Below are 72,089 nucleotides of genomic sequence, written 5' to 3'. Positions count from 1 at the left end.
ACCCTAGACCCACTCCAATTTGCATACCGCCCAAACAGATCCACAGATGATGCAATCTCTATTGCACTTCACACTGCCCTTTCCCACCGGGACAAAAGGAACACCTACGTGAGAATGCTATTCATTGGCTACAGCTCAGCGTTCAACACCATAGTACCCTCAAAGCTCATCACTAAGCTAAGGATCCTGGGACTAAACACCTCCCTCTGCAACTGGATCCTGGACTTCCTGACGGGTCGCCCAATGGTGGTGAGGGTAGGTAGCAACACATCTGCCACGCTGATCCTCAACACTGGAGCCCCTCAGGGGTGCGTGCTCAGTCCCCTCCTGTACTGCCTGTTCACCCAAGAATGCATGGCCAGGCACGACTCCAACACCATCATTACGTTTGCAGACGACACAACAGTGGTAGGCCTGATCACCGACAATGACAAGACAGCCTATAGGGAGGAGGTCAGAAACTTGGCCGGGTGGTGCCAGAATAACAACCTATCCCTCAACGTAACCAAGACTAAGGAGATGATTGTGGACTACAGGAAAAGGAGGAACGAGCACGCCCCCATTCTCATCGACAGGGCTGTAGTGGAGCAGGTTGAGAGCTTCAAGCTCCTTGGTGTCCATATCACCAACAAACTAGAATGGTCCAAACACACCAAGACAGTTGTGAAGAGGGCACGACAAAGCCTATTCCCCCTCAGGAAACTAAAAAGATTTGGCATGGGTCCTCAGATCCTCAAAAGGTTCTGCAGCTGCAACATCGAGAGCATCCTGACTGATTGCGTCACTGCCTGCTATGGCAACTGCTCAGCCTCTGACCGCAAGGCACTACAAAGGGTAGTGCGTACGGCCCAGTACATCACTGGGGCTAAGCTGCCTGCCATCCAGGACCTCTACAGAGGAAGGCCCTAAAAATTGTCAAAGACCCCAGCCACCCCAGTCAGACTGGTCTCTCTACTACCGCATGGCATGCGGTACCGGAGTGCCAAGTCTAGGACAAAAAGGCTTCTCAACAGTTTTTACCCCCAAGCCATAAGACTCCTGATCAACTGGCTACCCGGACTATTTGCATTGTGTGCCCTCCCCAACCCCTCTTTTACGCTGCTGCTACTCTCTGTTTATCATATATGCATAGTCACTTTAACTATACATTCATGTGCATACTACCTCAATCAGCCCGACTAACTGGTGCCTGTATATAGCCTCGCTACTGTTATAGCCTCGTTACTGTTATTTTTCACTGTTGTTTTAATTTCTCTACTTACCTATTGTTCACCTAGTACCTTTATTTTTTAAATAAATTGCACTGTTGTTTAGAGCCTGTAAGTAAGCATTTCACTGTAAGGTCTATCTATACCTGTTGTATTCGGCGCACGTGACAAATAAACTTTGATTTGATGACAGCTGTAGAATATTTAATAAACTCTAATTTTCAGGAGGACAAGTGCAGTTTTTCCCATAAACTTTTAATTGATATCTTGTGATTTTATCACTTGACATAACAGTCATATAGTGGGAAGGATCCTATAAATTAAGACTGTGAATGCATGTACCACTCTGAATATAGAAATACTGTGCCTTTTAAGATGTGTCACTGGTTATGCATCTACAATACTGGCTGAATGTCTAAACAAAGTCAATTCTGAATTTCAATAGATTTTTTGATTCATTCTCATCAATGACAACATTCTAGAACTGAGTTATCACACATCTAAATCTGGTATCTGGGGTATCTGATCTATTGCTCCGCTAACTAGCTGCTAACTAGCTAGCTAAGACAGAGAAAGAGGATGGAAGAAGTTAAACACTATTCAATTCATTTCAATACAGCACATGGATTGGGCACAGGTCTCTGATCGCACTGGTGAACGGCAGCTGACAGTGTCGGCTAGAGATGACCTACAGGAGCTTCCTGCAGGAATTTGTAGTCTTGCTGAGGTCTTCTCTGTTGCTAATTAGCAATAAAAAAAGGAGTAAATTGACGTGAATATATTGATAAAACTCACCTTGTCTGAGAGAGAATTACACGGTTATCAAAACTTCATGCCAAGGTAAGCCTACAAACACATAGTGAATTTTACAAACACTTCAAATTAAGTATGTGAAAAATGAATGGGGGAAAGACGATTGGAACCATTTCTGTGCTTGACCGCTAGGTTTTATGGGTATTATGAAGTGTCCGCTTTAATGGCGAGAAGGCGTAGAAAACGGGGAAAATGTGTACTTTATTCATGAAACACCATTGTCAACCCACATTTTCGTATTTGGATGTTGCACACTGCGTTCAGACAAGGATACAGGCAAGGATCCAATCAAATCCACATTGACATTATCCCACCCCTAGTTATCCACAATTGGCTTAAAAACTAATTTCCACCAATATTGCCCCTGTATGTCTGTGTGGTGAGCACATTTGTCTATCATTCATTCACTTTGTGTAGCCAGTTAGCGATTATGGCTGCAGTCCAAATTCAAAGTAGACATCCCTCGGTTCTAAACCCTCAGCCATGGACTGACGTTTTACATCGTCACATCCGAGTGTACCTTAAATGTCTCTTGCCCAAGCGAGTAAGAAATTGAAAAGTTCTTTAAATTGAGCTTTGGCAGCGATTAAAGACTCAAGTCTTCTTGGATATGACGCTACAAGCTTGACACACCTGTATTTGTGGAGTTTCTCCCATTCTTCTCTACAGATCCTCTCAAGCCCTGTCAGGTTGGACGAGGAGTGTCGCTGCACAGCTATTATCAGGTCTCTCCAGAGATGTTCGATCGGGTTCATGTCAGGGCTATGGCTGGGCCACTCAACTCTTGCGTTGTCTTGACTATGTGCTTAGGGTCGTTATCCTATTGGAAGGTGAACCTTCACCCCAGTCTGAGGTCCTGAGCACTCTGGAGCAGGTTTTCATCAAGGTACTTTGCTCCATTCATCTTTCTCTCAAACCTGACAGGTCTCCCAGTCCCTGACGCTGAAAAACATCCCCACAGCATGATGCTGCCACCACCATGCTTCACCGTAGAGATGGTGCCAGGTTTCCTCCAGATGTGACGCTTGGCATTCAGGCCAAAGAGTTCAATCTTGGTTTCATCAGACCAAAGAATCTTGTTTCTAATGGTCTGAGAGTCTTTAGGTGCCTTTTGGCAAAATCCAGCAGGCTGTCATGTGCCTTTTAATGAGGAGTGGCTTCCGTCTGGCCACTCTACCATAAAAGCCTGATTGGTGGAGTGCTGCAGAGATGGTTGTCCTTCTGGAAGGTTCTCCCATCTCCACAGAGGAACTCTGGAGTGCTGTCAGAGTGACCATCAGGTTCTTGGTCACCTCCCTGACCAATGCCCTTCTCCCCCGATTGCTCAGTTTGGCCAGGCGGCCAGCTCTAGGAAGAGTCTTGGTGGTTCCAAACATCTTCCATTTAAGAATGATAGAGACCATTGTGTTCTTGTGGACCTTCAATGCTGCAGAAATGTTTTGGTACCCTTCCCCAGATCTGTGCCTCCGCACAATCCTGTCTCGGAGCTCTACGGACAACTCCTTCGACCTCATTGATTGGTTTTTGCTCTGAGATACACTGTCAACTGTGGGACCTTATATAGACAGGTGTGTTCCTTTCCAAATCATGTCCAATCAATTGAATTTACCACAGATAGACTCCAATCAAGTTGTAGAAACATCTCAAGGATGATCAATGGAAACAGGGTGCAGCTGAGCTAATTTCGACTCTATATAAATCAATTTGATTTGATTTGGTTTTCAGTTTTGGAAGATTTTTCTTGGCCGATGTATAATCGGCGCAAATTGAATTATGGGGAGTTTCAGGCACCGGGGTGAACATCGCAAACTCAATCAAAAACGAGGGCTGAGGGGCTTATGTTGCCAATTTCCCTTGCTTGGATAATCATTCGGACCAACGACGAAGATGGCTGTGGGGATTCCCCCAAGGGCATAAGGCAAGGGTAAGTGGAGGAGGGTGTGTCTTTTATGTGTTTGAAACGCAGCCATAGTTCTTCACTCGCTCCCTTGAGCTAAATCGAGGGCCAACGTTACGTTAGTGAATTGGAACTCCATTTAAGATGGCAATCAAACTGCATCCTTGGGATTCCCCCAAGGGAACGTGGCTAGAGTGGGGGCTGAGGGGGTAAAAATTGTGTTTTTGGACTGCAGCCAATGATAACTGTCTTCTGGGTAGACAGAAAGACATTCCCCAAAACCTTCTCAATTAAAAGTTAACTGCAAAGTGGGCTTACCTGGCAGAATTACAGTATATCATGATTATTTACAGTGATGTAAAGTACTTAAGGAAAAATACTTTAAAGTATTTATATTTCTGACAACTTTTACATTTAGTCTACTATATTCCTGGCAACTCACATTACACACACCTGGCAACCATCATTATGCACACCTGCTCTGCCATCGTGATGCACACCTGGACTTCATCATTACCTTACCGTGTCAACTCATGCACCGTATGTATCCAATCCAAATCTCCCCATGCACACCCCAGCAGGGAAATTACTTCCCCTTCCCGTGCCTCAGCAGCCTTGGTCACATCTGTCCATAGACTTTGTAACTGATCTCGCCCTTTCTGATGGTTTTACCACTATTCTGGTTGTTGTTGACAGGTTCCCTCAATCCTGCCATTTTATCCCTCTCTCTGGTCTACCTACCGCTCTCCAGGTCGCTGAGGCACTATTCCAGCAGGCCTTCCGGCACTATGGCCTTCCAAAGGACATCGTTTCCGACCATGGTCCCCAACTCATGTTACAGGTCTGGAAAGCCTTTATGGAGAACCTGGGGGTCACGGTCAGCCTCACATCTGGGTACCGGCCTCAGTCCAATGGGCAGATGGACAGGACCAACCAGGAGCTGGGGAGGTTCCTAAGGAGTCACTGCCAGGACCGGCAGGGGGAGTGGTCCTGGTTCCTTCCCTGGGCAGAATACGCCAAGAACTCATTACGTGACTCCTCTACCGGGCTGACGCCCTTACAGTGCATCCTGGGATAATCCTGACTCCGTGGACTCTGAGACAGACTGAGGCCCCTGCAGTAGACGAGTGGTTCCGATGTACAGAGGAGGTGTGGAATGCCGCCCACGTGAGGCTCCAGTGCGCTGTCCGCCGTTAGAAGGATCAGGTGGACAGGGCACTGGAGCCAGCCCGGTGAAGGAGTGACGAAGTGAGTTCTGGGCGCAGTGAGGCTCCCGTGTTCCATTCTGGTGAATTTGCTGGCTCTCCACCAGGAACCTACTGCCCTGCCGGAAGCTGAGCCCCAGGTTTGTGGGGCCCTTCAAGGTCCTCCGGAGGGTTAATGAGGTAACTTACCGTTTACAACTCCCCACCAACTATCGACTCTCACCCCATTTTTATGTTTCCCTCCTCAGGCCGGTGTTTCCTGGTCCCCTTGCTGATGCCTTCCCCCACGACACCCCTCCGCTTCCCCTGGATATTGATGGGTCCCCTGCCTATGCCGTCAGATCCCTACTCAACCCCCAACGTCATGGGGGTTGGCTTCAGTAGCTAGTGTACTGTGAGGGGTACGACCCAGAGGAGCGCTGTTGGCTTCCAGCGGCCGACATCCTGGACCCCAACATTGGCCCAGGATTTCCATCTCCGCCGTCCAGACCGGCCCGCTCCTCGCCCTCGTCCTCCTGGCCGGTGTCGTCTTGCCAGGCCTACTCCCGTTCCCTCTCTCCAGCGCTCGATGCCGCTGGTCTACTAACCACCGGTCTACTAACCACCGGTCCTGGCAACCCACATTATGCACAGCTGGCAACAATCATTACGCACACCTGGACTTCATTTCCTTGATTACCTCCCCTTAATTTAGCCCTCAGTAGCCTCAGTCTTCAGGCAGTATTGGTTTAATTTACGTTCAGTACGCTACTCCTGTTTTGTTTATCTTCATATTATTAAACTCACCTGCTTCCTGACTCCCTGCATAAAAGTCACAAATGGGTTGCTATCCCTACTGCTTCTGATCTGGTGAACTCACTAAACACAAATACTGTGTTTGTAAATGATGTCCGAGGGTTGGAGTGTGCCCCTGTCTGTCCATAAAAATAAAAGGAAATTGTGCCGTCTGGTTTGCTTAATATAAGGAATTTGATGTATAGCAATTTAGATTTTTATTTAGTCACATGCACAGGGTCGCAGGTGTAGTTGCAGTGTACATTTAAATATGTGAGCTCCAACAGTGAAGGTGTTCACTTTTAATTACAATGGTGGAAAACATACTCAATTGTCAAACTTGAGTAAAAGCTAAATACATTTAAAACCAGATACTTTTAATCAAGTAGCGTTTTACTGCGACTTTAACTAGTCATTTTCTATTAAGGTATCGTTACTTTTACTCAAGTATGACAATTGAGTACTTTTTCCACCACTGTTTATTTATATCAATCAGGTGCGCTTTTGTTTTGCAAACTCTGTCATGATATATGCAGCTGCCAAAACATTACCAGACCAACACGTTCCTCTCTCGCAAAATGCTCTATTAAAGGGGTATTACACTCATCTAGTTTTTTTTGCCCTAAAAAAAATGTATTCTGCTGTGATTTAGGCATTGCAAAGTGCTCGGAACATCCAGTTGAATTGTTTATCTATGAATAATTGTAATTTTGAAAGTGACATTCTTTTTGAAGTGCCTATACTCAGCTCCTTGTCAAGTCAAGCACTGGTTATGCTTGAATTCTGGCATTGGCATAGCTAGTGATGAGGCCAGGGAAGTTGAAAGGGCTGAGGTGCCCTCTTGTGGAGAAAATGTATATCAAGAGAATTCAATTTCTCACACAGTAAAAAAAAGTAGTTATGTATGGAAGTGATTGTTCTTTCAAATATACAATGACCTTTGGACAGATAATTTCCAATCTTGATCTTAATGTTTGTGTTTCTTGATATTGATGTTTGTGTGTGTGTTGCTTTTTAAATAATTACATACTACTGAAACTGAATTAATTAAAACATGAGAGTAAGCCATTCAGCATTTTAATTTTCACATTGGTACAGCATGTCTGAAGATTTGAACAAGAATGTCCTCTCTAATGAGAGGAAGAGTTGCTGGTACCTCATGTTCCTCCATCAACTAACATAGGCCAGCATCCCGGAGTCGCCTCTTCACTGTTGACGTTGAGACTGGTGTTTTGCGGGTACGATTTAATGAAGCTGCCAGTTGAGGACTTGTGAGGCGTCTGTTTCTCAAACTAGACACTCTAACGTACTTGTCCTCTTGCTCACTTGTGCACCGGGACCTCCCGCTCCTGGCTCTAACCAGAATAGAAAGAGTTTGCACTGTTCTGTGAAGGGAGAAGTACACAGCGTTGTACAAGATCTTCAGTTTCTTGGCAATTTCTCGCATGGAATAGCCTTCATTTCTCAGAACAAGAATAGACTGACGAGTTTCAGAAGAAAGGTCTTTGTTTCTGGCCATTTTGAGCCTGTAATCGAATCCACAAATGCTGACACTCCAGATACTCAACTAGTCTCAAGAAGGCCAGTTTTATTGCTTCTTTAATAAGGACAACAGTTTTCAGCTGTGCTAACATAATTGCAAAAGGATTTTATAATGGTCAATTAGCCTTTTAAAATGATCAACTTGGATTAGCTAACATAATGTGCCATTGGAACACAAGAGTGATGGTTGCTGATAATGAGCCTCTATACGTCTATGTAGATATTCCATTAAGAAATCTGTCGTTTCCAGCTACAATAGTCATTTACAACATTAACAATGTCTACACTGTATTTCTGATCAATTTTATGTTATTTTAATGGACAAAAAAAATGTTATTTTCTTTCAAAAACAATGACATTTCTAAGTGACCCCAAACTTTTGAACGGCAGTGTAGGTAATGCATTGATCTACCATAAAACTTCAATTAACTCTCAAATAGGCACCTGTCCCTTTTAATAGCCAGGCAAATGCATTTATTTCAGCAAATAAACACTTGTTTCAAATAAATGGATTGTTTACAAGGTTAACATGGACACAGCTCTGATATTCCCACAGTCATGTGCATGGAAAATATATTTTTTATTCTGTCATCGTTACTATCCATGACACCACCAAAAAGAAAACAGGACATCACCGACCGGTAACGCTCTCCATGGTGCTGAAGTGCAAAATCGGAGGTATATGATTGACAACCTATTCTTCGCAAGTCTGATCTGCATTGGATTTGTTATTCTAGTGTTTATACTGGTCACAAACAGCACGGCAGTCTTTTCAACATTTTATTGAGAAATAGCTGAATGTGCGGGGGTACAGGTTAGTCGAGGTAATTTGTACATGTAGGTAGAGGTAAAGTGGGGGTACAGTGACTATACATAGATAATAAACAGCGAGTAGCAGCAATGTCAAAACAAAGGGAGGGGGTGGTCAATGAAAATAGTCCGGGTGGCCATTTGATTAATTGTTCAGCAGTCTTATGGCATGGGGATAGAAGCTGTTAAGGAGCCTTTTGGACGAAGACTTGGCGCCCTGGGTACCGCTTGTCGAGCGGTAGGAAAGATAACAGTCTATGACTTGGGTGATTGGAGTCTTTGACCATTTTTTGTGCCTTCCTCTGACACCGCCTATAATATAGGTCCTGGATGGCAGGAAGCTTGGCCCCAGTGATGTACTGGGACGTACGCATTACCCTCTGTAGCGCCTTAGGGTCAGATGCCGAGCAGTTGCTATACCAGGTGGTGATGCAACTGGTCAGGATGCTCTCAATGGTGCAGCTGTAGAACTTTGAGGATCTGGGGACCCATGCCAAATCTTTTTATTCTCCTGAGTGGAAAAAGGTGTTGTTGTGCGCTCTCTTCACGATTATCTTGGTGTTTTTGGACCATGATAGTTTGTTGGTGATGTGGACACCAAGGAACTTGAAACTCTTGACCCGCTCTACTACAGCCTCAGCGATGTGAATGGGGGCGTGTTCAGCCCTCCTTTTCCTGTAGTCAACGATCAGCTCATTTGTCTTGCTCACGTTGAGGGAGAGGTTGTTGTCCTGGCACCACACTGCCAGGTCTCTGACCTCCTCCCTATAGGCTGTCTCATTTTTGTCAGTGATCAGGCTACCACTGTTCTGTCTTCAGCAAACTTAATGATGGTGTTGGAGTTGTGCCTGGCCATGCAGTCGTGGGTGAACAGGGAGTACAGGAGGGGACTAAGCACACACCGCTGAGGGGCCCCCGTGTTGAGGATCAGTGTGGCAGATGTGTTGTTACCTACCCTTACCACCTGGGGGCGTCCCTTAAGGAAGTCCAGGATCCAGTTGCAGAGGGAGGTGTTAGTCCCAGTGCCCTTAGCTTAGTGATGAGCTTTGTGGGCACTTTGGTGTTAAACGCTGAGCTGTAGTCAATGAACCGCATTCTCACATAGGTGTTCCTTTTGTACAGGTGGGAAGGGCAGTGTGGAGTGTGATTGAGATTGCATCATCTGTTGAGGCGGTATGCGAATTGCAGTGGGTCTAGGCTTTCAGGGATGATGGTGTTGATGTGAGCCATGACCTAATGATAGTGGCCTCTAGTGGCTAAAAGGCCAGAGCATTCAAAATGTAACATGTACTTTTTGGTGTCAGGGAAAATGTATGGGAGTAAAAAGTACATACTTTCTGTAGGAATGTAGTGGAGTAAAAGTAGTCAAAAATATAAATAGTAAGTTAATTAAAGTACAGATACTCCAAAAAAATGACTTTAGTAGTTTACACCACTGGATATTCTGTTTTAATGCACAAAGGAACCTGTATCTGATAACATGGCCCTTTGGTGTGTGCAGTGACAATTTTAGCATGTAAATCTTGGTGAGGCAAACTCAACAACAAAAAATGTAGATGCATTCCATTAAAGACTAGGCTCCTGAGTGGTGCAGCTGTCTAAGGCACTGCATCTCAGTGCTAGGGGTGTCACTACAGACCCTGGTTCAATTCCAGGCTGTACCACAACCGGCTGTGATTGGGAGTCCCATAGTGTGGCGCACAATTGGCCCAGCATCGTCTGGGTTAGAGTTTGGCCGGGGTAAGCTATCATTGTAAATAAGAATTTGTTCTTAACTGACTTGCCTGGTTAATAATATATATTTTTTTATCTTAATTTAACTAGGCAAGTCAGTTAAGAACAAATTCTTATTTTCAATGACGGCCTAGGAACAGTAAAGGTTAAATAACAAATACATTAAAAAAGACAACACTAAACAATACATTAATTGCACTATAATGGCGACAAGCAGGTCCCACAACTGGTTAGGTCCTACATAAAGCTGTCCAAACAGCAGAGCTTTCTTTAATGCACCATGGAGTGAATCCTTCCCACCGCTACACCTGGCTATCAGTGGAGCCTTGTCTGGCAGCAAAACAATTTATTCAGCCTTGTTTACTGCCTTTATTTAAAAAACATAGCTGATATGGCTGACTTGCTTAAACAAATGTGGTTTCTACTGACAATTGAGATGTACAAACTATGGCATAAGGGAAAGATGAGCGGAAAAGAGGCATTCTGTAATTTCAATTAAGACATTAATGAGCGAGCGACAACGGACAAAGTCAATATAACTATGTGTTCAGCACTTTTGAAATGTACAGCGACAGAATGCAGAACATGGGCCATTCGTACAGTATTTTCCCTGTACACCAAGTCAGATAAAGGGGGCATATAAGCAGACAACGAAACTTCTTACAATATTAGATGATGACATTTCTCAAAAACAGGTTATAGGCTACATGTGCAGCACCACCGAGTCAGAACAGTAACGTTAGTTGAAATTAAGAGGTGAAAATAAACCCAACTTTCAGGGTGAGGCACATGGGCAACATACATACTTACACAACATACTTAGTTTTACTTTCTTAGCTACAGGATATATATCTCCCTTGCATATTACATCATTTATGCAGCAGCATAAAAGACATTTTTGGACTCACCTTGGCTAATGCTCACTTAAACATGAAGGTGGCCCAGCGGTTTATCATCATACTTTGTCATCAAAGTCTGGCATTCTCTTAATTTATGGTGGGAACTCAGGAAAAAAAACACACAGCCACTCCATTGAATAGCAGGCTACTATTACTGATTGCTTTGCACTGCTTGCAGTTAGACACTGATTCCTTCCAAATGACTCATTGTTGAATTTGCCATTTCCAACTTGTTGTGTAATCTTTATGTCCAATGTCCGTTTCATCTATAATCTTTATGTCCGTTTCATCTATAATTTTTCTTCTTTATTTCTCTTCAAATGACAAGGATTAAAAAGGATTTGACAGTAGATTGTCGACTTGATTTATGATGATGACTGCTAGCTAAGACTTTGAAAGTAAGATGTTGACATGATCCGTCCAATCAAAGCTACTGTAGATATAACGTGATTTGATGTCATTCTATCTGTGGCCAATGACACTGAGCCTTCTTGGATGGGCACTTCTAATATAACTCTATGGCAGAAACTAAGGGGCTAAAATTTTCAAGCTCTAACCTTAGACTTGGGGATGACATATTGTCCCACGAGTGACAGAAAACTTAGCCAATCATGAAAAAAACTTAACCAATCAAGGCGCAATGCTCTGTATTTTCTGCTGGCTTGCCCCACCACCACAGGCAGCACTGAGCTAGGCTGAAACACCTGCATTTTGGATCTGCTTTACTCAAGAAAGCAAAACAAAGACCATGTTTGTATGCAGCTTTATTAACTCAATCAATTTTTTCTTGTTTTATCGTTTGCAAACTGATATGTGACACGTATTAATGCGAAATAACAAGCAAAACAGGCAAGCCCCCAACAAATATATATAATTTGTATTTATTTTGAATTTACCTAAAAATGTGAGTCTCAAAACACCTGCCCTGAATGACGGGTCGCCACTGGGTGTGCGCTGTGTGGCACCTTACTTCTAGCTGGTTTACAGTAGTATGCACGTTCTGCGGAAACCTGAGGAAACGACATGGACCGAAGAACACTGTTAGAGGGAGGGGCTACAATTGGCCAACGCGTTTCCCCGCCCATTTAAAAGACATGAGCATGCGCACTTCCATAGAACTCGGACTAAAATCTTTTGCACAACTGTTCCTTTCTTCATACTGCCCGTATCAATTCGCCGGCGTTTTCTTCCTGTAGGTTTCACACATTGTTTTTAACAGATCAATAATTGGAAATGAGTGGAGATCATTCTCACAACGATAGCCAGGTAACAGTTGGAATATTTTGCAGTGTCAGTTGTGTATGATATTAAAACCGCTTGCTGTTTTATTTGCCTCAGCTACACTAACTTAGCTAGCGTTAGCAAGTGACCTAGCTAGATAACTTGGCTAGCTAATCGCTGTATACTGTATATAAATTGGCTGCTACAAATGTGACAGTAATATTTACGTGTTGTCGTACTTTTTAATCCTGTTATGTGATTTTCACAATGTTGTAAACGTTATGTCCACACAATTGTAAACTAACTTTAGCTAACTAGGCTAAGGCAGCTAATTGCTGTTGAAAGCCATATAAGACCAGTCACTGGCCAGCCATCACATCAGGGTTGCTAGATAGCTGACGTTAGGCTAGCTAGCTGTTAGACAAAGTTCAAAGTTAAATATCTAGCTAACAACCCATCAACTAAGATACCTAATCAATCTTTGTTTTAAAATTTGCAGATCGACTCCGGCTCTCGGGTCAATGGTAAGTGTGATGTGTCACAATGGTTTTTCTCCTTCGAATTCTAACCTGTCCGCAGACTCCGCACAGTTAGCTAGCGATCCGTTTTGCATTTTAATATGTGATTTTGCTTGTATGTACTTTGACTATTGCAAAATGAATGGCATCTTGAGGACATTTTAAAGTTGTCTGAATCTATTTGCTAGCTAGCTAGCATGTGCTAGTTCGCTAGCCAGACAGATAGTTTAGCAAAGGACAGAAATGGCGTCCAGAGACTAAGTCCTCTGCCTCACTCACAAGCGCCTATTGTTCAAATGGGTGGCTCTTTAATAGTTTTTAGACATTTTATAATCTCGATCTGAACATAAATTCATAAAGAACTGGATGTGTTTTATTGGTATGTCAAATTTGATTTTGTTGTTGGCCTTCGTAAAATGCCACATTCCGGGTCTGAAAGTAAGGGTTTGAGGGTTGAGGACTTAGTCTCTGCGCCATTTTCTTTTTTCTGACTGTAGAAAACATAGCTGAAGTGCAGATGGCGGTGATATGGAGGCGAAACACGCAGGAGCGTTTGGATCAGACATGATTCACAGTGCTGAAAGAAGTACAATCATCTGATAGCCCAATTTAGCTTAAACAGCATTCTGTGAATTTATTATGGATAGCTACTGTTTCTTCATAAAAAGGCTCATTTACTTTAGCTAGTTGTAAACCTATGAAGTATTTAAGTAACACCCTTGCCAGACTTCTTGTACAAGATATTGTAGCAATACATATGTTACTACCATATGTCTGTTATATATATTTTTTTAGGACTGAATTCATTGATAGCTTTGTTGCCATGGCCTGACCCACATGGCTACTGAGATTTACCTAAAACAAGTAAAAACCCAGCAGTGGTATTTAACACGTATGAATGACCTTTTGGGGGTTTCACAAGCTACATGCTTCCCCTTGCCACTAAGTTAAAAAAAAATAATTCTGAAAGGTTCTCTACCTGAACAATATCAAACAAGTCATGTCAATATAGGACAATGTGTTTACTTCTCCTATGACAACGTATTTCCTATAAACAAGAAGGGCTCCACTACTAGACCTTGGGATATCATGGTTGGCTGCCACAACATCCTACAGCGTTTGACAGACCAATAATCTTTCCCAAGGAGTCTTAAGTGTCAGCTTCTATGTCCAGATAGAGGGTGGGTTTTGACATGCAAAGAAGCCATTGCTCTCAATTTGAATATAAAGTTGTTAGAACAGTGCATTGACCCCATTTTCTAATGTGGCATGTCTCATAAGAGCCTTTCCTGTTACGTTACAGCCTTATTTTTATTATTTTTTTAATTGATTTAAAAAAAAAAAAAAAAAGTAAGTTTCTCAATCTACACACTACCCAATAATGACAAAGTGAAAACAGCTTTTTCGACATTTTTTAGCAAAGAGAAATTCAATAGATTAGACATGATTTGGAAAGGCACACCTGTCTATATAAGGTCCCAGAGTTGACAGTGCATGTCAGAGCAAAAAACCAAGCCATGAGGTCGAAGGACTTGTACGTAGAGCTCCGAGACAGGATTGGGTCGAGTCACAGATCTCAAAAAGGCTACCAAAAAATGTAGGCAGTATTGACGGTCCCCAGGAACACAATGGCCTCCATCATTCTTAAATGGAAGCGTTTGGAACCACCAAGACTATTCCTAGAGATCGCCGCCTGGCCAAACTTAGCAATCGGGGGAGAAAGGCCTTGGTCAGGGAGGTGACCTAGAATCCGATAGTCACTCTGACAGAGGTCCTCTGTGGAGATGGTTGTCCTTCTGGAAGGTTCTCCCATCTCTGCAGCACCCCACCAATCAGGCCTTTATGGTAGTGGCCAGATGGAAGCCACTCCTCCGTAAAAGGCACATGACAGCCTGCTTTGAGTTTGCCAAAAGGCACCTAAAGACTCAGACCATGAGACAAGATTCTCTGGCACCATCCCTACGGTGAAGCATGGTGGTGGCAGCATCATGCTGTGGGGGTGTTTTTTTTAGTGGCAGGGACTAGGAGACTAGTCAGAAATGTGGCAAAGATGAACAGAGCAAAGTACAGAGAGCCTTGATGAATACCTGCTCAAGACCTCAGACTTGGGCAAAGGTTCACCTTCCAACAGGACAACAACCCTAAGCACACAGCCAAGACAACACAGGAGTGGCTTCGGGACAAGTCTCTGAATGTCCTTGAGAGGCCCAGCCAGAGCCCGGACTTGAACCCGATCTAATATCTCTGGAGAGCCCTGAAATTGGCTGTGCAGCAATCTGACAGAGCTTGAGAGGATCTGGAGAGAATGGGAGAAACTCACCAAATACAGGTGTGCCACACTTGTGGCATCATACCCAGGAAGACTCGAGGCTATAATCGCTACCAAAGGTGCCTCGAAGTACTGGGTAAAAGGTCTGACTACTTATGTAAATGTGCTATTTTTGAATACATTTACAAACATTTCTAAACCTGTTTTTGCTTTGTTTATTATGGGGTATTGTGTGTAGATTTTAGATTTTAGGGGGGGGGGGGGGGGGGGGGCATTAAATCAGTTTTAGAATAAGGCTGTTATGTAACAAAATGTGAGGGAAGTCCAGGTTTAAATACTTTCCAAATGCACGGTACAAGATGGATTCATCATCATCATCAACTTTATATCCTATTTGGTTGTAAATACAATATTATTTTCATGACAATCAGAAATTTTCATGACAATCATCTGACAATCAGAAATATGTTTAGTTTATTGGTGTCTGAACCAGTAGCTTGCTGTAGGGTATAGAACCTTATTACTGAGCCACTTATTTTTAAGCCTCACACCTTTTCAAAACATGCCTTGATGGCAATGCATGAAAGTAATTTAACGTATTAAGTTTCTTTGGCTGTCAACTCTTGTTTGACTCTGAAGTACCTGTGTTGTCTGTCAACTAGAGAAGATAGGAAATTATTGGAATTAAGGATAATAAAATGTATGGACGAGCAATGTCAGATCAGCATAGACTAAGATACTGAATTCTATACTATTCTACTGTATATACATATGAGTATTGAAGCTAGACGAGGCCTGTTAACTTGTCTTGCTCCCCCTTTTCTTCCATGTTGATACTGTATCCCAGTAAAAATGTGCCTTAGCTGTCACTGCGCACTAGGAGGAGCTGTCTTACCATGTAAGGCGTATCCTCTCCCACGGCACGAATTCATAACTTCATCTGCCCACAGTACTCCAATCCTCAGTCTGACCTGAATTTGTAAACTTTATTTGAAGTGTGTTCTATTGATAGTGTTTGGTCTGTCATAAACAAGGGCCCCAAAATGCAAATGTACCTCAAGTTGGCTGGATAAGATGGCCCTAATCCAAATGCTACCAGTACCAACCAGTCATTTATTCCGGTTGACACATGCCCACACAATCTGACAGGCAGTATTCAGATTCACACCTGGGTGGTGGATGAGGGCTCTGGCCTGAGCTTAGAGTGGGATCGTGTCTTTCTAGTCATGCATTCAGACATTACAACACTAGTATCTTCCCATGTCTTTTTATGCACTTGCGTATTTATTTTCTCACTCAGCCTGCTGGGGGCTTTAATTTGAACTACCTGTTTAGTTTTCACCATGGGAATCTTGTCTGAACTTGTTTTGAGTGGTATCGTTTGCTCGTTGTTCCTGGTGCGGTAGATGTCTTTTGTTCTTTAGTTTTGGCCTGCCGGGTTTAGAGATGGGTTGGAGAAAGTGGGTATTTTTCCTATTCCTTTGACAATAGCGCTCACCAGCAAGGATATGGTTTGGGATAGACCTTGAAATAAGATCAGAGGTTAACACAGGCTAGGGAGACAGTCAGTTAATGAATTATAAAGCCATTGTGCTTTTTAATTATACAAATGCTTCAAAATTCAGTGACATTTGAGGATTCTCAGAACAAAACTAAGGTTTCCTAAGCCTGTGCGGCTTTTATCCCAATACTCCATTTATTTCCCCATATGCTTTATCCAATGAACCATCGAGTTGGTGCCTACAAAAAGACACCATTGCTATTGCTCTCTGGTCATCATTATTTAGCTATTTTTCCCTTGTTTTTATTTTGCAGATTCTCACAAGCATAAAGATAAGTACAAGGATAAAGAACACAAACACAAGAAGGACAAGGAGCGTGAGAATTCAAAATATGGCAACAGGTATGAGTCGCCACTCTCTTAAGCAGGGTTGCATAGGTAAATGAGTCTGTCTAGTAATGGAAGGGGAAACTTAGTGTGCCACTGGGGCAGTAATTTGAAACCCAAACATTTGCTTTGAAGAGCTCTTTAACGTTGGTGTTTGTATGGTCGTGTCTGATAAGCAGGTTGTGCATGAATGAGCATAGGGTAAGAGTCACTGTTTTTGTTGCTCCAGTCTAGTAAATCCTAAACATTCTCTAGTTAGTTGATTTCCCTATTGGTATTTAGGTCTAGTAACTGATCCTGATGGAATGTTTTTGTAATCTGTCAATTTCCAGTGACCATAAGGACTTCTCTGAAAAGAAGCACAGAGAAAGGGAAAAGGAGAGAATTAAGCACAAAGATGGCAGCACAGACAGACATAGGGAAAAAGACAAGAGGAAGGAGGTGAGGGTGATAATTGTCCCATAGAGATGGCAGCATTGCTACCATTTTGGTTTAGATGTGCCAATCAGTATGTCAAATTTTTTGTCCAGTCTCACCTTCAGTGCAAACCGGAATTTATAGCGCTTAACAATATGCATGTTTTAACTCTTCGTTGTCATCTTGCAGATCAACCCGAAGAAGGAAAAAGAGAATGGCTTTTCCAGGTAAGTTTAGTTTATGTATTGTACATTTCTGCTGCATACAATTGCTGGTTACATATCTGATTTCAAATGCACAATGAATCTAAATGTTTGCTTCCTATCAAAAGCCCTCCTCGCATTAAGTCTGAGCCGGACAAGGATGACGTCTACCACTCTCCCAAGTCCCTGAAGAGAGAGCGTGACCATGATGTGTAAGTAGATCTGGACTGACTTCTGTCAGCTGGCCCATTTTATTCCTTAGTCTTTGGCCCTGTTGTATTTGTACAATGAAGATTTTTAGTTGCCATGTTTAGACCAACCCCATCTGGTTTGTCCTAATTCTGTTGGGAAATCTAATGTTTGGTCATTGTTGGCTTTGCAAGAACTCCCCAGCTTCCTTTTGGTGTAGAGAAGACCAAGATCGTTGTTGAATCTACCATTCAGGCCTCATCATAAGGTGTTTTGTTTTTTCAGAACTGAATTCAAACCCAAAAAAATTAAACTTGAAAATGACAAAGTGGACAAGAAGGCAAAGAAGAGGAAACAAGATGAGGTATGGGAAACCTTCAGATTAATATTGGCTCTATTTCAATGATCCCTTGAGAGAAAGACTCATGTGTTTCTTCTGTGTTTCTTGTAAAGGACATCAAGCCCAAAAAGACACAAAAAAACAAGAAAGGGGAAGTTGCTGATGGGAAAAAGAAAGCAAAGAAGGAGCCCGAGGAGAAGTGGAAGTGGTGAGTTTCGTAGTTGCCTGCCAGCTGTGTTGCTACACAGACTTGTCGTGAAGGCACACTGACTGAGTGGTGCTTTGTTATGGAATGCTCAAATATGGATGTTCTGTGTATCTTTGTTGGACAATCGTTTCCTTCTCACCAATCTACGTTCTTGTACTCTGTTGCACTACAGGTGGGAAGAGGAGAGGGCAACAGATGGTTCCAAATGGAGTTTTCTGGAACATAAAGGCCCAGTCATGGCAGCACCTTATGAACCTCTTCCCAGCAATGTCAGATTTTTCTATGATGGTAAGATTAATACACAAGTGCGGCTAATTTTATGACACTAAGTTTCTCAGTGGAAATGGTGGGATTGGCTGATTTAACAAGTCTGTTAATCTATGTAGGGAAGCAGATGAAGCTCAGCCCAGAAGCTGAGGAGGTAGCCACCTTCTTTGCCAAAATGCTGGACCATGAGTACACTACCAAGGACACCTTCCGGAAAAACTTCTTCAAAGACTGGAGAAAGGTAGGGGGTGTTCAAGGCTGTATACTTAGGGTTTGCAAATTACCTGCTTATTAAAAATCTCATTGGTTTTAATTGTATAGTAATTCATGACTTGTCTAACTTCGTCCCCTCTCCTACAGGAAATGACCTCTGAAGAGAAGTCTAAGATTACAGACCTGAAGAAGTGTAACTTCAATGAGATGGGGGAATACTTCAAGGCTCAGTCTGAGGCCAGAAAGGCCATGACTAAAGATGATAAACTGGTGAGCTAGAACAATACATAATTTCTTTAAACACGGCTGTCCAATATAGTTCTACCCAAGGCGGCAGAGAATGGTAATTAGAGGTCGACCGACTATGATTTTTCAACTCCGATATAGATTATTGGAGGACCAAAAAAAGCCGATGCCGATTTAAAAAAAAAAAAAAAAAAAAGTATTTGTAATTATGACAATTACAACAATACTAAATGAACACTTATTTTAACTTAATACGTCAATAAAATCAATTTAGCCTCAAATATAATGAAACGTGTTTAAATAATGCAAAAACAAAGTGTTGGAGAAGAAAGTAGAAGTGCAATATGTGCCATGTAAGAAAGCTAACATTTAAGTTCCTTGCTCAGAACATGAGAACATATGAAAGCTGGTGGTTCCTTTTAACATGAGTCTTCAATATTCCCAGGTAAGAAGTTTTAGGTTGTAGTTATTATAGGACTATTTCTCTCTCTACCATTTTGTATTTCATATACCTTTGACTATTGGATGTTCTTAAAGGCACTTTAGTATTGCCAGTGTAACAGTATAGCTTCCATCCCTCTCCTCGCTCCTACCTGGGCTCGAACCAGGAACACAACGACAACAGCCACCCTCGAAGCAGCGTTACCCATGCAGAGCAAGGGGAATAACTACTCCAAGTCTCAGAGCGAGTGACGTTTGAAACGCTATTAGCGTGCACCCTGCTAACTAGCTAGCCATTTCCCATCGGTTACACCACCCTAATCTCGGAGTTGATAGGCTTGAAGCACAGCGAAGAGCTTCTGGCAAACGCAGGAAAGTGCTGTTTGAATGAATACTTACGAGCCTGCTGCCTACCACCGCTCAGTCAGACTGCTCTATTAAATCATAGACTTAGTTATAACACACAGAAATACGAGCCTTAGGTCATTAATATGGTCGAATCTGGAAACTAGCATTTAGGGGAAAAAAGGTTATTCTTTCAGTGAAATACGGAACTGTTCCGTATTTTATCTAACGGGTGGCATCCATAAATCTAAATATTCCTGTTACATTGCACAACCTTCAATGTTATGTCATAATTACGTAACATTCTTGCAAATTAGGCGGCCCAAACTGTTGCATATACACTGACTCTGCGTGCAATGAACGCAAGAGAAGTGACACAATTTCACCTGGTTAATATTGCCTGCTAACCTGGATTTCTTTTAGCTAAATATGCAGATTTAAAAATATATGCTTCTGTGTATTGATTTTAAGGAAGGCATTGATGTTTATGGTTAGGTACACATTGGAGCAATGATACGCACTGCATCGATTATATGCAACGTAGGACACGTTAGATAAACTAGTAATATCATCAACCATGTGTAGTTAACTAGTGATTATGATTGATTGTTTTTTATAAGATAAGTTTAATGCTAGCTAGCAACTTACCTTGGCTTCTACTGCATTCGCTTAACAGGCAGGCTCCTCGTGGAGTGCAATGAGGCAGGTGGTTAGAGCTTTGGACTAGTTAACTGTAAGGTCTTAAAAAATCGGCCAAATCTGTGTCAAAATACAGATTTCCGATTGTTAGGAAAACTTGAAATCGTCCCTAATTAAATCGGCCATTCTGATTTAATCGGTCGACCTCTAATGGTAATGCATAGTATCTTCAGGCTGATCCTGGGTGCTTCAACTGTACCCAGATCTAACTGGTTTGACTCTGCTTTCTGCTTATTGTAGAAAATCAAAGTGGAGAACGAGCGCCTCCTCCAGGAGTATGGCTTCTGCATCATGGATAACCACAAGGAGCGCATCGCTAACTTTCGCATTGAGCCCCCGGGTCTATTCCGTGGCCGAGGAGACCACCCCAAGATGGGCATGCTGAAGCGCCGCATCCGCCCTGAGGACATCATCATCAACTGCAGCAAGTGAGTGAGAGGGTCCTGGTTGCAGGTGGTAATATGAACATAATGAAAGTAAAGGTGTTTTCTACAAGCACTTTCCTGTTTTTCTGGATTACTTTGACACATGGACTGCTTGTTTGGACCTGATTTGTGCATCTGAAGACTTGCTCTCACTCACCCACTTTGTCTCTTCCACAGGGGCTCCAAGAACCCCAAGCCTCCCCCTGGCACCAAATGGAAGGAGGTGCGTCATGACAACAAAGTGACCTGGCTGGTGTCGTGGACAGAGAACATCCAAGGCGCTATCAAGTACATCATGCTGAACCCCAGCTCCAGAATCAAGGTAGGTTGACTAGGGGCATCTTCATTATGGCTCATAGTGGATGCAGAGATATCAGGGTACTTTAGTCTTTTAATGAACTCTCACTTGAGATGCCAATGGCCAGGGCTTGACTGCGACCAAAACATTTGCATCTAGATATGTGACAAATGGAAACGTTTTAATGTTTAAACTAGTAATATCGTCAACCATGTGTAGTTAACTAGTGACTGTTAAGATTGTTTTTTTTTCTTTTAGATAAGTTTAATGCTAGCTAGCAACCTACTTTGGCTCCTTGCTGCACTCGCGTAACAGGTGGTCAGCCTGCCACAGTCACCTCGTATTGCAATGTAATCGGCATCCAAAAATGCTGATTTTCAAGTTTCCATAACAATTGGTATCGGCCCTAATTAAATCAGCCATGCCAATTTTAATCGGTCGACCTCTAGTTTACAAGTTATGCCTGTTTGAAATGTGAGAAAATGAGTTCTTAAATTTGCAGTAATCTACTGCAGCATTCTAGAATTATATTGGTCTAAAGGGTTAACTTCTTATGGATGAAATCCTGTTAACGGGATCGATATGACAACAGCCAGTGAAAGTGCAGGGCGCCAAATTCAAACAAATCTCATAATTAAAATTCCTCAAACATACAAGTAATATACACCATTTTAAAGAAACTTGTAAATCCCACCAGTGTCCGATTTCAAAAAGGCTTTACGACGAAAGCATACCATGCGATTTATGTTAGGTCAGCACCTAGTCACAGAAAAACACAGCCATTTTTCCAGCCAAAGAGGAGTCACAAAGCAGAAATGGAGATAAAATTAATCACTAACCTTTGATCTTCATCAGATGACACTCATAGGACTTCATGTTACACAATACATGTATGTTTTGTTAGATAAAGTTCATATTTATATCCAAAAATCTGTTTACATTGGCGCGTTATGTTCAGTAATGTTTTGCTTCCAAAACATCCGGCGATTTTGCAGAGAGCCACATCAATTTACAGGAATACTCAAATGTTGATAAATACAAGTGTTACATTACACATGGAATTAAAGATATACTTCTCCCTAATGCAACCGCTGTGTCAGATCCTCTTTTTTTTTTTTTAGCTTTACGAAAAGTACACCATGCAATAATATAAGTACAGTGCTTAGGCACCAAAACAAGCCATACAGATACCCGCCATATTGTGGAGTCAACAGAAGTCAGAAATAGCATTATAAAGATTCACTTACCTTTGATCTTCATCGGAATGCACTCCCAGGAATCCCAGTTCCACAGTAAATGTTTGTTTTGTTCGATAACGTCCATTTATTTCCAAATACCTCCTTTTTGTTTGCGCATTTAGTTCACAAATCCAAATTCAAGAGGCTCAGGCACTCAAAAGTTAAATTACAGTTCGTAGAAACATGTCAAATGATGTATAGAATCAATCTTTAGGATGTTTTTAACATGAATCTAAAATAATGTTTCATCCGGACAATTCCTTTGTCTTTAGAAATGAAAAGAAACAGAGCTCGCTCTCACGGCCGCACGCCTGACTTAGCGCATGGCATTCTGCCAGATCCCTTGGTCAAACAGCTCTTATTCGCTCCCCCTTCACAGTAGAAGCCTGAAACAAGGTTCTAAAGATTGTTGACATCTAGTGGAAGCCTTGAAGTGCAATCGGACCAAATTTTACACTGTATATTGGATAGGCAAAGACTTGAAGACCTACAAACCTCAGATTTCCCACTCCCTGGTCTTTTTTTCTCTTTTCTTTTTTTTGCCTGCCATATGAGTTCTGTTATACTCACAGACATCATTAAAACAGTTTGAAACTTCAGTGTTCTATCCAAATCTACTAGTAATATGCACATCTTAGCTTCTGGGCCTGAGTAGCAGGCAGTTACTCTGGGCTCCTTATTCATCTAAGCTACTCAATACTGCCCCCCAGCCATAAGAATTTAACTAGCTTGTCCTGCGTTGCATATAATCAATGCGGTGCCTGTTAATTTATCATCGAATCACAGCCTACTTTAACAAACGGGTGACGATTTAACAAAAGCGCAATCGTAGCACCAATGTACCTAACCATAAACATCAATGCCTTTCTTAATAATCAATACACAAATATATATTTTTAAACCTGCATATTTAGTTAAAAGAAATTCATGTTAGCGGGCAATATTAACTAGGGAAATTGTCACTTCTCTTGCGTTCAGTGTAAGCCGAGTCAGTGTATATGCAGCAGTTTGACCCGCCTGGCTCATTACGAACTGTGACGACCATTTCTTCCTTACAAAGACCGTAATTAATTTGCCAGAATTTTACATAATTATGACATTGGAGGTTGTGCAATGTAACAGCAATATTTAGACTTGGGGTTGCCACCCATTCAATAAAATATGGAAAGGTTGTTTTCGAAGTGATAATTCCGGATTTGACCATATTAATGACCAAAGGCTCGTATTTGTGTGTTGTATTATTTGATAGAGCAGTCTGACTGAGCGGTGGTAGGCAGCAGCAGGCTCGTCAGCATTCATTCAAACAGTACTTTCCTGCATTTGCCAGCAGCTCTTCGCAATGCTCGGAGCATAGCGCTGTTTGACTTCAAGCCTATCAACTCACGAGATTAGGCTGGCAATACTGTAGTGCCTATAAGGACATTCAATAGTCAAAGGTATATGAAATACAAATGGTATAGAGTCCTATAAATTTATATAACTACAACCTAAAACTAGGAATATTGAAGACTCATGTTAAAAGGAACCACCAGCTTTCATATGTTCTGAGCAAGGAACTTAAACATTAGCATTTTTACATGGCACATATTGCACTTTCACTTCTACAAAGCTGCATTTTTGCATTATTTAAACCAAATTGAACATGTTTCATTATTTGAGACCCAATTTATTTATTTTATTTATATATTATATTAAAATAAGTGTTCATTCAGAATTGTTGTAATTGTCATTATTACAAATGTATAAAAATGGCCAATTAATTGGTATGGGCTTTTTTTGGTATTCCAATCGGTATCACCGTTGAAAAATGATAATCGGTCGACCTCGATTGTAAACAGTCATGTTTTTGCGCTAACTTTTAAAGAGTACATCTTTAATGACACCACATTCATGTCAATAGGAATAACACATTGTCTTCCATATTCTAGACACTCACACATTTTTTTTTTTGTACATTTGACTAAATTACTCACTCAAAATGTACCAAGTATAATATATTATAAAGAAATACAATTATCCAATGTGACCAAAGAACAATATTCAGAAAGTATTTCAAAACTCACACAAAGTAGGCTGATTGACAATGATTCTTACTTCTGTAACAATGCAAACAACTATTTCAAAATGTAGGTAACCTTTTCCAGATTTAGTACAGACCAGGCCTGACACAATGTAGAAATAGTGGCCTACTTCAACAATTTGGTGAAATGTAACAAGTATTAGATGGAGGCAGATGAAGATACAAAACAATTGTTCAGAGACAAGATTTGTAGTCCCAATTTCACACGGTCACTTTTAGTGTTTGCATTTAGCCTACATGTCATGGAACTCCTGGAAGCACGGCCCCATTCTGCAACGTGGCACAGAACATCTAGAGCACCCAAAGGATGTTTCTACACATCTCACTCTTTGCTCTGTGTTCACTGCATACACACCCCAAACACCCTTTCTTGCGCCCTTCAAACTTCACTTGCTTTCAAATTGAGTTAACTCGGTCCACACACCCTGGTGCCACTCTTGGCTCTTCTTTTCCTGCCACTAGCCATATCAAACTGAATGCACAAGCTGCATTTTGAAGGACTTCTGGGACCTGCGGTTTCTGGGAAGGGGCCTTTTCAGGTTCCCCCACAATGTATGCATTTATGATGGAAATGTTGGGCATCCCCAAACATGCATAATTCCACCATTTTCTGTCTGTGTGTCCAACATTGTTTGGTCAAGATGGTCAACCCCGCCCATTTCTTGTTGTAATCCATTACAAGCTCTGGAACAGATTCCTACCATTTTTTAAAACTCCAAAGCCACTGTCACTTTAGGTCAATGCTGTATAGTAAAAGGATGAATGGGGAGACTTAGGGCAGACGCACGTGTGTGCAGTCCCTCCGCTTCATCCTCTTGTTCCTCACGCCACATCTCTATCCCTCCAATCATCTCTTCCTCCCTGCCTTTTGCTGCTGAGCCCTGACTCTCCACATCACTTCCCTCACTTTCACTTAAACTAGAGGGAGAGGAGCAACAAATAGGATACAATTGTGCTCAGGAAGGTAATCTCTTGTCACGCTCGCTCTTTCTTCCTTCCTTTTTCTCCACCATACTGTCTTCCTAATAAGGGGTTTCCATAATAAATTGTGTGATAGTTACACTCCTCCCAGTCTCCTCTCTCGCACACATACACACAACTCTTGCCTGACAGACTAACTACAGAGGTGACCAATGTTAGCTGATTAGTTATGAAACTGGGACCATTTCCTAATGAATTGCATCAGTAGAAACAACAAACTCAAACTGGACAGTTCTCAATCTCTTCATTCAAAGACTCAATCATGGACACATTTACTGACAGCTGTGGCTGCTTTGCGTGATTGTTGTCTCTACCTTCTTGTCCTTTGTGCTGTTGTCTTTGCCCAATGTTTGTACCATGTTTTGTGCTGCTACCATGTTGCTGCCTTGCTATGTTGTCTTAGGTCTCTCTTTATGTAGTGTTGTCTCGTTATGTGTCCTATATTTTATTTTTAATCCCAGCCCCGTCCCCGCAGGAGGTCTTTTGGTAGGCCATCATTGTAAATAAGAATTTGTTCTTAACTGACTTGCCTAGTTAAATAAATAAAAACAAGACAAAACAAACAACTTGTTAGCTGGCTAATGTAAACAAATAACCAACTCTTGAGCTCCACTGTGCTGACATCTACTTCTCTAACATGACAGCTAAACTGTCAAATAGGAAAACGAGGCAAAGTACAGCCTATGAATATCTGCACCAAGCAAACATGACAAATCATAACCTAAACCCAACAGATAACTGACTCTAGCCTTCAATTCGGTGGTTAGTTAGCTGGTTGTCTGTATGGCTAGCTCGTAAGTGACAGCTGAGGTTGATGCTTTGAGTGCAGCCCTAATTTACTGCTACTCAACGTTTCTTGCCTGACAGACTAGCTAGTTAAACGACCAACTAGTTAGTTGCAGTGTTTAGCTGTGTATATAGTCAGCTATTTCCACGAGACAGAGCGCAATCATTCGAGCTCAACGGCTGATGTGTTCGACTGTATCAACCAAATTATCATGACATGATTTGCTAATCTGAGAGCTAGTAGGCCAAACTGTCCCCGAGAGGCTGGACTGGGGGCTTGTAGGCCTGTTGTAAGGTCCTCACTGGCAACAACGTTGCCGATCGGCACACACCCACCATCGCTGGACCAGACAGGACTGGCAAAAAGTGCTCTTCACTGACGAGTCGCGGTTTTGTCTCACCAGGGATGATGGTCGGATTCGTGTTTATCGTCGAAGGAATGAGCGTTACACTAAGGCCTGTACTTTGGAGCGGGATCGAGGTGGAGGGTCCGTCTTGGTCTGGGGTAGTGTGTCATCGGACTGAGCTTGATGTCATTGCAGGCAATCTCAACGCTGTGCGTTACAGGGAAGACATCCTCCCTCATGTGGTACCCTTCCTGCAGGCTCATCTTGACATGACCCTCCAGCATGACAATGCCACTACGCACAGAACGATGGCTGATTTCCTGCAAGACAGGAATGTCAGTGTTCTGCCATGGCCAGCGAAGAGCCCAGATCTCACGTCTGGGACCTGTTGGATCAGCGGGTGATGGCTAGGGCCTTTCCCCCCAGAAATGTCCAGGAACTTGCAGGTGCCTTTGTGGAAGAGTGGGGTAACATCTCACAGCAAGAACTGGAAAATCTGGTGCAGTCAATGAGGGGGAGATGCACTGCAGTACTTAATGCAGCTGATGGCCACACCAGATACTGACTGTTACTTTTGATTTTTTTTGTTCGGGGACACAATCAATTTCTGTTAGTCACATGTCTGTGGCACTTTTCAGTTTGTCTCAGTTGTTGAATCTTATCTTCATACAAATATTTACACGTTTGCTGAAAATAAACTCAGTTGACAGTGAGGACGTTTCTTTTTTTGCGGAGTGTGCCATTTGCGGTGAATAGATCTACAACAAGTAGCCTGTATAGGCCTAGCGCTGGAATGTTTTTGTAGGACATTGCATTTACTGATAGCCATGTAGGCCAATTTGATTAATCAATATAGCAACAATTAATGGTGGTTTGTTGGTTCGTAGGGAGAAAAGGACTGGCAGAAGTATGAGACGGCCCGAAATCTGAAGAAGTGTGTGGAACGGCTGAGGAACCAGTACCGTGAGGACTGGAAGTCCAAGGAGATGAGAATCCGACAGAGAGCCGTGGCACTCTACTTCATCGACAAGGTTAGACTGCTGTTCTTTTCTCACTCTCTCTCACAGATAATTCAAAGTTTGGTTGTAACATGTTCCCTGTGGTGCTGTGCCCCAGTTGGCTCTGAGAGCAGGTAACGAGAAGGAGGAAGGGGAGTCGGCGGACACAGTCGGCTGCTGCTCCCTCAGGGTGGAACACATCAACCTGTACCCCGAGAAGGATGGCCAGGATTTTGTGGTAGAGTTTGACTTCCTGGGTAAAGACTCCATCCGCTACTACAACAAAGTCCCAGTGGAGAAGCGGGTAAGGACTTCAAGAATTTGCTTTTAGTTCAGAACATTTTCAGTCTTTTTCACTGTAGTTGAACTACAATGGTTTCCAGATTCCTGTCTAGAGAATGCTTGCTCCCTGTTATTGTTTTACGAGTTGTAAATATTCTGTCCTTTTTATTAGGTTTTCAAGAACCTGCAGCTGTTCATGGAGAACAAGCAGCCAGAGGACGATCTCTTTGACCGGCTCAATGTAAGAACGAAACAAGAATTTCGTGAGGAAGGACTTTTAATACACATTATTTGTGAATTGCAGTGTATTTTATTTGATGTCGCTGGACTGTGAATGCACTAAGACGCGTGTGGGAATTGGATGTTGTCTTGTAATTCTGCCCCTCTTGTAATCAGTCATATTTTCTCATGGTGGCGTTCTCTCCATCACTCTAGACCTCCATTCTGAACAAGCACCTCCAGGAGCTGATGGACGGCCTGACGGCTAAAGTGTTCCGTACCTACAACGCCTCCATTACCCTTCAGCAGCAGCTGAAGGAGCTCACCAGCCGTAAGTCATCAAGGCCGTGAGCATACCCGTGGCAGAGGGTCTGAGAATGCACAACCTGCCCATAACACACTTTTGAATTGGTATGACTCGAGGTGGGACCTGCGAGCTTCATGGAAGACATGAGAGCTCCGGAATGTTGTAGATATGTGTGCAGCTGGTCACTTGTAATACGGTGTAAAGTTTATAGCAACTGTCGTAACAATGTCAATGTTCTCCTCTACTTGTAGCTGATGAGAACCTTCCAGCCAAGATCCTGTCGTACAACCGGGCCAACAGAGCCGTGGCCATTCTGTGTAACCATCAGAGGGCCCAACCTAAGACATTTGAGAAGTCTATGCAGAACCTTCAGACTAAAGTGAGGCACTGGGTGGGCCACACGGGTAGTCTAATGGCGCTTTGCTGATGGCACAAAAAGGAAACCAAAGACTGTTGCTATTGTTGAGGATGTTTGTGATTTGTTTTTAGGTGTTTGTCAGCTGGATGCATACTCTTCCCTTGGTTATTTTGGGAATACTTGTCTCTGGAATATCAGTCTTTATAGGCACATAATAAGAATCTAGCTGTACATGGGGTTTAGTTTCAAGATTATTAACGTTGATAATAATTCTATCAGATTGATGCAAAGAAGGACCAGCTCTCGGACGCAAAGAGAGACGTGAAGAGCGCCAAGGCTGACCTCAAAGTACGACGAGATGAGAGGTTCAAAAAGTAAGTATGAAGATATGATTGGCCTCAGGCATCCACGAGTACTTTTGTGCTGGGATGTAGATGTAGCCGGTTCCCTCCCTTGCTCCCCCAGGGCTGTGGAGACCAAGAAGAAGGCTGTGGAGAGGCTAGAGGAGCAGCTGATGAAGCTAGAGGTGCAGGCGACGGACCGTGAGGAGAACAAGCAGATCGCTCTAGGCACCTCTAAACTCAACTACTTGGACCCGCGCATCTCTGTGGCCTGGTGAGACACGGCCGCAACCTTGTTGACAAACATGCACAACGTCTTACACCCGCCATTGATTGCCACTTGATCCGCACACACTGTTCTGCTAGTAAATGTTGACACATGTGGCTGTGTCCTAGATTAGTTGAGGGGTTTGGTGTTGAGGGAGTGAACTCCTGCAGTGTTGATCGTTCTAATATCCTTCTGCCATCTCCTTCCTAGGTGTAAGAAGTGGGGTATCCCTATCGAGAAGATCTACAACAAAACTCAGCGTGAGAAGTTTGCCTGGGCTATCGACATGGCGGAGGATGACTATGAATTTTAAATCCTGTTTGCGGTTTTAATTATGCTATTTTTATTTTATTGGATACTTGTTTTTATCTTAACTGATTACACCCGATGGCCAGCCTGACAAGGGAATAGGTGTGCACTCAACAAGCATGGTGAGGAAGGACAGAGCAGGGGTCAGGATGTATAGGCCATTACAGATGGGAGGACGAGGGGGGTTTGTCTTTGAAGGTCTGAGGTCCGATTCGATGGCTGAACTATACCCACACCCAAAGGTGAAACGGTAATCCCAATGATTAGATGAGAACCAGTGGATGAGCTTTTTTGCCTTTAAGGTTCTCTTCGTCTTCAGCCACATGCACGACCTGAAGATGTCTGAACTCTGGTGTCCTATATCTACTGTATTCAACAACAAAAAACGACTGCTTCGTGTATTGAATTTTTTTTTCACTTGGTCTGTATTTTTTGCCCTCCCATATTAATGGATTCTATATTTTAATAGAAGAGGAAAGTAAAATCATGAAATGAATTCCTTATGTGCGCCTTTTGAGAAAATGAAATGTGAGCTCTAGGTATGAGCGTTGTGGGGGGGTTCATGAAAGTGTTTGGGTGAGTGTGATGTTTTAAACTGGACTATGTCGATTTGTGTACCATGAATGAGAATGCTTTGACAAGCAAGGGGGAAAATGCTAAACCCATGTTAATATTTACCTAAGCAAGCAGAATGTGAATCATTTGTTTTACAGTATCTATCAGGGACTTATTTTCAATGTGAACCAATTTTATTTTTCTCCCCTTGCGTTGCCAGCATTCTCAATCTTTCTGCATAGCCCTGTCTAGCTCTGGTTTTAATTTAATAATTTCTGATTGTTTCCGAGAGGGGGAACAAAACTCCCTTATCTGTTACTTGAAAAAAAATATTTTAATGTATTTTAAGTTAATGGAAAATGTTTTTTATTTTGTTAGAAGGGTGTGAGGGATATCAACTTTGCCAAAAATGTTGTTACAATTTTAGGCGGTCATTTTTTTTTGTTTAAAGATTGAGAACAAAGAAAGTTAACAGGAGTTTCAATGTGAATTATCCATTCATTTTATTCCACTCGTGTCTCAGAGGAAAGTTGGTGTTTGTAGCAGTTAACTTCCTTTTCTGTCATAGCCTCCAATCATGTTTTATGCTCATTGTATATTGAAAATGAATTAAACTCCTCAACTCTAGACACTGGGTCTATTTTGTGTTATTGTGACATTACTTATTATTATGGCCTTGCACCAAAGGGCTTTTTTTTGTTTGTATTTTTTGTATCAAACTTCCTTGGCTTAAGTTGGATCCGTCACTATGTTCACCCTGTTGACAGTCACTTTTCAACATACATTTCTCATTTAGGTGTACTGTGGTAATGTTTCAAGAGGCTTCCTGTGTTCCCAGTGTAATAACAAGCTCTGTCTACCCTGAGAACAGGAGGCCCCAGGAAGCATCCCCACTGCCTGTTGATTTTGGACAAGTCGCTATAGGAGGGATCAGGCAGGGTTTGGCACAGGCCTGGAGCTCATGTTTGGACTTTAACGGCATGAATCTCTTTATCAATCCTTGACATTTTTAATTAAACGATTTAGCTTGCAAATTGAGCCTCTGACAGACTGCAGTGACCATGGCTATATTGTGAGACCAGTTAAGTGCAGATGTCAAGTGCCGTACGTAAGATTTAGTATAGCATAACATGAGTGCAGGTGTCCAAGATGGTCCATTTCCGACAGAGAGCTTCCCAGCTGGGATCCATTCAACATGAGCAGTAACTGGCTGACTGGACTGACAATGAACTTGGAAATCCTTTGTAGGCATTCTATGACGCATGCGGTTCTTTGCATTATTCAATAAATATCAAATCCGTAAGGCAAACCTCTGCAGATATTAGGATTGTGTTATTAATCGCAACATAAAGGTATCTAAATGTGTCAATCTTTAAACGCACTATTATACATTATTTCACGTCCCTAGCATTGAGTATGGAAAATCATTCAAAGGACAAGTGAAATGCCATATCGAGAGTAAGCTAGTGCTTATCATTAGATCAAGCTGTTCATATTGACATGGGCATACACAAGCATTTTTGTACATAATGGCTCTGATTACAACTTGCCAATACAGTACACTGGAAAGAATGATTATTAAAAAAAATCTCCTGCCATCGAAGCAAGAGCTCAGTTTCTGAAACCAATTGATATTTCTTGTAGGGCGTTGGTATAGTTTTAACTTTGAGAAAGTGTATCAACTGTCCTCTACCAGTAGATGACACTGTTTAAAAGGAAAACTTGCCAATTCTTACTTGATCTAGATTAATACGCCCCTACAAATATTGAATGAACGCTTTAATTCAATCCCACTTCTGACACCAGTGTAATGAAACCGGCAGGGAGCGCGTCTCAAACCCTGAACCTGGCCCGTAGCCCAGCATGACATTGACTGTGCCACAAAAGCATGCTCGAGTGGCAGAGTCGATATCTGCGCTTATTAACACGGGGTCGCTACAAACATATGTCATGTTCATATGTCATGTTCTATAGTCAATCTACAGGTGTGAAATCTTTTCATGTGGCAGTAAAAACAAGTAAACAGTCTTCCTCAGTGAGTATTTATTCTGGAAAGTGTAGAAAGGATGACACAACAGTGCTTTATGATCAAACTATTTCATAAAAGTTAAAGTGATCATAACACCGTAAGTCCAGATTTCTTTTCATCTTTATTTTTCAAACCAAAATAAATTGGTAACATTCAACACAAGTGCATACACTGCTGGTAGGAGATCACCTCCAATTTAACTTTGGATGGTATAGCACCGTTCTTAGCTATTTAGCAGCTTATCAGAGATGCATGTAGTGACTATGTTTGTTAATATGAAAAATTCAGAAGAATGAAAAGATCTCCTCATTTGGCTCTCTAGCTAGCACAAGATCTACCTCTGTGTCCTCCAAGGCATTTGATCAAATTGACATTTATTTTATAGCATTTGCCAGTATATTTCATATTACAGCTGAATGTTAAGCTTTTACAAGAATACAGAAGCAGCATCTTTTTTTATTTTATTCACAGATATAAACCAGCACAGCAGTAACTTTAATGCACTGGCACCTTTTTTTGATCTCAACATCACAGTAGCTGGAAAGCTATAGGTGATGGGCGGACCGGTCATATCAAAGCATTGGGACAGACTTAGTAAGGCAACGTTCGCGTGACAGGCTTCTCTTATGATTGGGTTTGTAGATTCAGCCAGGGCAGGATTGATTTTGACAGAGCTCTGTCAATATATTTATTCTGGGGCAGTGTGGGTTTAGCATTGCTCTCTGCTAGTGCATTGTATTGTCTCTTGCGTGTAGCTCAGGGTTTCTCAAACTCGGTCCTCAGAACCCCAAGGGGTGCACATTTAGGTTTTTTGCCCGAACACTACACAGCTGATTCAAATAATCAACTAATCATCAAGCTTAGATAATTTGAATCAGCTGTGTAGTGTTCGGGCGAAAAACAAAATGTGCTCCCGAGGACCAAATTTGGGAAACGCTGCTGTAGCTGAACTGTTGAGTGATCACCAACATTTATACAGAGATAAATAAAACTAGAGGCTCAATTATTTCTGGACTTACAGTGACTATAGAAGAAGAGTAAGTAAAATTGAAAAACCAATTAACGGAGGAAAGTAAAATTCAAGGCAGTGCTGAAGTACTGGTTGCTAAAAAAAAAGTTACAAATATCAAAGCCAACAATAACATCTCCTAGACACTGCTCATTTTGTCCAGTCAACAAAACCCCTCTTTAGTGCAGTTTCAATCATATACATCTCCCTTTCCCTAAACAGTATCTCTTTATCCCTCTCCCATCTTCCCTCATTCAAGTCAGTTGTCCAGTCAGTGTTAGTCTTCTCTCTGTCTCATCTGGCTTACCACCCTCTATGTGCACCATCCCATTCCCCACACGACCACAAAGAAGAATGAAGAAAGGCTTTAACATCACAGGACTCAAAAGGTGAGAAGTTCTTTCTTTAGAGGATGGCAGGAAGTGATGGGGGTATTCACAGTTACAGTCCAACGGTCCAGCTACAATCACATCTGCTGTCATAATGAACACACCAGACCATGGCCATCTGTAAAGCCAGCCAGCCAACCCATCCTTTACCCCCGGTAGGTTTGGTCCACTCCGTCACACTTCAAGCAGCTCTATTATCAGACGGTCCCTGAAAACACACACGGGACTCGCATTAGTACAATACTGTTCTGATGAAATTACATTTTCCATGAATAAATGTTATATTATGTATTTTTTGAATAAGCACTGTTAAAAGATACAGAAGTTAGTCTCTGATTTCCTCGTAACAGCCAACTCACAAAAGACAATAGACATGATTTATTCACATATATTAGCACGCTCTCTTAATCTATAATTCAATGGCCCAGACTCCAACTCTTCTAAAAATAGCTTCTTAAAACACAGACCTTTGATTGTCTGAACAAGCCACTCTGTACGAATACCCACACTCTCTCCCCCGGTTCATTTCTTTATTCTTCACACAGTAACAACTACAAACACATAACTGACATATTTTCTTTAACTTCAATTTTACAGTTTACAAAGCCATAAATAAATCCTATCCAATATCAGAGCAATATATAGCTACTGTAGAAATCAACAGTATAGTTGTTGACATTCTGTGATGACGAAGGAGCAATTATCTTTATCATTGAGGCTGGCAGGTAAACATCTGACCTAACACATAGAAATTCCATGAAGGTATGCATGTGCAGGGCAGAGACAACAATAATGCCACCCGCAAAACTAGAAAAGCAAAATGACGTTGAAAAGATGTCGGAAATACGTACGTCCAAGACGTTGAAGTTAGGTTCAATTTAGGTTCTGAATGAAAGGTGAAAATACTTATTTTCCGGACGGTGAAATCAGGTTCCTTTTCGGTTCTGAATGAAAGTTGAAAATATAAATTTTTCGGATGTTAAAAAGATGTAAAACAGGCTGTTGCATTGGCGTTATTAGTCCCGATTCCTGGGACTAATCATTTTGGCTATTTAAGCTCTGAATTATTTTTTATTTACCTAGGCAAGAACAAATTATTATTTACAATGACGGCCTACCCTGGCCAAACCTGGACGACGCTGGGCCAATTGTGCGCCGCCCTATGGGACTCCCAATTACAGCCGGATGTGATGCAGCCTGTATACCCAACTTCATCAGGAGTTATCCTGAGCATATTTGCAATGTGTTTACACAGCGGGAAATGCAGAAGTATTTTATTTTTCGCTATGATCAGCTCGTCAAATTTACGGATACAGACTTGAAACCACTGATCATGACACGTGGTGAATCTCCTGGACAGCAGCTGTGATTAGATTATCCATTCTATATTGTCCATTTTACTTCGACCTGTCCTGTTTTAGGATACAGTTGAAGTCAGAAGTTTACATACACCTTAGCCAAATACATTTAAACTCAGTTTTCACAATTCCTGAGATTTAATCCAAGTAGAACTTCCCTGTTTTAGGTCAGTTAGGATCAGCACTTTATTTTAAGAATGTGAAATGTCAAAATAATAGTAGAGAGAATTATTTATTTCAGCTTTTATTTCTTTCATCACATTCCCAGTGGGTCAGAAGTTTACATACACTCAATTTGTATTTGGTAGCCTTGCCTTTAAATTGTTTAACTTGGGTCAAACGTTTTGGGTAGCCTTATACAAGCTTCCCATAAATTGGTTGAATTTTTGCCCATTCCTCCTGACAGAGTTGGTGTAACTGAGTCAGGTTTGTAGGCCTCCTTGCTCGCACACATTTTTTCAGTTCTGCCCACAAATTTTCTATAGGATTGAGGTCAGGGCTTTGTGATGGCCACTCCAATACCTTGACTTTGTTGTCCTTAAGCCATTTTGCCACAACTTTGGAAGTATGCTTGGGGTCATTGTCCATTTGGAAGACCCATTTGCGACCAAGCTTTAACTTCCTGACTGATGTCTTGAGATGTTGCTTCAACATATCCACATAATTTTCCTTCCTCATGTAGCCATATATTTTGTGAAGTGCGCCAGTCTCTCCTGCAGCAAAGCACCCCCACAACATGATGCTGCCTCACAGCTTCACAGTTGGGATGGTATGACATCAGTGAAATAATCTGTCTGTCAACTATTGCTGGAAAAATTACTTGTGTCATGCACAAAGTAGATGTCCTAACCGACTTGCCAAAACCATAGTTTGTTAAATTAACAAGAAATTTGTGGAGTGGTTGAAAAACGAGTTTTAATGACTCCAACATAAGTGTATGTAAACTTCAGACTTCAACTGTATATTGTTTCTTAACATGTCAGCACATTTTGTATTTGATTGGGTGCCATTTAGATTAGGCTATTTGTTCGGAGAAACCTACATGATGTAAAAAGTGTCTGTCTCATTACATTGTCATACATTTTATCTCCAGCCTGTAGGCTACAGAAAAGGCCACCGTATACTATGTCTGCTACATGATTTATGTTAGATCATTTTTTGGGGCGGAGCGTTGGTGGAGAGCAGCAGCGATGCGTCTCTCCAACAGCACTCTGGAGAGGCGTGCTGGGAAAGGACAAAGGAAATATTTTGCACCCCTGCATTTTGACAAAGTGGGCACTGATTATCACAGGGAGGCATCAGCGCTCACCTAAAAAGCCCATATGCCACTGGTTGAGAGAAATAGTTATTGTTTTTGTGCAGAAATAAATGAGGTTTGGCCTCCCAGTGGTCCAGCGGTCTAAGGCACTGCAATGCTAGAGGCGTCACTACAGAACCCGGTTCAATCCCATGGTGTGTCACAGCCGGCCGCGACCGGGAGACCCATGAGGCGGCGCACATTGGCCGTCTGGGTTAGGAGAGGATTTGGCCAGCCCAGGATATCCTTGTCCCATTGCGCTCTAGCAACTCCTTGTGGCGGGCCGGGCACACTGACTTTGGTCGCCATGCACACTGACTTTGGTCGCCAGTTGTACAGCGTTTCCTCCGACACATTGGTGCGGCTGGCTTCTGGGTTAAGTGAGCATTGTGTCAAGAAGCAGTGTGGCTTGGCGGGGTCATGTTTCAGAGGACGCATTGCTCTCGACCTTCGCCTCTCACGAGTCCGTAGGGGAGTTGCAGCGATGGGACAAGACTGTAGCTACGAATTGGATATCATGACAAAGGGGTACATGTTTTTTGAAATATATATTTTTTAAACATCAAAATAATTATGTGAGGTTTTATGTGTTGTTGGAGGTGCGTCTTGGACAGTTTAGCTCAATCTGCCTCAATAGGCGGTGGCCTAATCCTGCCTAATGAGCGTGCTGCCCTTGGGTATATGAGGTGATCACAGATTCAGTACTTTTCATTAGACAACGGTAACTGATAGAACTCACCTGGGCTCTGTCTGCTGCTCACCAAAGGCCTGGCTGGTAACTGGCTGCTGGTGGTCATCCTCCCTCTCTGCCCAGTGACCATGTTGTCCTTCGGCATTCCCTGTCTCCACAGCTCTTTCTCTCTCCCCAGTCTGCTCTGGCCCTGCTGGACTCAACAGCGGCCTCTGTGTGTCTGCACCCCACCAGAATCCCTGCTGCCCTGAGCTCAGCCCCTCAGGTCCTCCATCAAGCTGCTTGTTCACCTCCTGCTCCACCAGTTTCCTATGAACCTCCTGAGGGTTGATCAGTGCCCCTGCGTTGTGGTCTCTGTGGCCCTTTCCTTCCTCCCCCTCTGCTGGTAGGCACTGGTAGCCCTCCAGCCATTTCAGCTGGCTGTTCTTGTGGATATAGCGGCTGTCACTGAACCAGCGGACCACCTCTGGCTTGGGCAGACCGGTCATGATACTCAGCTCCTCGGACTGCTGGCTGCTGGGCCAGCGTGTGCTGGTGAATGCCTGTCTCAGAAGGTGCACCTGTCTGGGTGTTTTCTTGCCCCAGGGGGCAGAGAAGGACGGGTGTGACAGGTCTGAGATGTGTGTCTCAGACTTGAGCTCTGGAGGGAAGGCCTCTGAACCAGGTTTGGCAGCTGGATCGCTCACCATGGACCTCTGCAGGTTGATCTTTATGGGGTCAACTTTTAGTTCAGGGCAGGTCCTGTCATCCCCAAAATGGTCTTCCTCCTTGATAAGCTGCCGCAGGACTGACATAGCTTTTATAGGAACCTCCTTCGTGCATTTGCCATCCTCTACAATAGATATGCCGCTGCCGCTGCTTTTGGTAATGACACTGGTGCTGGTGTTTTCGTTTTGGGCTTTGCTGGCATGGTTCAGGTTGTTGACATTATCATTATTGCTAGTGCTGGAGTAGCTACTACTAATACTGCCGTTGTTGGACTTGTGGATATTGTTGTCGTTACGGTCATCATTACCCATTGTTGATGGGTAATGATCCTGATTAGCTGTGTTGCCGTTGCTATGGATGTTATAGGTGATAGCGCTAGATTTGCTGGTGTTACTCATGACCACTTTACTTTTGTTGCTGCTGCTGAAGCCTTCCAAGACAGATGGTATGCTATAATGTCTGCTGCTTTGACTGTTTGGTTTGTCATGGCTATCAGTGAGACAATCATCATTATTGCCAATGTTGGAGGTGCAACTGATGATGCTGATTGGTTTCCTAGTGCCATGGTCCCCGGCGTCATTACTAATGGAGGAGTAACTACTGATGCTGCTGCTGCTACTGCAACTACTACTGCTACTGCTGCTTCTGCTGATGGTGCTAATGACACAACCGTTGTTTCCCGCCAAGCCCAACCTTTGCGCAACACTCTTGTCAGACTCCAGGCTGGGCACAGTAGTGGGGATAGTGTTCCTGGCTACTACCTGCGTTGGTCCGCTGACTACTGTCTGATATTTCGGGGGGATCATGGTTGGGGCGACATAAGAGACCCTAGTGGTGACCGGGTGACCAGAGGCTGAAATGCTAGCCGAAGTGGCTATGACTCCAGCATGCCTGCTCACTACACTGCCATGGGATACCCTGGCAGCCTGGTGGCTGGGGCCCACTGGAGCAGGCTGGGCATGGACAGTGTGTTGGTTTACAACATGATTGTTGTGCCGTTGCTTAGGGGGCTGTTTTGGGGGTGCTGCTCCTTGGAAGACTGTGCTGAACATCTTCCTCCTGGCCTCCTCTATCTCCTCGGGGGACCAGCTGATCCCCTGTTTGAGTCTATGGGCGGTAAACCAGAGTTTAATCAGCTCCTCTGGCCAATCAGACACCACGGTCAGGTAGCAAAGCTCGGCTTTGGTCGGGTAGGGGAACTTACCAAAGGAAGTCTTGAGAAAACTGCTGGTGTCCATGGCAGCATCATAGGTGGGGATGCTGCTCAGCGGAATCATCACCTTTGGGAGGTTTTTGCTGGAATCGGAGGAAGAGGAGGAGAATGAGAAGGTGGGAGGGCTGTGCTGGTGATAGGCTTGATTGGGCACCGTTGTCGTTATCACATGAGTGGGAGGTTTCCTCAACATAGCAGGGCCACTGGTCCTACTGAGAGAACCATTCTGTAGTTTAGGCACATTCGTCAACATGGTGGGGTCTGTCTGCTTCATCTCCTTCCCAGTGTCTATCCTCCGCACCTCTACTGTGTGGGAGACTACAATCTTCTTGTGCTGTCCCTTGGCCTTCATCATCCTCACTATAGGTGTTTTAGTGAAGGAGATTGCAGGATCGTTAGAGTCCTCCCCATTTGTTGTGAACAGGCTCTGCTCCACGATAGTCGCCCCATCGCTCTTCCTGACATTCAGGGACACAGTAACAGAGCCCCCTGACACACCAGGGTGGGCTTTAGAGTTGTGCAGGGCTAGGGCCTCAAACCTGACCACTGACACACCACAGTTCAGGCAGGAGAAGCTGGGTTGGGCCCTGAAGTCTATGTGGCAGCTGTGCAGGTGGTCCAAAAAGTAATTCAGATCTCTGGACTCAAAGCGGCAGGGTGGGCAGCTGTATGTGCCCCCTTTCTGCCATCTGTCACCCCCTTCAGGTCTGGAGGAATCATGGAAGAAATGGCGTCCGTTTTCTCCAGATATGCTGAGGATGCTGTCCTCTGGGATTGTGGGTAGGAGCTCAGGGAGGCAGCCAAGTATGATCTCCTCGCGCATGTGTTTGCTTTTGGATGGGATCATGCATGGCACTGTTGACTTCCTCTTGCTGGCCATTGTTTTGTAGTGGTGTGTAGATGATGGGTGACTGACTGGTTGTCCCGTAAGGTAACGGAGGGCGAGTGGTTTGTGGAGAGGACTGATGGAGTTTAAGTGTCATGGGCCAGCCGCGATGACATTACAGTGTTGCTTCATGTTTGTCCTCAGCTTCTGGGACTCCTCTCACACGACAGCAGGCTGTTTTGGCAGGTCACAGGAAACCTATGGGAGAGAAAACAGAAAAAGATGTGATAAGTTAAATAATTCCTAATAAGAATGCATCCACACACATTCAGGGAAACTCCCAGTCATTTTTACATTGTCATGTGCCTCACTCTTCTGCCAACCTTGGATAAGAGCCACTGTCCACATTTTACAGGCAATAATGTTCCAACCCTTTACATTGTGGTGTAAACAACTTTTGGGAGCTATCTGGTGACATCAGTGGTACCCGATGTTCTCTCAACAATGATTTTGATGACACATGCAACATTACGTTATGTTAAGCAATCAAATCGACAGACTGCATCAAAGGGCCTCCAACTATTTGTCACCCTTTATTTAGGATGACGTACGCTATTCGTTTTGGTAAACACACACATCCATGAATACATACACACACACACACACACACACACACACACACACACACACACACACACACACACACACACACACACACACACACACACACACACACACACACACACACACACACATCCACTCTCTGTAAATATACCCCCTTTGTACTCTAACACACTCACACATGGAGGTTCCTCACAATTGCTTCAAATTTCACATATGCATGCACGCACACACTCGCACACACCAGTGTTCATTTAGCTACAAAAATATATATATAATTTGGAAAATCATTTCCGGGATGGTAAAACTGTTTCCAGTGTAAACCAGATATAAAGCATGCAGAAGAGATAATGGAACTATATATTTTGAAATAAGATCATCTTTGAGAACTAACAATCATCAAAACTAAAACTAGACAGAGAATCTAAAACTGTTATAATGTTTGAGTCACTCAGATAGCATAAGAACACGGCATTAGCCATATCAAAATGTGTAGAATTGCAGGAAACTAGCTTTAAAATATCATTATTTTTCTCTCAACCCCATGACAAAATGTGTAGAATTGCGGGAAACTATCTTTAAAATATAATTATTTTTCTCTCAACCCCATGACAAAATGTGTAGAATTGCATGACACTAGGCAAAATGTGTAGGATTGAAGGAAATTAGCTTTAGGACAGCAAAATTATGTCTCTGCGGCCAAGAGGACGGTTTAAGACTGCACCATTAGCCATGCCCACTCCCCCCAACGCTAACTTTGACGCCGCTGCTGAAAAAAATCCTAGGAGAAACACTGCACACACCACTTAACCAGTTTGAAGCCTTTTCAGGACAAAGGTCAACTCTGGTCAGTGTTTTCTGCTTATTCTGTTTTTACAGTTATGTAGCTAAATATATAGATAACAACATTCTTAGTACAACAACATAGAATATGAAGCGAGGACACAAATCTGCTTCAATTCCTCACTGCCCTCTCATTAAACACAACCCTCCCCACACATATTCTCTCTCTCCCTCCGCCTCTCTTGCTGTGAATTTGTTGATGTGTGACGGGGGTGTTGAAAACTGCTCTTGATCTTATCTAGTTCTCACAGAGATGTCATGATGCTTCGGCAGATAGCTGAGATATGTCTCTCTTTGGCAGACGTTCATCATCATCTTCATCATCAGTCCATATCTCAGTGTCCTTCTCAGTACTTAATAAACCGATTTATTACAAGGTGTGTCAATATAGCACGCAGAATGAGCACACTATTACATTCTTGAAATATCTATAGCCAAATTCTTAAGAGTCAGGTCATTATTCTCTTGAACATGGCCATACTCCTGAAGAACCTGTATGTATTCAGCCAGTCAAACCGAGTGAAGACATGCGTATGCATTCACCATGGCCTGCTGGTTGGTAAATAAAAGATGAACCTGTTCCGGAATTAAAAATCCCAAATGACTACCCACAGTACATGCTGATCCCGGACAGGACGTGATGTCCTTTTTGTAACTGCCTCTTTTATTTCTAATGACGGCTCCCTTCCGACTAAAAACAAAACACCAAAAAAAACTAGGTCACCAGCAACTTATGTAGTAATCCCGGTTCGCTGCATCCAGACGTGGGCATTTGCTGTATGTTTAGCTGGCGGGGAGGTCATGATACTTTCTGACGGCACACAGTTAACCCCTGATGAGGACAGTGGGTTTAGTGAGTGCATTCCATTGAGACGTTGGCTACAGCTCTCATGCCAGAGAGTCTGGTCTTCTCATGCTCAACGAATAAAATGCAAAGGTATGGTTTTAGTACTGTGTGGACAGGGGAAAGGCAGCGGACTTACTAGTTAGTTCCCAGTTACAGTACATTCGGAAAGTGTTCAAACCCCTTGACTTTTTCCACATTTTGTTACGTTACAGCCTTATTAAAAAAATGGATTCAATTAAATGTTTTCCCTCATCAATCTACACACAATACCACATAATGACGAAGTGAAATCATGTTGTAGATTTTTTTGCACATTTATTAATAAATCTTCTTATGGCTGCAATCCCGTTAATGGGATGATATGACAACAGCCAGTGAAAGTGCAGGGAGCCAAATTCAAACAACAGAAATCTCATAATTAAAATTCCTCAAACATACATGTATCTTATACCATTTTAAAGGTAATCTTGTTAATCCCAGCAAAGTGTCCGATTTCAAATAGGCTTTTCAGCGAAAGCACCACAAACGATTATGTTAGGTCACCACCAACTCACAGAACAATTCAGCCATTTTTCCAGCCAAAGAGAGGAGTCACAAAAAGCACAAATAGAGATAAAATTAATCACTAACCTTTGATCTTCATCAGATGACAATCATAGGACTTCATGTTACACAATACATATATGTCTTGTTCGATTAAGTTCATATTTATATCCAAACACCTCAGTTTACATTGGCGCCATGTTCAAAAATGCCTCCAAAATATCCGGAGAAATTGCAGAGAGCCACGTCAAATAACAGAAATACTCATCATAAACTTTGATGAAAGATACATGTTTTACATAGAATTAAAGATACACTTGTTCTTAATGCAACCGCTGTGTCAGATTTCAAAAAGCTTTACGGCAAAACACAATATTCAATAATCTGAAAACAGCGTTCAGCCACAAAAGCAAGCCATACAGTTACCCGCCAAATTGTGCAGTCAACAAAACTCATAAAAAGCATTATAAATCTCCACTTACCTTTGCTGATCTTCGTCAGAATGCACTCCCAGGACTCCCACTTCCACAATAAATGTTTGTTTGGTAATGTCCATAATGTATGTCCAAATAGCTATTTTCGTTAGCGTGTTTGGTAAACAAATCCAACGTCAGGAAGCGCGTTCACTAAAAGCTGACGAAATGTCCAAAAGTTCCGTAACAGTCCGTAGAAACATGTCAAACAATCTATTGAATCAATTTTTAGAATGTTTTTAACATAAATCTTGAATAACGTTCCAACCAGCGAATTACATTGACTTCAGATGAGCGATGGAACAGAGCTCCCTCTCATGTGAACGCACATGGTGAAAGCATAGTCAGGTCATGGCAGACCTGACTAATTCCCCTCTCATTCGGCCCCCCTTCACAGTAGAGGCATCAGACAAGGTTCTACAGACTGTTGACATCTAGTGAAAGCCGTAGGAAGTACAAACTCATCCATATCTCGCTGTGATTTCAATAGGATCTTGGTTGAAAATCGACCAGCCTCAGAATTCCCACCTCCCGTTTGGATTTTGTCTCAGGTTTTTGCCTGCCATATGAATTCTGTTATACTCACAGACATAATTCAAACAGTTTTAGAAACTCCAGAGTGTTTTCCATCCAATACTAATAATAATATGCATATATTAGCTACTATGACTGAGGAGCAGGCCGTTTACTCTGGGCACCTCTGTGCACCTTTCATCCAAGCTACTCAATACTGCCCCTGCAGCCATAAGAAGTTAAAAATAAAAAACTGAAATATCTTATCCCTCAAAATTGAGCTCAGGTGCATCCTGTTCCCATTGATCATCCTTGACATGTTTCTACAACTTGATTTGAGTCTACCTGTGGTAAATTCAATTGATTGGACATGATTTGGAAAGGCACACACCTGTCTATATAAGGTCCCACAGTTGACAGTGCATGTCAGAGCAGAAACCAAGCCATGAGGTCAATGGAAATTGTCCGTAGAGCTCTGAGACAGGATTGTGTCGAAGCACAGATTTGGGGAAGGGTACCAAAACTTTTCTTCAGCATTGAAGGTCCCCAAGAACAAGTTGAGTAAAAGCAGTAAAAGACCAATTACAGCCCGCTTGGAGTTTGCCAAAAGGCACCTAAAGGACTCTCAGACCATGAGAAACAAGATTCTCTGGTCTGATGAAACCAAGATTTAACTCTTTGGCCTGAATGCCAAGCGTCACATCTGGAGGAAATCTGGCACCATCCCTACGGTGATGCATGGTGGTGGCAGTATCATGCTGTGGGGATGTTTTTCAGAGACAGGGACTGGGAGACTACTCAGGAGTGAAGGAAAGATGACTACAGAGAGACCCTTGATAAAAACCTGCTCAGGACCTCAGACTGGGGAGAAGGTCCAGCTTCCAACAGGACAACGACCCTAAGCACACAGCAAAGACAACGCAGGAGTGGCTTCGGGACAAGTCTTTGAGTGGCCCAGCCAGAGCACGATTGAACATCTCTGGGGAGACCTGAAAATAGCTGTGCAGCGACGCTCTGCATCCAACCTGACAGCGCTTGAGAAGATCTGCAGAGAAGAATGAGGAAAAACTCCTAAAATACAGGCGTGTCAAGCTTGTAGTGTCATACCCAAGAAGACTTGAGGCTGTTATCGCTGTCAAAGGTTCTTCAACAAAGTACTGAGGAAAAGGTCTAAATGCTTATGTAAATGTGATATTACATTTATTTTTTGCAAAAATGTCTAAATCTGTTTTTGCTTTGTCATTATTGGTTACTGTGTGAAGACTGATGATAAGATGTTTTTTTTAATCAGTTTTAGAATAAGGCTGTAACGTAACAAAATGCGTAAAAAGCCAAGGGGTCTGAAAACTTTCCAAATGCACTGCATGCAGTTAATTGTAATGTAGAACTATAATCATTACTGTCTCATCCTAACTGATAGTTTTTCACAAATGTGGCTCAAATTTTGTTTCCTGGTCTCAGAGCTCCTCAATCACCGTACACATGTTGAAATACTAATGCATCAAGGAGGTTACAAAAAATATGGCCTACAAAATGTGCATGTAAAATGCTTTTATCTGTCTTCATCACAATGATACAAAGGTCATGCCATTTAAAAAATACCATGTGATAGAAAATGTCATCTGAGCACTAATAGGTTGAAGTTATTTGTGTCCCGAGTACTGCGCTGAGATATAGCACAGTGCCGTTGCCCTGGTACCTCTCCCCCTAAAACATCCAATTCCATGCATGACAAACCCAAGACAGGCACAAAGTTGAGCAAGGGTACATGAAGAACCAGGTCACCATTCAAAAGAATGGGGTGCATTATCTCACGAGCGAGATGTGCGATCAGACAAGACTAGGGCTTCTCAGACAGGGAGCCATTGAATGGTGCACTCTGAAAAGAGGGGCCTCGTGTTTCAGCGCTAAAGTAGACGACTCAGACGGGAACTGTCTCCCGGTGTGTCGTATGTCCCGATACTGGCACTGGCTCTATGGCTGAGATGAAAAGAGTTTAATCTCCATAGACCTGGAGAGTACTGATCTGAACTGAGGCAAAGTAACAGAGCTTTCAGACAAGCTCTCAGAACACCCCCGCTCACTCTTCATAAGCAAAGTCCTCATGTTACCTTGTGTGCTCAACTCAGTCGGAATGATTTCATTTCAAGTAACTATTTAATATTTGGTTTATAGGAATAAAACACTTATAAAAAAAGGTGGTTTCATAGCTGAAGGGGTACAAAGTGGTACACCTTCAATAAAATAGCCCACAGGCACGTGTAAATTGTAGGGTCGCCAACAGTTGATATTTGCAAACAGAGATTGGCGTTTGCAATGCCATGTTGCTGGTCACATGACTGAGGAGTAAGAGGACAGAGAAGAAGGAATGACATAGGGAGAGCAGACCCAGACAGACAGCTGGAGTAAGAGGAGGACATGAGTGAAGATGACAGAGAAAGCAATGAAGTACACATCCACATCGTTTTGCACCAAAGCTTTCAGAAATATTTATCTTTTAACTCAACTGCCAGTAAACAGTCGGTGATGCTGCAGTCACACAAGGGCTGAGGAGATCTTGGCTGTTTTATGACATTTGTTTTCAATATATTAGCGTGTCAGTGATCCACAGCTGTCTTGAAAGCCTGCTTAGCTGGTATTGAGTTGAAGATCAACAGAAACAGAAACAGCTCCTGGCATAAGTGGGTGTGGGACAGACAGAACAACTCCTGACAGACATCTAAACGATAGGAAAAATCTGTTTCTGAGTACATCTACCACCAAATGTCCATTAAATAGATTCAAGTCATGTGAGTGGATCAGCTGGAAACCCAAATATAAGAGACGGATAGCAATTACTTCCCTGAACAGGGAAGACGTTGAGAACAATGCCGCCTCATTTATAAGAGAAACGTGATCCAGCGCTGGGATCCTTATTCAGAGGACTGACCGTCGACTTGTCATTGTTCCATTTCCTGCATGTCTGGATGTCTCCTGTGTCTAGTATGCTTTCTGTGTCTGTTATTGACTGAATGGCGGGAATTTAGTGGGCACATAATCATTTAAGTGTATAGCTATGTAATGGATTAGTGATTGCATTCATAAAATCCACATTTACTGTAATGAAAAACATACCTGTATCCAAGGATGTGAGTGGTTAACCTAGTGTTAATACAGTGGGATCTGTCTTCATTATGTTCCCAATTGTATGCCCGTAAATTCTGTATCTGAGTGTGTCTTCAGGGTGTGTGTGTGTTATGTATTTCTACGTGTACCAGTATATGTGTGTGTGTGTGTGTGAACGTATGAATGTCTGCTGAGACGCAGGTGTTGTCAGACGTCAACCACCCCCCCCCCCCCCCCCCCCCCACACACTACATCCGTGACTGCAGCCGGTCCGCTGAGAGACCAGTCGGCGATGCCACTCATGTGTTAACATTGTCATGGCAACCCCTCTCTTCTCCTTGCCCACCACACCCCACACAGAGGAGTCAATCGTCTACACCCACCACGCATCCAGACAGACGTGCACACGAACACACACACACACACACACACACACACACACACACACACACACACACACACACACACACACACACAAAACAACCTTATATGGCAGGCAAAGGACAATGTTAATCCTCCTGCAGTGCCATCTCTGTAAATGCCAGCCTTGGCTTAGTTGTTCCGGACTATTGGGGTGGGGTCAGTTGTAAAGACACCTTCCCACAATGACAATACCAAAATACCTGCTCAATGACACAGTCCACCCTACTGATTAAGAGTTTGTGGCACCAACTAATAAAAACAAATGAGGTCTACATACATTGCAAAGGGTTAGGGCTAATGCCAAAGCATCTCTTGTTCTGTTCAAATACATTTTCATGTCCTCCATCGCAATCTTATATTTTTCACCAGAGCCTTCCTCAATGGCCTGGCTGAATGACGGACTAAATTTGTGTGAAGAAATCCTGAGTCACGGGAGCCTATTTCTGCGTTTTTGATGAATAACTCCTTCAGTTCTGTATCTGGGACTCCAGGCCATTGATTTGGCAACTTAAAAAGAAAAAGGAAGAAAAATGGCGGCGTATTGCGCATTGTACTGTCCAACCTAAAATGGCTGACATCACAGCCTCTTGTAACTGCCAGAGTTTGGCAAATGCCAGCTCCTGCTGACCAAACCTTTCTTGCACGAGACAGAGAAACTGGCAGGGGCTCTCTCCTCTCTAGCCCCTAGTTTTTGTGCAGAGAAGTTTATTTTGGTTGGAACTGAGCAAACATGCTGTCTCAAGGAATCTTTCGATCGCATTGTACCTCGATACTCCTAAGAAAAAAACGATACCATACGATGAAAAGGAGAGAATAAGAGTGAACCCATACAGAGTGGTGTAGACTTTCAGACTAACAAAACAAAGCTCTCTAAGTAGTATGCTTATGGGACTGTTTTTGTGAGGAGGGGGAAGTATGCTGTTATCATGAATATGGTTGTTTGTACAGAACTGCTGGGAAATAGATCTGGTTGGCATTAGATAGCTGATTTTCCTCTCTGAACTTGAGGAATGTTATACACTCGATGTCAGCTAAAACTGCAAATCATGACCATATGACCTGCTTGAGTGTGCTCTGGCAATGGCTACACAGCACAGTGAAACCTAGGGCACAGAAATGAAAATATTGTTTGACTGGTGTCGATAGACATCAGAACATATAATCCGCAAAGCGGTATATTTGTACAGTAACTAAGGAGTGTCATCCGAGGACGTTTCTTTTTTAGAGTGGAGTGGGCACTCTCGGTCCATTACGCTGTGTCTGTGTATACACACACTCTCTGTTATGGCCATAGCCAAAACTGTGAGCCGTCCCTAATTGCAGGGAATAAGGATAAAAGGCAATATGCCTGGCCTCATTAGAACAGTTCCGAGAAGGAGAGATGGAATAACGTTCCCAGGGATCCACAATGGGAATTGACATTCCCCCAGTGTAACCTCCTAGAAGAGTGCAACCCTCTACACATACACACTCACTGGACCAGGCTGAATCTAGCCAGGCTGTGGGAGCTAGCGTGTCTAGCTTTGTATTAGTCAGTAATGAGAGACGTCTGCCAAGCATTGGAGCAAGGGAATAATCCTATTTTACGTATGTCATGCATCTACGAATTTTGAGGGGGCGCTAATGGTAAAATTAGGTGTCTGCATATTTATTCTAATTGAATAACCTTACATTATATTTCATATACCCTGGTAGCATGACATGCTTCTTCAGTTCCAATTGGTATGATGCCTCTGACTCATGGCATGTGCATGAATCACTCACACATTTCCCTGATTACAGGGTTGAATATTTAACCGATAGTTACCGGATGAATATTTTCTGCCGCTCATTCAAGAGGTAGGATACCATCTTATGGTCCTATATGATGTGTATGAACATCAGACACACATAGAGCAGTGGATAAGGTAATATTAGTCAGCATTGGGATCCATGCTGAATACCTGCTGTGTCACAGGCATGTTGGACAGCTAACAGAAAACGCATTGATTATACTGGGTCACTTCATTGGCTAGACACCTAAAGAAATGTGGGTGTCCTGTCTGTTTTAGAGATGGGAGTCATGAGGAAGACCGTACAGCGTGCAATTTTCTGACAGGTTGACACACATGAAAAAAGGCAGATCAAAAGATGACAGCTCCCAAAATGCAGTTGATTGCTGAGCTATAAGCATCAGCAAGTCAGTATCGAGGACTGGGGGAAATGAAATGAAAACAATTGTGCAATACATATAACCAATAATGTGTTCAAAGAAACATCACTTAAGAGTTGAAATGAACGATTAATGTCGCCATAAAATTCATAGATTAAAAAGGAATACATTTTTTGCAGAAAATCCAGCTGGACGTCTGGGTCGTCCAAGTTAGGCTACCAGTCATCAAATCCAATAAGATTATGTATTCGTTACATAAAAAGTCCTTAAAACTTAAATACGGGAATAGTCAACACTGACTCACTCAAAAAAGAAGAGGGAAATATTCAGCGTTGTGCAATAAATTCATCAGAAACGTCACATTGTAACGTGCGATAGAGGGCAAGTAAACGTTGTAGGCTACATTCTTGAAACTAACAAACTGGCAAGTTAACTCGTTCACTCCAGTAGCCTGTTGGGAAACATTGGCTCTCTTCTTACTTGCGACAATCTTCAGCTCATTCTGTAGAATTAAACATATTCCCCAAAATCCTAACTCGACACCCCCCACCTACTGTCGCCATTTTATATATTTGCGACTTCATATAAACTGCCTAGACAAGACTACAGCGCCAGATAAAATTATATAGCCAAAATTGGAGTAAACAATCTGGAATTATAACTCTAATAATACGAGCTATTCTATTGTACAAGGAAAAGTGTCATTACCTTGATAGTTGGTCCGGAATAAAACGGAATCCTACATTAATATAGAAATGAATTATATTAGATTAGCTCCGTTCGTTGCGCTTTGAGAGGAGGGGGTGGGTCCTCGCCTCAGATGAACCCGATGAACTGGCGTGAACCCGTCAGTCAGTGAACACAGCAAGGTAGGCTACATTACCTCTCCTCGCACACTGTATGGACAGAAAACAACTATGGTCGGCGGCTGGACGACGCAGACAAAAATTATACGTAGTGTAGCCTATTTCCTATGAACACGTGATTCAAAGCGTCACCCAAAATCCTAAACCCTTTCATCTAAATGTTGGAGAGGGGCGGGGGTCGGACGGTGAATGTATACGCGAGAGATGCGCTCTGAACAAAGCAAAAGTATTGGAGACGAACAACGATCGGTCAGTTTTGAACAGTAGCCTACTGAAAATGTAAGAGTGTATTTGAGCATTTGCCAAATGTGTAGCTTAATCATTTTGACATCATTTCCAATCAGAAAAGGTCTTACCTGCCACGTAAGCCTAATAAAAACAGTCATAGCCTAATGAATATACATAATAATTAGGTCACACCGTTTTGTCAATTTAACCCGTGTTAAGGTGTCTGTCTAACCATATAGGTACTTTGGAGAGTGGTTCATACAAGGGAAAAGTATTGAATAATTATTATACCTCAATGAATGAGACATTAGGCCTGAATATCAACAAGGCCAATTCAGCCTAATGAAAAGCGCGCGTAAAGGGGTAAACAGCTAATTTCACAAATGTGTCGCGGCGATGCGCCATATCCTATTTCTATTTGCATTTCCCAGTTATACCGACTCCAGCTTCACAGAGCGACAATAAACTAACTTCACTGGTCCGTTAAATAAGGTACCTATATAAAAAGGACTAGGCTCTTATAGTCTTTGGTTATACTAGTGCGTAAAAAAGAAGGCACATTATGTGGCAATATGGGAACATTGCGTCCATCATTTGCATTTCGAGGTTATTGCCAAAAACACTGTTTCACATTTTGAATTCAATTCAGGAATACATAGACCTTGTCAATCACTTTAAAACATAAATGCTGGGTGTTATTTTAAATATTAAGAATCAATGTCATGATAAGTAAGTCAATTAGACTTGTTCTTGTAGTTTTATCATCATATAGTGTAGCCTGCCCATGTCTATACCTAAAGGCCTATCATGAACCTTCATCGTGTCTGTCCAAATGTAGGCCTACATTGTCACTCATAGGCCACTTGTGTGTAAAAAAGAAAAGAAAAGAAGAAGGCTCCAGTATGTGGCATTGAGAGGCATATGAGGCACATTGCGTCCATCATTTGAATTTCCAGGGGATTTATTATTTTCACTGTCAACAACACTAGTTTCATCTTTTGAATGTTCAGGCATAACCTATACTAATCTCGGTTAACCTATTTGTTCCCACATTTTCCCCAGACATGCCACTGCAAATCTTATGCTATTAGTAACCCTAACATGTATTTTCTTATATATATACATATATATATATATTGAAAAGTATGTTTTATTCTCGATGGGAACATAAAAAAAGAAGGCAAGTAGCCTAGTGGTCAGAGCGTTGGACTAGTAACCGAAAGGTTGCAAGATCGGATCCCTGAGCTGACAAGGTAAAAATCTGTTGTTCTGTCCCTGAACAAGGCAGTTAACCCACTGTTCCTAAATAAAATAAGAATTTGTTCTTAACTGACTTTCCTAGTTAAATAAAGGCCAAATTAAGTGCTCTGCCTATAATACCATTTACAGACTTGTTTTCCTATTCCTCAGCCCCAATATCTATATACCTCAGCCCACTTACCCACACACCTAAACCCAATTAATTACCTACACACCCCAGCCCTGTTACCCCCATGGCCTAACACCCACATTCCAATACCCTAATATTGATACAATCAAGTAGCCTACCGATACACCCATCGCCTAGCCCTAAATGTAGCGTGTCCACCCGGTGAAAACTTTAGTGGTGACATTTCCATATGTTATAAAATACATTTTACCAAGACAAATATGATTATTCATGTTCTGAATCGTTCAGTGGGGTCTTTCTCTGACATATCATTAACATTATATCCAAAAAGTTGGATTTCGTAACCTAATACATCTGATAATAGCCAAAGCACCAAACTTTGTGGACAGCGCTTAGCAGCTTTATCACAAAAACTTTCGAGGATTTTACATTTTGTGGTTGTCGCCTTCAAAGTTGTGTCTGGGGGTCGCAAATAGCAAAATTAGCATGGCACGAGCTGAATTAAATGTAAAAGGCTTTGAAAATAAAAAGTTTGAGGTAAGCTCAGTGCTCCGTTGACATTTCACCGAGATACACTTGTTTTGGTGAGAAGTCTTCAAAAAAGAACAGGAACTTAGCATTAATATGAACAACGTATACTAAAATATGAAAATACTACATGTCATGTGTCAAAATCAATATCTATCTTACCTCTATATTGTTTTATGTCCTCTGGATTTGAGAAAAAAAATTACGAGTTCAATAGTAAGTCTGTCAGGAAGCTTTAATTCTCGCTCAGCATCCAGCCTAGCTGACACGATGCTATTTTCCTGATTCATGACCAAATGTTTTCCTCTGGCCTCCATTGATTTAGCCGCTCTGATTTTGAATATGCTACACGGGTAAATAATACATTTGGAACGTATTATGATAGCGACATGAGATTTTACCCATTGGTCAAAATATGCTTTTTTTTATTGGACAACCTACCAAATGCCCTATTTGTTACTCATAGACCCCCGTTCCTTTGCCAATATACCTCATCCCTGTCACTTGCCTATCTCAGCCATGTTACCCACTTTCCTTATGGCTGTATTCCCCAAGTCACCAACAGTAGCCTATATCCAGCTATACACTGCACACCCCAACCCTGTTATTTGCATATCTTAGTCTTGCAACCTCTGACTTGTATACAATAATACTTTCATAGATAAACTCATAGTACAGTGCTATAACACATGTGCCCCTGCCCCATTCACTTTTTTAGTACCAGAGATTTGAATGGGCAATAGAGGTTCATCCAGACCCATTACCCGTATGAGCCTTGTGTAACCCCACACCCCATTACTCATATAAACCAGGTAAATCCATGGGCATACTCACATAAAACAGCATTGAGAGGTGTCACCCCAGTGTCCAAGTCTCAACATTCATAAAAACCAGGTCTACTCTTGTGACTATTCTGCAAAACTCACTTAAACCAGGTCTATCATTGTGCAACAAACAAACCCATTGACATAAAATGTTTAAGTTATTACACTAATTCAGTTTACGGGTCTATACATGGCCGATTCCCACTGAAATAACAAAATATGACGTTTAACAGTCAAAATCACTGATTTAAACATATGTAAAGACTAATGGATAATGGTAAAATCCTCTGTAAGATGATATTGACCAAGTATATTCATAACCCAACTCAACTTCAATCTACTGAAAAAAGAAATCATCTGCTGATGAAATATATATAATAAGTTAGAGCCAATGCATTTTCCCATTGGGCACAAATGTGACCGCTAGGATATTTTCATAGTCTACCACGAGCATCATGGATTCAATGTATTGAAAATTAAAGGCACATACAGTACCAGTCAAATGTTTGGACACACTACTTTCTTTATTTTTACTATTTTCTACATTGTAGAATAATAGTGAAGATATCAAAACTATGAAATAACACATATGGAATCATGTAGTAACCATATATATATTTTATATTTGAGATTCTTCAAAGTAGCCACCCTTTGCCTTGATGACAGATTTTCACACTCGTGGCATTCTCTCAACCAGCTTCATGAGGTAGTCACATGGAATGCATTTCAATTAACAGGTGTGCCTTGTTAAAAGTTATTTTGTGGAATTGCTTTCCTTAATGCATTTGAACCAATCAGTTGTGTTGTGATATGGTATAAGGCCTGGGTGTCGGAGTGTGAAGTCAAAGCTCAGGAAACAGCAGGTGCAAATACAAATGTTCTTTAATGAACACGGACAAACTAGGCCGCCCTACTAACACACTGGGTGTACTTCTTAACCAACCCCAGACACGGGGGAAACGAACACAGTCCAGAAAACACGTAGCACAAAACCAACACCACTACTTACAAACAAACAATCCCGCACAAAGAAACGTGCGGACGGGTGACTAATAAGCCCAACTAATTAACCCTAATACAAAACAGGTGAACCCAATAAACACATAGGGAGGGGGAGAAAAGGATCAGTGGCAGCTAATAGGCCGGTGACTACAACCGCCGAACGCCACCCGAATGGGAAGGAGAGCCTGCCTCGGTCGAAGTCGCGACACATGGTAGGGGTGGTATACAGAATATATCCCTATTTGGTAAAATAACAAGTCCATATTATGGCAAGAACAGCTCAAATAAATAAAGAGAAACGAAAGTGCATCATTACTTTAAGACATGAAGGTTAGTCAATCCGGAAAAGTTTCTTCAAGTGCAGTAGCATAAATCATCACGAGCTATGATGAAACTGGCTCTCATGTGGACCGCCACAGGAAAGGAAGACCCAGAGTTACCTCTGCTGCAGAGGATAAGTTTATTAGAGTTAACAGCCTCAGAAATTGCAGCCCAAATAAATGCTTCACAGAGTTAAAGGAACAGACACATCTCAACATCAACTGTTCAGAGACTGCGTGAATCAGGCCTTCATGGTCGAATTGCTGCAAAGAAACCACTACTAAAGGACACCAATAATAAGAAGAGACTTGCTTGGGCCTAGAAACATGAGCAAAGGACATTAGACCGGTGGAAATCTGTCCTTCGTTCTGATGAGTCCAAATTTGACATTTTTGGTTCTAACCGCCATGTCTTTGTGAGACGCAGAGTAGGTGAACGGATGATCTCCGCATGTGTGGTTCCCATCGTCAAGCATGGAGAAGGCGGTGTGATGGTGTGGGGGTCCTTTGCTGGTGACATTGTCTGTGATTTATTTAGAATTCAAGGCACACTTAACCAGCATGGCTACCACAGCATTCTGCAGCAATATGCCATTCCATGTGGTTTGCGCATGTGGGACTATAATTTGTTTTCAACAGGACCTTGACCCTAAACACACCTCCAGGCTGTGTAAGGGCTATATGACGAAGGAGAGTGATGGAGTGCTGCATTAGATGACCTGGCCTCCACAATCCCCCAACCTCAACCCAATTGAGATGGTTGGGGATGAATTGGAGTGAAGGAAAAGCAGCCAACAAGTGCTCAGCATATGTGGGAACTACTTCAAGACTATTGGAAAATAATTCCTCATGAAGCTGGTTGAGAGAATGACAAGACTGTGCAAAACTGTCATCAAGGCAAAGGGTGGCTAATTTGAAGAATCTCAAATATAAAATATATTTGGATTTGTTTAAAACTTTTTTGGTTACTACATGATTCCATATGTGTTATTTCATAGTTTTGATGTCTTCACTATTATTCTACAATGTAGAAAATTGTAAAAAAAGAAAACAAGAAAAACCCTTGAATGAGTAGGTGTGTCCAAACTTTTGACTGGTACTGTATGATAACTAGACCCTTTAAACATTATATTTACAAAGAAAATATTTTAACATTTCAACAATGTATTTGTTTTTTAATCTGTTCAATACAGACCTCTGGTGCCAAATTTGTCTGTAAAAGTACACCTTGGAGGATATGCTTGTGGCCTTGTGACCATTTTGAGAAATCATATGCAACTTCTCTGAAACATACTAGACACCTAAATAATGCATAATAAATTACTTATAAGTACAATTTAACTTCTCTAGAGCCTGTAAAGTACAACAACAACAAAAATAGTTCACTATTGTGACCGATGGGATTAAATGGGTAAACCCAAAACTCAAGTCACACATTGGCCTAATTTGTCAGATCCTTTACGTATAGTCTGTCCATGAGAGATTAAGGCTACACAGTCATGATCAGGGTGACCACATGTCCCGGATTTTATCAACACATTTATTTTTTGAAATGGTTGATTTGTGCTGTATTTCAGTCAGACATTCCAACCTGTCTCTTGCAGTCACGTTGCGCTTATGGAAAGAAATCATAAGCATGTGGTAGCCTAAATTGACTGGTGTTAAACACTTCTCCAATCATTGTGGAGATCTGATATTCTGCGCAACGCAAGACGAGATGTAGGCCAATGTCATAGGCCTATCATCAACCAATCATATTTCTGAAATCCTTTTGGGCTAAATTCCAGCTAAACTTGGAGAGGACAGTTAGGCCCCACTAACAAAATGCGTGCTTCTGACTAAGAGCTACAAAATTAAGTAAATAGTGACTGAGGCTGAGTGACTTGCTTATTCAACATGTTTTCTGCTACTTCACTCAATCCCATTTTAAGTCTCCCTTCCTAGCATTTACATTTACATTTAAGTCATTTAGCAGACGCTCTTATCCAGAGCGACTTACAAATTGGTGCATTCACCTTATGATATCCAGTGGAACAACCACTTTACAATAGTGCATCTAACTCTTTTAAGGGGGGGGGGGGGGGGGGGGGGTTAGAAGGATTACTTTATCCTATCCTAGGTATTCCTTAAAGTATAAAAAGTTAAAGTACCTTAAAGTACCACTAGCAGTGGTGTTATAGAGTAGGCTACTTAAGTTTTTAAAAAATATGTTAAAGTAACATGCTACACTGAACAAAAATATAAACATAACATGTAAAGTGTTGGTCCCATGTTTTATGAGTTAAAATAAAAAATCCCAGAAATGTTCCATATGCACAAAAAGCTTATTTCTCAAAAATGTTGTGCACACAAGTTTATATCCATGTTCGTGAGCATTTCTCCTTTGCCAAGATGATCCATCCACCTGTCAGGTGTGGCATATCAAGAAGCTGATTAAACAGCATGATCATTACACAGGTGCACCTTATGCTGGGGACAATAATTGGCCAATTTAAAATGTGCAGTTTTGTCACACAACACAATGCCACAGTTTTGAGGGAATGTGCAATTGGCATAGTGACTGCAGAAATGCCCACCAGAGTTGTTGCCAGGGAATTTAATGTTAATTTCTCTACCTTAAGCTGCCTCCAATGTCGTTTTCGAGAATTTGGCAGTACGTCCAACCGGCATCACAACCGCAGACCACGTGTTAACACGCCAGCCCAGCACCTCCACATCTAGCTTCTTTACCTGTGGGATCCTCTGAGAGGTGAGTAGGGGTGGTGCTGAGGAGTATTTCTGTCGGTAAAAAAACACTTTTATGGGGAAAAACTAATTCTGATTGGTTGGGCCTGGCTGCCAAATGGGTGGGCCTATGCCCTCCCAGCCCACCCATGGCTGCATTCCTGCCCAGTCATGTGAAATCCGTAGATTAGGACCTAATGAATTCATTTCAATTGGCTGACTTCCTTATATGAACTGTAACTCAGTCAAATCTTTGAAATTGTTGCATGCTACGTTTATATTTTTGTTCAGTATATTTCATTCGTTTTGGGGGGTATCTGTACTTTACTTTACTATTTATATTTTTGATTACTTTTACTCCACTACATTCCTAAAGTGAATATGTACATTTTACTCCAAAATGGTCAGGCAGGACAGTACATTGCTCCAATTCACACACCTAACAATATTCTGTATACATCTGTCCCTTCTTTGGACACTGTGTTAACAAACCTCCAAACGAGCTTCAATGCCATACAATACTCCTTCTGTGGCCTCCAACTGCTTTTAAATGCTAGTAAAACTAAATGCATGCTCTTCAACCGATTGCTGCCCGCACCCGCCCGCCCGACTAGCATCACTACTCTGGACAGTTCTGACTTAGAATATGTGGACAACTACAAATACCGAGGTGTCTGGTTAGACTATAAACTCTCCTTCCAGACTCACATTAAGCATCTCCAATCCAAAATGAAATCTAAAATCGGCTTCCTATTTTGCAACAATGCCTCCTTCACTCATGCTGCCAAACATACCCTCGTAAAACTGACTATCCTACTGATCCTTGACTTCGGCAATGTCATTTACAAAATAGCCTCCAACACTACTCAGCAAATTGGATGTAGTCTATCTCAGTGCCATCCGTTTTGTCACCAAAGCCCCATATACTACCCACCACTGCGACCTGTATGCTCTCGTTGGCTGGCCCTCGCTTCATATCCGTTGCCAAACCCACTGGCTCCAGGTCATCTATAAGTCTTTTCTAGGAAAAGCCCCGCCTTATCTCAGCTCACTGGTCACCATAGCAACACCCACCCGTAGCACACGCTCCAGCGGGTATATTTCACTGGTCATCCCAAAGCCAAAACCTGCTTTGGCCGCCTTTCCTTCCAGTTCTCTGCTGCCAATGACTGGAACGAATTGCAAAAATCAGAGCAGCTTACCGATCACTGTACCTGTACACAGCCCATCTTTAAATAGCACATCCAACTACCTCATCCCCATATTGTTATTTTTTGTTGTTGTTGATCTTTTGCACCCCAGTATCTCTACTTGCATATCATCATCTGCACATCTATCACTCCAGTGTTAATGCTAAATTGTAATTATTTCGCCTCTATGGCCTATTTACTGCCTTACCTCCCTAATCTTACTACATTTTCACACACGATACATAGCTTTTTCTATTGTGTTATTGACTGTGCGTTTGTTTATTCCATGTGTAACTCTGTGTTGTTGTTTTTGTCGCACTGCTTTGCTTTATCTTGGCCAGGCCACAGTTGTAAATGAGAACTTGTTCTCAACTGACCTACCTGGTTAAATAAAGGTGAAATAAATAATAATAATAATAATGCAACCTAAAACATTATTCATGTAGACTACACTGTCCCGCGAATGTCCCGCGAATGTCCCGCCTAAATCGTCCTGTTGTCCCGCATTTGGGTATTTTAAATGTGGTCACCCTAGACATGATCAATTACTTGATAACACAACTAACATAACTTGATAACACATGGTTAACTGCGGTAATGATTACCTGGTCTAATTTTAAATACTGAAAACGTCAATGTCATGGTAAGTTCAGCCAAATAGGCTTTTGCTTATTTTTATCATCATATGATATACAGTACTTTAGGGCAGGCCTACCTATAGGCCTTCGTTGTGTCAAAATATAGCCTGCAATTTACTACGGTAGTCCGGGAATTTGGGGTCGTGATTTGAAAGTGGATACTGGATACAAGGGTTTGTTTGGCTTCAAATTCAAACTGCTGGCCAATGAGCGAGCGCGTTTAGCAGAGCGCTCTAAAGCGCAGGCTTGTGTACACAAATCGGGTTGCACAACTTTCGAGTAACCAATGCCTACTACGGATGGGCTGGAACTGAGTTCAACGCAAAATACAAATGTGCTTTTTTTCTGGCCACATTGTTTCACACGTATAGGAGGATCCCTGAATTTAATGGTTACTGTATATTCTTAATAGTAACATTATGGCTCTATCGCAATGTTTGGACGATTCACCTGGAAGGTGGCCGTCAACAAGGCAGGGAAATTATTTGAATGTACAGGAGTTGTACAACGAAAAGCACCGATTAGCGTTGGAGGAGCTTATTTCTGGTGGAGTTAATTCCTTTCTGGATTTTCTAAGAAAAGAACAAATTCCGAACTTTCTCTCAGATGACGAGATCAAACAGATTGGCCGTGCTGCAGTGGTCCCACGCTGTGCGTCCCTCCAGGGGGGAAACGTGATCATTGAGCAGTCGGTAAGTAGCTCCATGGACTGCTCCTCCGTGACTTACTTTCCCGATGTCTCAGACGTGGAACCACCGCTGTTGGAAATCGGCTGGCCCGCCTTTACATCGGGCTCTTACCGAGGAGTCACTCGTGCTGTCGCACACTTCCAACCCAGCTATGGGGAATGCATCTATAGTTGTAAGGAAGCTGCGAGAAGAATGATAAAAAGTGCCAAGGAGGTAATAAATGAACAAAATATTAAAATGGTCATCAATAGACATACCACGTGTTGAGTTTTATGTGTGTTGTTTAGTGATACAGATTAATGTTATAGGCATATATGGAAGGACCCATTTTGTATTTGCCTGACTTTGGCACACCTCGAATGTAAAATTCAAACCAGCCATGCAGGGCCGGCTCTAGCCTTTTATGGGCCCTCCTAAGCGAGATTTGGTTTAGATAACTGGCTAGTCTTATTTACCAATCTAAAAATTGTTAGCTGACATGGCTAATTGAGTGACTGACATAACAATCGAAAAATTGCTGACAATCAAATTTCAAACTTTCACATTGGGTGTTCAACTAGAAGTTGAGACCATGACTGGATTTCTCAGTTTAAAGCAAGTTTTTTGCAGTTCTACACATTTTACCATGGGGCGGAGAGAACATTTTTAAATATTATAGCGAATGCCATGCAATTCTACTCATTTTGGGGTGGAGAAACATTATTTCTGTTTTAAAGCTATTGGCAATTCTACACATTTTGCCATGACTTATGCCATGTTAATGATATCTTAGTAAGAGTGACTAACAAAATCAATTCCGTACACCCTGGAGGTCAGTGCCCCTTGGCACGTGACCGGTGGTATTCGGCCATGTTTACTACAAGTTTAGATAGTAGGCTAGACTAATTTACCAATCTAAGAATTGTTTGTGATAAATCGAGTCCGGTCCAAAAAACATCTGTGGTCATTGAAATCAAGGTCAGAACGGACAGACCAAATTTGTATGTCTTTTCAACGTCCTTGGACGTTGGAGTCAGACGGTGCTCCCTGGGTGATTGACTGGTCTGGTATATAAATATTTGTGAGGTCTGGATTAACCTTTATACTGTTTGATGTTCAGCTTCTCAAAAGCATTGTTTTTTTTCTCCTTTATAGTTCACAGATTCTTATAGAAAACTATATTACCCATTTTGAAGAGCAGTAGATACTTGCTCATAAAGGTCAGACAAAAGAAAGAACCCCATTAATGTTAGTCACATGTTCAAACTCAACACATTTCTGGACATGTTGGAACTGTCAGTTTGATGCAGTTTCCTTACCATCCTGATGAGTTAATGTTCCAGAATGGAGAACGAGGAAAAGGCTCCAAACTCCAAGCCTGTGGTTCAGAGGAGCACCTACAGTAATAGTACATAAATGAATGTGTCTGAACATGCTTTTCGCAATGTTTGTGCTCTTTTCTTACTGCTTAGCCTTGAGTGTCGATCTGCCTATGCGTGCAGGTGCGCTGTAGGTAGGTTTACAGCTAAAGTGGAGAAATCAGGTTTGAGTTGCAGTTAATTGAATTTCTCTCTGCTTCAGGCCTTATAGTTGCTCAGCATCAGTTTGAAAATAACAATTTAGAAAATGCCCCAAAGGGCCCTTGATCTGTACGCTATTGAGTTATTATCCTTGAGAGGGCACTAGAAAATGCAATTTTATCAAGAAAAGCTAACATCATTGCAACAAATTTCTAACCTGCTTCTGGAGAACATGAGGTCAGACCTCAGCAGGAGTTCTAAAAGCACCTCACAATGAGCCTGATTGTCCCTGTCAGAGAAACTCATTTGTTTGCTGACCAAGCATTACATATGATTGCAATGGCAACAGACCACAGTTGACTGCAAGCGAGGATCATTTAAGTACACATAACAGAGAGAGTGTGGCCAATAGAGGAGCTGGCTCAGTGTTTTCTCCTTCTTAATGTTTGATTAAGACCTGGTTTGTGGGAACCAGCAAGTATAAGAGCCCATTCAGAGTGACCCTGCCTCACAAATAGTAAGTCAGAAGAGCAGCCTCTTTAAAATTGTAAACCGGACCTGAATGGTGCTTTGACTAACCAATGATTGATGTACCATTACAGGTGATTGCCATAGTGACAGACTCTCTGACAGACCTGGACATATTCAAGGATCTTCAGGAGGCGTGCACGCAGCACCGAGTTCCAGTTTACATCCTGCTGGAACACTCATGTGTGCCCGCATTCCTCAAAATGTGCAACAACATCAATGTGCGCCTGGACGAGCTTCAGGTATGTGGGTGTGATGACTCCACCTTTGTGTCGTATCTCCGATAAGCCATGGTTACAGTTTCAATGCATACCTAGTTAAGTAAAGGTTCAATAAAAATCAAATGAAACTGATGATCATGTAATGCATTGTTTTCATGATCAATGGAAACATTGCTTTTTTATGACTTACTTAGTAGCATCATCATGCTGTCTGCATGTTTTATAAGTGACCAGTGACAGGCTTGTATTTCATACTGTTTTTGTTTCATTCCTTTAAGCAAATGCGAGTGAGGACCATAACTGGGGGTACGTACTTCATGAGATCAGGGGCCAAGATTACTGGAAAGGTTCATGAACGGTTCATGTTGATTGATGGGAACAGAGTGGCTACAGGCTCCTACAGGTAAAGACTTCCTGCTTTACCAACAAGGCATTATACAGTATAGCATTGAAAAACGTCCCGAGCAGTAAGCAATAAAACATTACTAAATACTTTCCCCTTGTATGAATCAAGCTACTGTAAGTGATGTAGCCATCCTTATTTGACTGAAATGGGGTATACAACTGTAAAGCATTTTGGTTAATTCTTAGGTTCAATTGGACTGATGGGAAACTAAACAGCAGCAACCTGATTGAGTTGTCTGGCCAGATCACTGAGAACTTTGATGAGGAGTTCCGCATCCTGTATGCCCAGTCCATGCCTGTTATTACCAGGGGCCCAGCCAGTGCCCGAATCAGTGGCGTCTACGACCACCTGCTCATCAAACTCCCTGTCACGTCATCCCCTCAACCGGCCAGAGAAAGGCCCCCAGTCGAGCCTGTCTGTCTGGAACTATTGGGGGAAATTGTCTGTCTGACCAGCACACCCAGCCGGGCCCAGGCTGTGGCAGTGCCGCCCTCCAGAGAAATGACTGGGAAGAGCAGCCCGGTGTCGGCCTCCTCCACCATAGGGGAAGACTGGATGGAGCAGCAACACATGCAGGAGGTCCTGGCTGGAAGTGCTGCTCAGTGCTTGCCTACAGGTGACCCTGCCACTGTCACAGCAGCAGTGGATGTGCTGGTCACACCCCTCGTCACTCCTTGTCATGTCTCCACCCAGACCAGCTGCCCCACGGTGGACAGTGGAGTGCAGACAGATCTGAGTCAGTACACTAACCGCCTCTCCCCCAACAAGGCTACAGTTACCCACTTTACCACCACCAATAACCAGACCGGCAACATCCAGAATGAAGCTGCCTCCTCAGATTCCATCTCTACCTCCCCCAGGCAGCACCTCGTCCCCCATGGGGTGGACCATTGCCCTGCAATCCGTCACTGTACCTCGCCCCCCAATGGGAACCTGAGGGAGTGCTTCCACAAGCTGACCAAAGAGCGTCAGTGTCACTACTCCAACATCCGCTCCAAGCTGGAGCACATGGGGACCATGCTGTCCCACCGCCGTGAGCTGGTAGACCGCACCAACATGGCCCCGGGGCTCGGGCTGCATAGAGCATGCAAGTCCCAGAAAGAGTGGAAACAGAGGCAGGGGCATGGACACTTGGCCAAGGGCCAGATGTCTACAATAAAATAACTTATTGGGCTGCAGGGCCTTGGAGATTATGGGTGTTGTGGAAAGGGTTCTGTGTTTCGTAGGTATACACTACCTGAAACAAATGGGTTTAAAGGGCAATATGAAATATTTGAGGATTATTCTTCCTTAGTCTTAAGATTTTGAAAGTACACTACATGGCCAAACTGATGTGGACACCCCTTCAAATTGGTGGATTCGGCTATTTCAGCCACACCCGTTGCTGACAGGTTAATGAAATCTAGCACACAGCCATGCAATCTCCATAGACAAACATTGGCAGTAGAGTGGCCTATACTGAAGAGATCAGTGACTTTCAACATGGCACCATCATAGGATGCCACCTTCCCAACAAGCCAGTTCATTACATTTCTGCCCTGCTAGAGCTGCTCCAGTCAACTGTAATTGCCGTTATTGTAAACTGGAAACGTCTAGGAGCAACAACGACTCAGCCGCAAAGTGGTAGGCCACACAAGCTCACAGAACGGGACCGCCGAGTGCTGAAGCCCATAGCGTGTAAAAATTGTCTGTCCTCTGTTGCAACACTCACTACCGAGTTCCAAACTGCCTCTGGAAGCAACGCTAGCACAAGAACTGTTCGTCGGGAGCTTCATGAAATTGGTTTCCATGGCCGAGCAGCCGCACACAAGATCACCATGCGCAATTCCAAGCATCGGCTGGAGTGGTGTAAAGCTCACAAATCTTGGTTTGGAGGACACTACCTGCACGAATGCATAGTGCCAACTGTAAAGTTTGGTGGAGGAGGAATAATGGTCTGGGGCTATTGTGTCTGTATTGTGATGCGGCCTTCTTCCTCTTGTTATTGTCAATCTGTCGCCTTTCTTTCAACCCTGTTTGAACATGACTACTTCAGAAATTGACGTTAAATGGCAAGAGATCGGCAGACTGTCATTTGCCTTGACCACTTTTGCCACGAAATGGAAAGTTTTTAAGCATGGACATTGTGCAACAAGACACAATCTGTATAGTTTTTATGAAAAATATCTTATTGAAACAATAAGATTGTCCAATGATTTATTTGAGAAACACTAAGTGCAATTCATAAATTTATATTTTATGACAATTTTAAGTGAGCCATTTTGTCTGCTGTAACTAAAACGTAATTATGCTGGATTCTAACATGCAGTCTAACTTAATCTGAGTACTGAGGAAGTAATAGGTTTTATGATATCAATTTATGTACTTTATTGCTGACACAATGAAAATAAAGGAGTACTTGATTTATATTATCTGTTTTCAGTCATCACTTTTCTTAATACATTTACACTGTCCCATCCTCATAATGAGTACTTCAAACCGGTGACCATGTGTCCTTAAGCCCAATTCTTAATGCTGCTTTTCATGAAATTGCTGATCATTATATTATGCGACGTGATCACTATGGAAATGAACAAACAAGTGACAGTGGAATCACTTCTGTTTTTATGAATAATAATGTTGAGGGCAAAAGCACTTTAAGTCTCATTCATCAGAATATCGTGTTTATATAGTTATTTTAATGATTGATTGCTATACAATATCTATTAGCCATTGTGTGGTGGTTGGGTTTATTGGAACCCTCTGCCACTGGTCTATATTTAACAGCTGGGTATGTGTGGGCCACTTTGCAAGGGAAATCATCTCTCTTCACTCTGAAGCCTTTGCTTTACATGTGGTAGACATTCATCCAGCAAATATTTCAGAGTATATGTCAAGGGAAGCTAAGCAACAGCACAAATAAAGTAATGACACAATAACAATACAGGTATTACACTTGTGTATGTCCAATATTACGTCATATGTAAGGCCTTGTACTATACTGCCATAGTTCAGAGTGCCATTTGGGTTTGGCAGGAACATGTTGTTTTTTCTCATCTGAGCACAAAGGTCCTGAGATGATCAAGCCAAGATCTTGGCTCCTTTAAAAAATGCCGCCCTCAAATGTGTTACTCAGAGTTTTTGTGTGAGTAATATTTAGCCACATTCGGGATGGACACCGTGACGGGTACTATGGGTTAAACTGTGTCCCAAGTTTGAAGTCTGAAGTTATAAACCAGTTTATTGTTTGGGATTTCCCATTTATTTGTAGATACTTTTGATATATTTTTTATTCAATTTTACAAAAGGAATACATTGGATGGTGTAGAGTTACCTACAAGTATGATAACACCCCTTCATTATTTTGTGAACTGTAGCTAACATTATCACTGTAGGCCTATTGCCTCATAACTAGAATCTCCATAAAATATGACCGTATTATTGCAGTAATAACAATGAAAAAGACATTAACAGCAACAAATCAGTTTTTATTTAGTTTATTTAGAAGCCAGCAGGCTCAATTTACTTTCCCAAAGTAAGGCAGCCATTTTACCAACTCACTTTCAGCCTTGTATATTCATCCCCACAGGGCACCATATCAGAACCAACTCGATTAATTTATGCAAATGGTCCCAACCTAAGGGATTTGATCTGTGAGCAAATGCACTGGGTGTATTGTGAGAGAAATAATTGAGATTGGGTGATGTAAGACAACCAATGTGTTTGTAATGAAAAAAGTGGCAGACGTTCCATAGCATCGTGCTCTTTGCCTTTTAGGTTTTTACTCATTTGTAAATAGCATCTTCATGGCAAGATGGCGCCGAAAGACATGGTCGCCCTGTTCATGGCTCCTAAGCAACTTTGCATTATTTGTTTTTGTGTGTGTTATTTCTCACATTATTAGCTCATAAGTCTTTTCCATTAATACATACAGCTGGAAATAAAATTTAAGAAGCATTTCTCTACACCTGCAATAACATCTGCTAAATATGTATATGGTACCAATAACATCTGCTAAATATGTATATGGTACCAATAACATCTGCTAAATATGTATATGGTACCAATAACATCTGCTAAATATGTATATGGTACCAATAACATTTGATTTGATTTGCATATCCTGCTACACAGTGACAGTATGAATGAAATGTATATCATTTAGTCTATAATTTAATTACTTGTTTTCAATTGCAAGTATATCCTATTTTCAAACACTGATAGGCTGCTATTATAATAATTATTTATTTTCAATAGTACTTTGACAGGAAAGACAGGCATTCAAAGATTGAAATTAACAGTAGGGTGTGAACTGGCTCTTGATAAGCAATTCAGGTAGTGAAAGCCAGTCTCTTCACAGTTCAAATCAAAATTGATTTGTCACATGTACCGAATACAACAGGTAGACTTTACCGTGGAATGCTAGCTTACGAGCCCTTCCCAACAATGCAGTTATAAAATTGAGCTATATACAGGCAATTCCAGTCGCAGATCAATGTGCAGGGGTACAATGTGTTTGAGGGACATACAGTATGTCCTTGAAGGCAGGGTAAAGTGACTAGGTATCAGGATAGATAATAATAAGAGTAAAATAGAGAACAGAGTAGCAGCAGTATATGATGTATTTGTGTTGTTGGTGTGTGTGTGTGCAGTGTATGTGAATGTGTGTGTTTATAGTGTGCATATACTGTATGCCATTCAGAAGGTGAATGGGCAAGACAAAATATTTAAGTGACTTTGAACGAGTTATGGTAGTAGGTGCCAGATGCACCGGTTTGTGTCAAGAACTGCAACACTGCTGGGTTTTTCATGCTCCACAGTTTCTTGTGTTAATCAAGAATGGTCCGCCACCCAAAGGACATCCAGCCAACTTGACACAACTGCGGGAAGCATTCCTGTGGAACGCTTTCGACACCTAGTAGAGTCCATGCCCCGACGAATTGAGGCTGTTCTGAGGGCAAAAGGGGGTGCAACTCAATATTAGGAAGGTGTTTGTAATGTTTTGTACATTCTGTGTATAGTCTTGTGAGTGTGCATAAAGTCAGTGCAAGATAGGGTTAGTGCAGATAGTCTGGGTAACCATTTCATGAACTATTTCGCAGTCGAATATTTTGCAGTCTTATGGCTTGGGGGTAGAAGTTGTGACTGTCTCAAAGTTTGACCATGTTCAATCCAAGTATTATGAACTACTATAATGATCTACTATAATTTCTAAGTTACTAATGACTAAAACCAAGAGTGAGTGCTGTCTGAAACCGGTACTGTGTGGGGTTAAAGGGATCTGCCTAATGGTTCATTTCATCAACAGTACTGTGTCTCTGCCACCAGAGAGAGCCCTAGCCTTGTTTATATCAACATTACATACTGTATGTTGTGGTCTATTGTGTCTGTCTCCAATTCCTCTAAAACTCGAGGACCGTTTCTTTTGTCTGGTTACCACAACAGTCCATTGATACATGCATTTTCAGAATGACCAGCTACTGTAGTAATTAACTCCTATGGAGAAAAACACTGCAATTTGTACACAATCATTGGATCTTAACTTCTTTCTAAAAATGACAGATTTTTTGAATCTCAGGTAAATGACAATTAGAGTCCTTTTACATGTCCTCTTTAGGTCATTTCTCTAATCCCATGAGGGCAGAATATTTCCTGATGCATGCTGGGTAATGTCATTTTGGCTGTTATAGTGTCTGACAGAAGGTGTAACGTTGTGTCCCGACACAAATTGAATTAAAATATAATCAGATTAGTAACTAAGAGTATACCATTGTCTATTACCTTGAATCACAATTATGTAAATGAGAATTACCCTTGTGCTTGTCTTTTTTGAAAGCAACATCTCGATCTCCTGTATAATCACTGTTTTCAATCTATAACTGAGGCAGACATGATGCATGCATGCCAGGCATACTAATGCTTTGTGAATTAACCTTTTTGTGTCCGATAGGTCACAATTCTTCATTTCTGGTTTTATTGGTCAGATAAAGTGCACAGTGTGTGTGCTAGGGAATTCCTCTCACTCATAACATCAACAATGGAAGTTCACACACTATTTTGCAGGAATCTTTAGGAATAAAAAAAGTTTAGGGCAAAGGGCACTTGTCTTTTACTTTGTCAAGTATCTCAGTACCAACCCCACCCTGTCCACCCCCCACTAATCTCTTATTGAACAGCAAAGATGGGGGTGAGACAGACAGTAACAGCCATCCCCATTGATTATTTAATTGGTTTCCATCTCCCTGTAAATGTATATATGCACCCTTGGTGCCTGGGTGCTGAGGTATTAGCTGCTCTTCTCTCTGTAGTCTAAGTCACACATTTGCAATGACATTCATTAGAGGGGGATTTGAAGAGCGCACAGCAAGGTATGTACACTCATCCTCTGTGCAATTTTACTCAAATAGTTTTAATACCCATTTCAAATTTGGGGTTTATACTGCAAATATAAATTAAGGCAGTTTCTGGTCGCCACAACTATCTGGTTTACCCTGCTTGCGTAATGTTTATTTAATTTGACAGACATAAAATGGCTCTCCTGATGGCTAAAGTAAACCTCTCAATTACCCTGAACACTTTTGATGAGATAAGCTGTGGATTACTTGACCTCCAGTTGGTCAGGCTGTGAGCTACAGTATGGACACTCCCACAGGCATCACTCTGTCTTTTGCAACTTCAACCAATTATCTCTCCCTCTCTCTACACACACACACACACACACACTCACTCTCTCTCTTATCTGGTATCAGCCTGAATAACTTGGTCTAAACATTTAATTTCAGAAGGCTACTAACTGTTAAAACACCCTGACATATAAACACTGATAAAAACCTGCTCAGTTGGCTGAATCCTGCTTTGTTTAACTGTCCCCTGTCACGATTAATCCTGTTTGTAATGCCATCTCTGCTTTGTTTTCCATGAGGGAGCGCAAGGGCGAGTCATTGCACTAGAGGGAGTGTTCTGCCTCGGGCTCCAAAACATAGATAATAAATGTTCAAGTCATTGGAAAATAAAGTGAGCCTAAAGCATGTAGTCAGGTTTAATGTTGTCGTTCTATAGTTGTTTGGATGGGTGAGTAAGATAGAGTGGCATGTATTGTGGTTCAGATGCATGAAATTTAGTCACTTCCTGGTCTCAAATGCTGATGACACACTATAGTAACGCAGGCGGATGGTATTGTTGATAGACTCTCTGTGCTAACTGCATGCTCTGCATTTACACACTGTCCAACAACAGCATGACTGCTATTTTTAGACCAGCTGCTCCTCTGCAGCACCCTTTAATCAGCTATTCACCAATGATTTATAGTAAGAGCCTATGTGAAACAGCTGTAGTGTTGGGAAAACCATGCATAGGCTTTTATTTTACATATTTTGAAGTTACTACATTTTTATTTGTATTAGGTACAGTAAGTACCAGGAGAATGCCCGCTAAAGTGGCCACCGTTGTAATGTTTCTGTTGTCCTTGCTGTCGTGGAAGTGCTGGATCTGGTTCTGCAGATACACACTTGCTGACAGGGAACAACCATGTTTGAGACCTCTAAAACATGGCATAGGATGTCACACAGTCAGAGTAATGGTGAGTCAACCTGGCCAACAGTACCTTGACCCAACCCGAGTCACACACTTCTGGTCATTCCATGGAATCCCACAGACAAGACATTGCACAAAGAGACGTGAGTCAATTATTTAGTACACTCACTGGGACAGCATGTTTTATTATAACAAAGAAGAACTAGAACAATATTTAAACATGCTATCTGTTTGTTTCAACCTCCACACTGGGCAAAACTAGCTGAATCAATGTTGTTTACACATCATTTAAACCCATAAATGTAATATGATGATGTTGAATCAACATGAAAAACTGATTGGACCTGCAAAAATTCATGAATGTAAGGGAATATAGTATTTCACCCAACTTTTAACCTAAATCCAATGACTGGGGGTAATTTATGATTGATTTCATGTTGAATTCACGTTAGTTGACAACTCAACCTAATGTAAATCCAAACTAGACTTTGAACTGACGTCTGTGCCCAGTGGGCTCCTTCGCTCAGTGAGACCAGGATACTTGATCACATTGGTAGGCAAGAAACACTAGATCATTCAGTTACTATCACACACACACACACACACACACACACAATACAGTACAGTCACATGCATGTACTTTCATTTTGTAATGACTCAAAGTGCAGGAAATCCAGCCATTGTTTCAGCCAAAGCAACTAGACAGCGTATTCTGTGTGTGTTCTGCGTGACACCTCCTCTGGTGTCTATTTCAACAGCTCTCTATCCATGTATTGATCCATGTCTTCCATTGATCCAGGCATTGATTTGCCTTGCAATCCATAGCCCATCTGTTTGTTTCAGCAGGCTTTTAAATGATCAACTATTAAGGTAAGTCCAAAGGTTGGTGATAGCCTTTATATGCATACACAGAGGCATGGTGGATAGTGCAGGGATAAAGGGATTGAGAAGAGAGTGGATTAAATGGACATCTCAATATCAATGAGAAAATGGGGGATTTCAAATAAGGTGTGTGATATGTTGTCACCAGTAATGTGAAATTACAAATTCAGAGGTACGCAATAATTGCTTTTATATTGTCTAGTTTTCTTGGTCTGTGTTTACACAGGCAGCGCAAATCTGATATTTTGCAACTAATTGGTCTGTTGACCAATCAGGTCAGATCTTTTGCCAATAATAAAGAGTCCAGTTAACAGAGGATAAACTCTGACCCTGTTACTGAGGCCAGTCAATCCACAGTGGGGTCAAATGGTGGATGTGCCCTGTCGGATGGATTCATGGGTAATGGGATTGCTATCATTACTCCTTAGATGGTCGATTATATGTTTAATTAACTGATGGACCTTGGATAATTGAACTATTGACAGGCTTTTAATAACATTTGTATTTTATAATAACGAGTAGGTGCGAATAAAGCTACATATTATGGGGTCCTATATGTGTGGTTCAGAACAGTATGGGGTTGTTAGAGAAGCGTGAGAATACCGAAATGTGACAATTCTTTTGAATGATCTGGTGCACTCATAATTGAATCAGGATACAATTTGTTTGTGGTTTTATTTTCCTTGTACAGTTGAAGTCGGAAGTTTACATACACTTAGGTTGGAGTCATTAAGTCATTTTTCAACCACTACACAAATTGCTTGTTAACAAACTATAGTTTTGCCAAGTCGGTTAGGACGTCTACTTTGTGCATGACACAAGTAAGTTTTCCAACAATTGTTTATAGACAGATTATTTCACTTATAATTCACTGTATCACAATTCCAGTGGGTCAGAAGTTTACATACACTAAGTTGACTGTGCCTTTAAACAGCTTGGAAAATTCCAGAAAATTATGTCAGGGCTTTAGAAGCTTCTGGTAGGCTAATTTACATAATTTGAGTCAATTGGAGGTGTACCTGTGGAGATATTTCAAGGCCTACCTTCAAACTCAGTGCCTCTTTGCTTGACATCATGGGAAAATCAAAAGAAATCAGCCAAGACCTCATAAAACAATTGTAGACCTCCACAAATTTGGTTCATCCTTGGGAGCAATTTCCAAACGCCTGAAGAGACCACGTTCATCTGTACAAACATTAGTACGCAAGTATAAACACCATGGGACCACGCAGCCGTCATACCGCTCAGGAAGGAGACGCATTCTGTCTCCTAGAGATTAACGTACTTTTGTGCGAAAAGTGCAAATCAATCCCAGAACAACAGCAAAGGACCTTGTGAAGATGCTGGAGGAAACCGGTACAAAAGTATCAATATCCACAGTAAAACGAGTCCTATATCGACATAACCTGAAAGGCCACTCAGCAAGGAAGATGCCACTGCTCCAAAATCGCCATAAACTACGGT

The 72,089-nt window shown here is 42.1% G+C and overlaps 3 protein-coding genes across 3 annotated transcripts; 2 read left to right on the top strand and 1 right to left on the bottom strand.

Annotated features, from left to right (window-relative positions):
* The first annotated feature begins 11,987 nt into the window (after positions 1-11,987).
* Positions 11,988-30,765, top strand: LOC129815049 (DNA topoisomerase 1-like). The gene is made up of 21 exons (XM_055868353.1): positions 11,988-12,148; positions 12,603-12,627; positions 16,706-16,793; positions 17,111-17,219; positions 17,385-17,422; positions 17,527-17,610; positions 17,873-17,951; positions 18,041-18,135; positions 18,308-18,423; positions 18,522-18,643; positions 18,763-18,885; positions 20,587-20,774; positions 20,949-21,093; positions 27,389-27,532; positions 27,618-27,803; positions 27,954-28,022; positions 28,217-28,331; positions 28,559-28,686; positions 28,945-29,039; positions 29,131-29,280; positions 29,485-30,765. The coding sequence occupies exons 1-21, from the start codon at positions 12,116-12,118 to the stop codon at positions 29,585-29,587; spliced, it is 2,235 nt and encodes a 744-aa protein (XP_055724328.1). The 5' UTR covers positions 11,988-12,115; the 3' UTR covers positions 29,588-30,765.
* Positions 30,766-32,166: 1,401 nt separating this feature from the next.
* Positions 32,167-50,249, bottom strand: LOC129815047 (zinc fingers and homeoboxes protein 3-like). Its single transcript, XM_055868351.1, has 3 exons — positions 49,887-50,249; positions 36,960-39,916; positions 32,167-33,773 (listed from the first exon to the last, which is right to left on the bottom strand). The coding sequence occupies exons 2-3, from the start codon at positions 39,710-39,712 to the stop codon at positions 33,740-33,742; spliced, it is 2,787 nt and encodes a 928-aa protein (XP_055724326.1). The 5' UTR covers positions 39,713-39,916; positions 49,887-50,249; the 3' UTR covers positions 32,167-33,739.
* Positions 50,250-59,139: 8,890 nt separating this feature from the next.
* Positions 59,140-64,642, top strand: LOC129815048 (protein FAM83D-like). The gene is made up of 4 exons (XM_055868352.1): positions 59,140-59,790; positions 61,679-61,846; positions 62,104-62,228; positions 62,417-64,642. The coding sequence occupies exons 1-4, from the start codon at positions 59,308-59,310 to the stop codon at positions 63,393-63,395; spliced, it is 1,755 nt and encodes a 584-aa protein (XP_055724327.1). The 5' UTR covers positions 59,140-59,307; the 3' UTR covers positions 63,396-64,642.
* The last annotated feature ends 7,447 nt before the right edge of the window (positions 64,643-72,089 follow it).

The sequence above is a fragment of the Salvelinus fontinalis genome, chromosome 18 (genome assembly GCF_029448725.1).
Source record: "Salvelinus fontinalis isolate EN_2023a chromosome 18, ASM2944872v1, whole genome shotgun sequence".
Classification (NCBI taxonomy): Eukaryota; Metazoa; Chordata; class Actinopteri; order Salmoniformes; family Salmonidae; genus Salvelinus; species Salvelinus fontinalis.
The sequence above is the reverse complement of the archived record's forward strand: the minus strand, read 5'-3'. Positions and strand labels throughout refer to the sequence as shown.

What these genes read in the sequence shown, in the direction of transcription:
- LOC129815047 (XM_055868351.1), bottom strand. Translation starts at nt 39,712, where the DNA reads ATGGCCAGCAAGAGGAAGTCAACAGTGCCATGCATGATCCCATCCAAA. An exon ending in GAGCAGCAGACAGAGCCCAG is followed by an intron (nt 33,774 to 36,959) that starts GTGAGTTCTATC and finishes GTGTGTTTTCAG; the next exon opens with GGACCGTCTGATAATAGAGC.
- LOC129815048 (XM_055868352.1), top strand. Translation starts at nt 59,308, where the DNA reads ATGGCTCTATCGCAATGTTTGGACGATTCACCTGGAAGGTGGCCGTCA. An exon ending in TGCGCCTGGACGAGCTTCAG is followed by an intron (nt 61,847 to 62,103) that starts GTATGTGGGTGT and finishes CATTCCTTTAAG; the next exon opens with CAAATGCGAGTGAGGACCAT. An exon ending in GTGGCTACAGGCTCCTACAG is followed by an intron (nt 62,229 to 62,416) that starts GTAAAGACTTCC and finishes GTTAATTCTTAG; the next exon opens with GTTCAATTGGACTGATGGGA.
- LOC129815049 (XM_055868353.1), top strand. Translation starts at nt 12,116, where the DNA reads ATGAGTGGAGATCATTCTCACAACGATAGCCAG. An exon ending in GCTGAAGGAGCTCACCAGCC is followed by an intron (nt 28,332 to 28,558) that starts GTAAGTCATCAA and finishes CTCTACTTGTAG; the next exon opens with CTGATGAGAACCTTCCAGCC. An exon ending in CGAGATGAGAGGTTCAAAAA is followed by an intron (nt 29,040 to 29,130) that starts GTAAGTATGAAG and finishes TTGCTCCCCCAG; the next exon opens with GGCTGTGGAGACCAAGAAGA.